This window comes from Chenopodium album, chromosome 26, assembly GCF_948465745.1.
Source record: "Chenopodium album chromosome 26, dcCheAlbu1.1, whole genome shotgun sequence".
Classification (NCBI taxonomy): Eukaryota; Viridiplantae; Streptophyta; class Magnoliopsida; order Caryophyllales; family Amaranthaceae; genus Chenopodium; species Chenopodium album.
Genome location: NC_137859.1, coordinates 35,712,097 through 35,784,185, shown reverse-complemented (window position 1 = coordinate 35,784,185; position 72,089 = coordinate 35,712,097). Strand labels below are relative to the sequence as shown.

Sequence of the window (72,089 nt, the reverse complement as noted above, 5' to 3'; positions counted from 1 at the left end):
AAAATCGAGACTTATGCTAAATTTTGAGTTCTTTTGTGGTATTTGATTTTTGTTTAAATTGTTGGATTACATAATTTACATCTATATATATAACTGTGTCTACTGCTAATGTTGCACTCCATATAAACGAGTGGTAAGATCTTAAAGCATAGCCAGTTAGTCTGACAGAAGATATTAGGAGCTGTTGAATTTTGGAAGGTATAAGCAACCCAGATTTTTGTACGGAATATATATGACTTTGTAACGTTTGTTAAAATGAGTTTGCTTTTGTCAACATTGGGTTACATTATATGCTTTGGTGTTTTATGCCGACATAGAATTTTTATTTATAAAGTTTTATGCCAAAAGTATGTATTATTAAAGATGAATAATGAATAACGTTTATAATCATTGATATATAAAAAAAACTCCATGTTACGTAAGTTTTGAATATGAATGGATTTACAAAGACTACAATGCTCGTAATTGAATGTCGTAAAAGGTATTTTTTTTTAACCGGAAATTTTCCATGTACATCCCTTTAGCTCAACCAATATTGAAATAAATCATCAAAATTTCGTTAGTAGCGTGCACCATCATGTACATGAAAAGATGAAACGTCAAAGCATCAAACGATTTAAGAATTAAGATTATTAGTAGTAACATCATTTTCTCCTATTATATGTACCTGTTTTCATATTATTCAATAAATCTCCTATTATCTTTTTAGTTTTTAACCATATCTTTTGAATTCAATACTACTTTAGTTTACTGACTAGTCACTACTCATTCCGCTTTATGGTGCAATTGGTTAATTTCTTTAATCTATATAATAACTAGAAGTTAAAGGTATCGCTTTAATTAGGCTGACTTTAATTTTTAATATTGAAAAAAAAAAAGGCTATTAACGATTATAAATATAATGATATCGATCACTAGTATTCTAATTATTGAACCAACAAGTTTGGTGCAATCGGTGAATAACCCGTTTTGTGATCGCGATTTAGAGGTTACAAGTACAATCTCGAGTCCATTATCTACTCCGACTACAATATAATAAAATAATTAGATTACTTATTGAATATATTTTAAAATTAATGTAATTGTATCTTTCAATCTATAGTTATAATAAATGATAAAATTGACAATTGTAAACATATAATAATGCTTAAGGCTAAATTTCGTTAACCACTCTACCCTTTACGGATATTAGTACATAAGAAAAAAGGAAAACAAAATCACATGACAACGTAAACTAACATTCCATTATTGACGCGTATGTAACAAAAGTACGTAGTAGTGTTCACAATGAAACTAAAAGCAAGATTTATGGCATTCACAAGCTAGAAGAGCCTACAACTCGCTCACAAATGTCTCACACAAGATCACAAATTTAGACTATAGAATTTACAAGAACTAAAGGTTTTATTAACTCTTAACTACCTATCTATATCAATTCGCTAGTGAAAAAGATTCAAATGCTTATTTGGCAAAATATTGATCACTCATCTTTTATTGTAAACATTATTAAAACATAATTCAATAAAATTACATCTAGAAAAAAAGGGAATATGAATAAGTTCTTTATCTTATGCATCTTGTGAATATGTGAAATTGTCCATTATTCGGACCATACAAATGAACTCTAATCAAACCTAAACACGTTTGGTTTGCAATTAAGTACGTGTACAATTAGTTTGGTGTTGATGATGTCAAAAAACATGTGCATTGTACTAGACTACTAGAGCAAAAGATAAAGTTTCCTTTTGATTTAGTAACTCCATTTTATGGTTATTGTCCGTAACAATATTTCATGTTGCTTGAGATGTTGCAAAATGTTAACGTACATATATAGTAATATAGTACGTATATACATCATCCATGTTTGAAACTAAATATGTGAGTTACTTCATATATCAAATCATTAACGTGAGGCATAAATTTAAAACCAAGAAAGTAAGACAAGTTATCTATATATGTATGAAGAAAAACACGTGTTTTAATATATATCAATGAACAAGTTAGGACTTCCTATACAATTTATACATAAAATCATTATTATTTCGTAATTTATGACTTACCAAACTAGTCCTAATTGCTTTATGAAAATATATAAATGTTGTATAAGGATAATGCATATTATAGTGTGAAATTTGTAAAATTAGGTTAAATAGTAGTTCATAAACATTTTTAAGATTTTAGGTACAAAACAAAGGTTTTTTTGTAGGAAATTCTAGCTAGGAGGAATTTAGTATACAAACTTGCAAATAGACCGGAAATTCTTAGCTTTATGGCACGTGATAAACACTTATTTGCTTTCCTATTACTAGTTATTCATCAACTATACTCTCTTTGTAACAAGCGAATTACTATACACGATATAATACTATCATATTGGGATACAATTAAAAAAATAAAATAATAAAAACTAAAATAAATAAATAAATAAATAAAAATAACTTGTTTTTACGAATGAATATACTCATGCAATAAATTAAAGTTTGTGAGGAGATATATTTGTTTAGTTTCACTCTAAGAAAAGCAAATTTTTCTCTCGAGGTAAGCAGGAAGATATAAATATATTATAGTTTTATCCGCCATATATATATATATATATATATATATATATATATATAGTATTATGTACGAAGAATTAGTTTGTATCCGAAAAGATATATAGTCCAAAACTTTGAAACCCTACTATGGCTCAATCGGCGGGGGCGCAACAAAACTTAGGAAAGTCGCTTGATCAATCGATCTATCGGGCGCATAACATGTCCAGTAAGTGAAAAATAATTGACGTAAATTAAATGTTGGATTTCGAGAAAACTCCTCAATCTGGAGTGTGTACCATTGATTAATATATAGAGAGTTTTACAAGAGTCGTAATCTTAGTATGATTATATTGAGCTTCACCCAATTGGGCAAATTAAAGCACAAACCAATTGATATTTTCTTATACTGTTCTCACTAAATGTAATTTACTTTGCATTAACACTAAGTATATATCCTTATATTTATTTTCCTCAACACCTCGTATAACTTAAACTTCATATGTATTGTCCGATCTATCCCTGAGATAGAGGGATCAGATCATTAGATTAGTGTATCTTTCCTTCTAAAAAAAATATGTGTATGATACATTGCGTACATAATTACAAGCCCCATTTATCCCATAAAAAGTTCCACGTTCTTACATTTCCTAGCATTATACTACATTAGTACATTTAATTTCCTATCCTAACATGGCAAATGCAACTTTTATGTATTTGCACTATTCAATTGTAACAATCTTTTTAGTTTCATTTCCTATCCTAACATGGTAAATGCAACTTTTATGTCGTTGCACCATTCAAATGTAACAATCTTTTTAGTTTTAATTATTTATCCATCAAGTTGGGCTCCCATTAACATCATAAATTTGGGACATTAATCAGTGAAAACTGAAAAGCTCACATTTACAATAAAAACAAGTCACAACTCACAATATATATCATTTTCACCCTCAATCATAGTCTTGTGACTCTTACTCTTGTCCTTATTAAAGTACTAAGCTACTAGTGCACATAAAATTCTCAAGGGAAGAAAAATCAATTCATATAAGAATAGGAAGAATAATAATGTGCTAACTTTACAAGAAAATTTTACAACCACCAAAATTTTTTGTAATCCTCCTAATAACTTTAAAGGAAAGCAATCAACTATACATTAAGGGTCCTACCCACCTTCTAATGTCCTTTTCAAATTTAATAATAGTGTTTCATTTGAATGATTATTGACCTTGGTTATCACCTTTGCTTTCCATTCTTTAATACTTATACCATGGTTAACTATTTTAATTTGATTATTAATTATTAATCACTTAATTATATTTGTCTTTTAGTGATCCCATGTCAATTAGCTAGACAATCATTAGTATAAAGTATTGTCCTTAACAACAAAACTTATGACATTAGCAAATTAGTGCCTTAAACTAGGTAATAAATATTCCAATAATTTGACCTTTTTAATTAAAAATCATTTAATAATAGTGTGGTCTTATATCACATGATATGTCCTCAATGCGTTATGCGTGTATAGTTAATAGAGTAGCTAGCACGTACATACACATACACCAAATACATATTGTATGTTACGCGGACAGTATCTTAAAGAAAAGGATGACTACTTTGACAAGAAATATAATGGTCTTTGCATTGGGAGCTTATGAATTTATGAAGTAGTCCAAAATATAAAGTATAATTACCATAAAATCTACATTTTAAGCATGCAAAAATATGGAAATAGAGATAGCTTCATCTTTGCTTGTAACTTTCGAAATAAGTAAGGTCACACTTGAACAAAAAATAAGACACTTTATTGCAAAAATAAGTAATCAACTAAGAAAACTAAGCAATAAGTTTGATGGAGTTAGTGCATTAGTGGGGAACTCATTTTGCAATTTTAATGTCACAAGTTCGAGCCCCATTAAAAGAATAAATACAGCTATATAAAGCTTTTCGTAGTACTCTTTTATTTTGAACATCCCTTTCAATCGTTAGCCATGGCAAAATGATAACTTGATAAGATAGTACCTAATTTTTGTATATGAAAGATACATATATAATTCGTACTGATCTTTATTGTACTTTGTTAAATTTTTACTCAAAATAGCAACATTGTTTTATGTTGGTCTTTCCACTCTTTTATCCTCCTCTCTCCCCACTTGAACACAACCTCCACTACTCCACCTTACCATCACTCATCCTACTTGACTAACTGTCACCTAGCTGGCTAACCATCATTCCATAAGGCATAAGCCATGGGCTTATGTCACCACCTAACCAAACAATCGAATTAAGGAAGCTTTAAAACACCAAAAGGCGGTGGTGTCCACAAATGCCATCACCACCTAGCTAGGTGAATGTGTCCATCTATAGATTGCACCTTCGCCTAGGAGTGAGTGTCTACGAAAGATCCACCACTACTTTGGTGTGAGCGTGAGATTACATGTATGTATGGTGAAACGTGAAATGACAAGTAACATATTACAGTGACACAGTGTAATAGACCTAACAGTTATGTGTGAGTGTCCGCGCACGCTAACTAGCTTAGTAAAGTGGTAATGCTTATGTTCTAGCTTGCAGATTGCTAATGCTTGTACATGAGCGGATCTTTCCTGTCTCCATATTTTTCAAAGTGTTACATTAATTAATTTACGTAAACTTAAACAATAGTATATCGACCCTTTCCTAGACCACACAAGCTTAAGCAAAGATAATTTAACAATGTTATGCATGATGTACGGATAACAATGTTAAATCTAAGACAAAGGTACATTTTCCTGACATGATCAGCATATCGTTATTCGTTACATAATATGATCAGCATGTGAACATATCATCATTGAGTTATCAAAAGCACCTAAGAGTTTGGTAGATATAGTTAAAAATAATTAAATAAATAAATAATAGTTTGTCATTTATAGAGAATTGTGAATGCATGTACATGTGAACACATGGGCTATGCAGCGGTCCACGTCGTCCAGCTTATGGATTTTGTACAAAAAGATTACAGAGCATTTATAGAGTTCGCCGATTGTAAATGAAACTACCAAGAAAGTATGGATAGATGCTTGTTCAAATCAGTCCACCTCTTAGGATCATTTGGTATATTCCAAAGAATCTAATATATTGTTAACTACTCATTCAAGATAAATATTGCATGCTGTTCTGACCAATGGCTAGAACTTGCATGTACAATTATCATTTATTACTAGTAAAGTGGAACGGAGAAAGATTTATGATTAGATATCAACCCTCACGATTATTTTGATAAAGTATTGATAGGTCAAACACTTGAAAATAAGGGGATAAGATAAGGGATCTTCACCCCTAATTTAAGTACTGTAGTTGAGAAAATTTAACCTTGTAATCTCAATCTTGAAATAAGTGTAACTAATCTGTATCTATATTTCACATAATTTTATCATAAAAGTTTAGTTTTAAAAATAAACAATTACTTGGGGCATCGTCGGGACCAAAAACTGATTATAAAGCAAGAGCCTGTTCACATTTACTGAATTGAGGTGAACTGAACCAAACTAATTAGAGCTGAACTGAATTGCATTGAACTAAACTGATTGGAGCTGAACTACCCTAAAATTAAGCTGAAGTGATCAGGTCCTTAAAAAATATGGAATGATTAATTATCATTTATAAAGTATTTAATTGAATCAACTTAATTATTGTATCGCCGCATATCAAATATCAAATGCACTGTAAACATTATATGCATTATAATTACTTAAATACTTTATTTTCAAAAGAAATACTTAAATACTTTTTACGTCTTTTTATCTTTAAAAAGTGTTATTTATGCATTACTAATTATAAACTTAAAAATAAAAACAATAATAAATTGAAAAACAAATGTAATAACATAGACCCTCACACGAAGGGAAGAGCTGAAATCCATTCAATGAAAAGATAAGGTAATGTTCCCATTTATATCCATTCAATAAATTATACTTGAAATACTTGGAGATTATCTAGTTGTTAATAATAATTCTTCCACCCTACGCGCATTTGATGCCGCATAATGCAATTACGGAGTAATTCAGCATGTTAGCTGTTATCGTTTTGCATTAGAATAGGTACGTTAGTTCCTATTTGTTAGGAAATAACGTAGTAGACTAGTGTATTGTGCATATTGTTCATGATACAATGTAAATTATTATGTAATATATTTGCGAGATATATACATAAATCTGTAAATAGATTCAAAATATTATGGCTTTTTCTCATAGATTAAAAAGATAGACATTCTTAACCAAAGCAGACGACAATTAATTAATATTTTTGAAAAGATGTTAATTATTGTTGAAAACAAAAATACTTCACCTTTAACTATAGGGTCTGTTTACATTTACTGAACTGAGCTGAACTGAACTAAACTGATTGAAGCTGAACTGAATTGAACTGAACTGATTGGAGCTGAACTGAACTGAATTGAGCTGAAATGAATATTTAATGAAAGAGAGAAATTGAGAGCTGAACTGAACTGAACTAAACTGATTGGAGCTGAACTGAACTGATTGGAAGCTTAACTGAACTGAAGTGAACTGAATAAGTAAATGTGAACAGGCCCTTAGTATCTCTTTTCTTACTTAAAAAAAAAAAAAAAAAAAAAAAAATTCTTCTTCCAGAAGAATTATCGCCTACCTCTTTGATTTATATCTAGTTCCTTTAGAAAAGGGTAAGATGTGTGACGTAAGAGATTGATTGTTTTGGAGTATGGACACGAAAAACAAAAACCAGCTAATTAATCAACTTCATATTTTTCACGATTGAATCTTGAATGTATAAGTGTCGTGTCATTATTGTTGTAACTTCATGTTTTTCACGATTGAATCTTGAATGTATAAGTGCCGTGTCATTATTGTTGTTATTATTATTGATGATTTGGGGAGACATACTTAGTCTAACGTAACAAATGATTCATGATTAGCTATTTAACTCATTATATAATCCAATTCAAAGCATCACTTCATAATGTTATGAACTTTTACACTACCATCCAAAACTAATACTATACAAGTAGATTCAAGTCATTATCTCTTGATATCGTGCTATCTATAAATGGATAGAAAAAACTCATTATTGCTTGACTTCATCATAGAACTTCAATTACTAAGTATACTACAGTAGTTTTCCATGGTAAAATCTGTACATTCACAACTACATATCCTACTTCTAATTAGGGTGTATAATTTACAGTCGGCAATACCATATATCCACACTCATTGTTTCATTATATTTTCTACTTATTTCTTCAAAGTTTTGCCTAATGAGCAAATATACAACAAATTACTCTTGATTTCGCGATAAATAAGAGTAATACAAGTGATCTATCAAAATTGTGGTTGTTAATTAATTAGAAAATCTATTATATATACTTAGGGTCTGTTCACATAAACTAAACTGAAATGAATTGAACTGAACTGAACTAATTAGAGCTGAACTGAACTGAACTGAACTGAACTGATTAGAGCTGAACTGAGCTGAAATGAATATTTTATGAGAGAAGAAAATTAGGAGCTGAACTGAACTGTACTAATTGGAGCTGAACTCAAATGAACTGAACTGAAATTAAGCTGAACTGAACGGACCCTTACGTTTTTCAAGATTACATTATATTTTTAGCAAAAAAGGAGAACATTTATTTAACTTAATACTACTCACTTTTTTTCATTATTAGTACCTATATTGGACATTTGAATATGAAATTGTTTTAAAGAATACGTAATGGATCTAGGCAACTCAAACGAAGAGGAGGAGAATTCTGTCCACAAATTAAGCACAAGAAGGTCCCATACTAAAATCAATTAGCTGGAGCTTGGAGATAATAGGAGTAACTCAGTAACTCCTCTACCTTATAAACTGAAACCATCTATTCTCTTTCTCCAATATGGAACACTCAGAAGTGAATTTACAAAGAGTTTTAACCAAAAGTAATTGAAGTTTTAGTCTTACAATTAGATCAAGAATGTATTAGTACTAATCATAGTTATGGAAAAATTTTGAGACACAAATTGAGTCTCAAGCTCAACAATGGAGTAAGGGTCTGTTCTCATTGACTGAACTCAGCTGAACTGAACTGAGCTGAGCTGAGCTGAACTAAACTGAACTGAAATGAATATTTTATAAGAGAAGGAAATTAGAAGCTGAACTGAACTGCACTGAACTGAACTGAATTGAGCTGATCTGAGCTGAACTGAACTGAACTGAACTAAATTTCAACGTAAGAGAACAAGCCCTAAGAATAGTTTTAAATCAAAAGAGGTGAAAGTAAATACTAGAAATCTAGAAGCATTATACCAAGCATTATACCAATAATGATATATAATAATTCTTTAATTCGCCAACTATAATAATGTCACTAATTTATCAAAATATTTTGGACCCTTCGTGACATATTCTAGCTAATAATAGCCTAAATAATAATTAATTAATTATTATTTTACTAATCAATGTTATAACTTCTCAACCATCGTCAATAGGAGCTTATCAACGATTCAACGAAACTATGTGATGAATATTCATTTATTGAGAAAAGAATATATTCTAGATATAACATGTCAATTGCACAGATTCTTACAATAAATAATTTTAATAAATATATTATAAACACTCCATATACTTTTCGTCACTTTCACTCCTTGAGGTATTGACATATCACCTTCAATAAATTTATTGATTTAAATGACTTGTCCCTGAATTATTTGAACCACTTTGTGATTGAAGATAATGACATGGTTCGGGTAACACGGGATATGATCATAAATTCATAAAAACAAGCATTAATTTACTGGGTTTATGGACTACTCCATTAATGAGTTGGTAGCATTTGATTGGCGGTCGTCTATAATTAAGAGACCGAGTCTATGTCTAATTCATCTGATCTTATTTGATATAATCTGAAAAAAATTTCATCTAATTTGATCTGGTATGATTTTTAGATTTAACAAAAATTGAATTTACTTGTTCACCAAGTTACAAGACAAGTCAAAATTTATTAAATGAGATATCATCCGATTTGTATTAATATGCTTGTTCATCATTTTGCATTCTTTGCAAAATTTGGTACGTTAGTATAAGTAATTAATTTTACTTCTTAATAAGTTTAGATAAATTTAATCAAATTAATATAACGTACTCTTAGAATACATCATTAGATGCATTTTGCCACTTTTTGGTTTCTTCCATCACCTACTTTGTGATGTAGTTGTGACTTGTGAGGCCACTTTCCTTATTAAAGCATACGTATAATATTATACAAATTTTCATAGAATAACACCAGAAATTCGGTATATGCATTGGCATCTTGCCAAGATTATAAAGATGTATTATAAAGCTTATCATAGTGGAGTTGGTTCCTGCCAATAATTTTCTATGTATCTAGGTCTAACTATGTTATGTTTATCCACCAATTTGTCAGGTTTTGGAATAAGTTATCTAAGAAATTGCACATCGATCAGTAATTTAGAATACAACCCTGTTTTTTTGAACTGCTATGGTCTGTTATGCTCTGTAAAACTCTACAGTCTACACTACTCTGTTGAGTATTAATAATCTGCTCTGCTAAAAAAAGGGCCTACTCCAATTTAAATCATCTAAAGAAACAATAATGACCCAAGACTAGACTTAAGACAATTCATAACTTCATATGCTCAAAATTAGTCCAAATGTATGATGTTGCCTTGACAAACAAGCGCCGTACCATTGGGTCTTGGGTGTTGGATTTGTTCTTAGGATTATTAGGGGTGGACTATGCCCTAAACCAACTTATTAAATCACAATAATTTGTTTTCTCTTGCAAAAAAAGCCCAGCTAGAGTTGGAACTTGGATAGATGGTGCTGTCTAGACGTCTAGTACTCCAACTGTAAGTTACGATATGCAAACCACTCTATATATATTCTTCCTTGGGGATGTTTCAAACACCAACATACAATTCTATACAGTCGGTTCAATCAACAATTCTCAATGACATCTATCAATATCACCAAGGAATACACCTCAAACTCAACTTTGATCAGTTTGCCATAGGCCTGTTTAGTATCTGTTCGTGACACGACATATAGCAGCAGACTGCAGCACCTTAAAACGCAAAAAATGTTACAGATACTATATGAGATCCAATCCGATCAATGTTAAAGTAGCAAGAAGCTATACTTCATCGGAATTTGTTTTATACTCTATCAACTAATTTCGTTATTTCATCTAGTTCAGCTTTTTTGTAGCCTATAACATCATGAAGAATAATGTCTTGGGCTCTTGGTGGATGGACTTTGAGCCACTTGAACTTTGGGCCTCATTGGACTTATTCATTGAAGTCAAGCTAATGGACTTCTGGACTTGTGCAGGATTACATAGAAAATGGGCCTGAACTTCATAAGCCCAAATGAGGGCACCCTTAGCCCAAACATCCATCACTAATTGAACGATCAGATTGTTAAGACATGTGTTTTAATTTAGTCCATACAAAACTCTATGTCTTTTTAAATAGTGCGCCATTAGTTTATACATAAAGAATTTTCTTTTAGGCAAACTCTATATATTTTTATATAAGTGCACCATTAATTTATACATAAAATTTAGGCTAATGGGTTAAAGCATTATGTACAAATTCAATGTTATTCACACAATTTACATTGATATTTTGTATATACTAAACACATTAAGGGCCTGTTCTCTTACATTGAAATTCAGTTCAGTTTAGTTTAGTTCAGTTCAGTTCAGTTTAGTTCAGTTCAGTTCAGTTTAGTTCAGCTCAATTCAGTTCAGTTCAGCTCCTAAGTTCCTTCTCTTATAAAATATTCATTTATGTTCAGTTCAGTTCAGTTCAGCTGAGTTCAGTTCAGTTCAGCTGAGTTCAGTCAATGAGAACAGACCCTAAATTATGATAATATTTGTGCATTGTTTACCACAGTATGAAAGTCGTAACATTGCAATACTTGGTATAAAATATTTGGTATAAAAATGTGCATATGAAAGTGTAAAAAAATGCCATTGTTTACCCCATTGTGAAAATCGTAGAGTTGCAATATTTTTTTTGACAAAAATTGAGTATATACTATGTAAATAAATAAGTACAAAAACCATTACTATATGTCTATATATATCAACCTAAAATAATGGCTAATATCACAAATTATAATTATTTACCCAAATACATTAACTATAAATCCAAAATCATATTTATTAATTTAATTAACCACGCACTATTAAACTAAAAATCATAAGCATTTACGCAAAATATTATAATAATAATCTAAATTCGTAAAAATGAACCCAAACATCATAACGAACCAAGAAAAACATATCTATTAACCTCAAAATCATGACTTTTTACCCAAACACCATACCTATATTTAATTCGCAAAATACATGTTCATATATTTGATAAACAAAATTTGCAAATCAAAAGGGTGTATTGGTCATTTTCATTATTAAAATGGGGGTATTGTGGTCAAAGTATAATAGTTGACAAGGCAAAAGTGCCAGGTAACCACATATACTGGAAACGGTGTGAAGTGATTGAGTAGGTCAACGACTCTGAATAGGAAACGGTGAAATAGACGTCGTTAGGGTATTCATAATTGGGGAAAAATAGAGATCTAAGGTTCTGGAATGTGAAGGAGGATTCAATTTGGGGAAATCATCTCAGTAGCGGGGTGTATTGGTCAATTTGGAATGTGCATAGAATTGGCGAGGTTTAGAGTTATTCCGAAAATTGGGTTACCAAATTAGCGGTGTTGCAAATTGTTGGGGGTAGCAGTCGCGGCATCAGGTGAAGTGTACTCGCTGTAGGTGAAGCAATACTCGTAGTGAAGTTCAAAACCCACCGCGGAGAGGCCGTGACGACCGACTAGCGAAAACCCCTGCTCTCGACGTTGGCAATGGGAGCCAACGTTATTTAACGCCGTCCTTCTCACCCGTCTACATAAATAATCGATCATCGTTATACTACGTGGAACTACTTAGCCACCATATCGCCCTAAAAGCTGCAACGTCAGACAACAATCACGGTCCATGTTGACAATATAAACATCCTAAGTTTATCAAATATATAAATGGGGGCGCCCTCTAATTCATTAGATTTAAAACCATAACAAAAATTTAGAAAACTAAACCATCATTTGTTTTCTCCATGTGTGTCTTATTGATACACTTTAATCAGCACAAAATTTTTAGAAAAAATTATTAGACTTCATATTTTATATGTGATTAACAATAGTGTTTCTTGTTTTTTTTTTTATTATTATTTTTTTATTTTTTTTATTTTTTAAAAAAATTTTTACTTAGCGTATAGTATAATGAGATACAAAATATAATTTGATAAATTTGGTGAGTAGTGGCATGAGACTTTTTCTACATAATAGTTAGAGCATTTCTAATTATTAAAAGAATTTAACTACTAGCTCGACCAATATAGCTAAAATACTGATTTGCTTGAAAAAAAATTGCCAAAGGATGATGGGAAATTGGTATTTAATAAAACATCTTCTTACTAAATCATTTTTATAGTTAGGTAGGAGCTAACCATATTGGGGCATAAATGTAATCCCCCGTATTTTTAAATATATTATTAATGAAATTACATTTTATTCATAATATTTGTTTGTATTTTTTTCGGATTTAATTTCAAAAGTTTCAAATTATTTTTTGGGGTTGATAAACGATTTTATTACAAAGAACTTTTTATGAACCTTTCATCAATAATTTATGTCCAACAAACAAACCAAACCCACTTTCCTTTCTTAATTGGCCCATTAATTTTATGAGGCCCAATCTTAAAACTAACCCTACACCACTCTCTTTCCTATAAATACCCCATACATCCCCAAAATTTTCCCACACAAAAGGTTAGTCTTATTTTCTTTCTCTTTTGTTTTATTAATTTGTGTAATTATAATTATTGATTATAGGTTTTGATTTGATTGTTTGAAATTAATTTAATTAGTATCAAATTGTATTTTGATGATTAAAATTTATAATTTCAGATTTTTAAATGTTATAATTTTCAGATTTTGTAAATTTAATAACCTAGGGTTTTTAATTATTGAAAATCATGATTTTAGAGTTTTTATGAACAATTGATTTAGGGCTTTTATAGTAATGATGTTTTGAAATTTTGGTGATTATACTACTAATTACTTTCTAGATTATTTTGAACTCGTAAATTCGTGTTTTAATGTTTAGATTTCGGTTCGTTAATATTAATCCCGTTTTAATCCCGATCAGGTTCTGAACTCATCCAATTTTGACAAAAAAGTAGTGTTTTCCATGTGGAAACGATGTTTTAAGAAAGACTCACTACCTTTGGTAGTGAGCACCACCCTCTCGTGGCCAAATTCTGTCTCTAAATATGATTTTCGGGCAATTTTTCATTTTTAACGAAGTTTTTTTTATGCTTAAAATTTTATCCTTGAGTTTGATTAAAAAAATTAATTATGTTTAAAGTTAATTAAGCATATAAATATGTTTTTTTTTTATTTTAATAAGTTTTTCATCATATTATATTGTTGGAAATTACTTGGGTTAGTAATATTAATTGTTGGTTGTTTTCTAGGAAGTGATTATTTCCTAGGAGAATTTTAAGTGATTAAAAGTGGCACAAAGGATTGTTTATACGAGGTACGTACATGTCTACTTCGTTGCAAGTAGTATCATGTTAGGTACCAAAAGGAAAGAACTTAGTTTCATAATTAGGGAACACTTGGATGGAAATTGTTTGGTTACACATTGATTAAATTCATGTGCTTATGTTTATGAAACATGTTTTGGTGAATTGATTATGTTTGTATGGAATTATGGATGCAAACATGTTGAATTATATTGGATAAAATGTTTGTATGGAATGTCGATACAAACATATTTTATTAGATTGGTTTGTTAACCACATTTGAATTATTAAAGGATTGGAATTGAATGGTTTAAGTGAAATGAATTTATTAATTATTCCACAATGTTATTATTTATTTATTTATTACTCAATCATAACTTGTTAGTATGTTGAGTAAAGGTGGATTAAGCCGAAATGGCTAGGTGAGTTGACTATGTTCAACAATTTTGGATAATTTGAAAGTTTAATGGAATTAAAGGTCAACTTGTGATGTGATCACCATTGTCCTAAATAAGATTAAAAGTGAATTGATGTATGAATGTTATGTATGGTCTTCTTGAATGAGTCGGCTATTAATTAAAATTGTAATCATGTAAAGTGAAACATGGATGAGCAATAAAACTCTGGAAAGCATGCACTTCTAGAGTATTGACAATTATGGGTTGGGGTACACGGTGGTAGCCCGTGGCTTTTCGAGGCTTGTTTGATCAACATGTCCTCTTCTCTTTTGGTATTTACATTTTATTTCGTAATGAAAGTTAGATGGGATCCTAGACTAACTTTGTGAGAATGGAGTCGCGCCCATTCTTGCATCGCGCTAAACTTTTATTTCAAATGGTCATTTGGGGCCAAAATGATTTGGTGGATTGGACAACCTGGTCTATTGCTTACTCCAAATTAAATTAATAAAATTAAATATAGAGAGTCAAGTGTTTGGAATTGGTTAGTAAGTATGTTGAGTCAATTGAATTGTTTAAGTGTAGAGTCTTGATTAATGAAATCGAGTTGTGTGTTTATTTACTTCAATTGGTTGAGCGTGCCAGGTTTTGTGCGTTGTAGCTTGTATGTACTCAGCTTTGCTGATTGCGTGCTTTTGTGTGTGTTTTCTTTTGGTCAGGGCCTTCGCATTTCAATGACCCTGTGATGATCCAATTATTACACTTGTATTATTGGGGAGCAGTATGCACAGGTTAGCTTGATGATGTGAAGTTCAGGGATTTGACAAACGCATTGTCAAGGGATTGGTTTGATTGAGAGTATTCGATTCTTGTGTTGAACTTATTTATGCTTTGCTATTTCATTTATGTTTTGGACTTTGATTATTGGTATGATTTTAAATAAGGGCCTTATATGGTTCCAATTTGTAAGCTTTGACTTATTGATTTTCTAAATTATGTTATTTTAAAGACTTAAGTTTGTCTTTCCGCAGCGATACTTTGATAAAGCCTTAACGTTTTAACACGTGGCGGTAGTACGTCAATGGTTCTCCACTATTTTATTTAAATTAAGTGGTTTGGAAAAGGGAGAATTATTAGGGTGTTACAATAAAGTAGCTATAAAATGGTCGGATTAGCTTGAAATCATATGTGGCATGACATGTTAATTTTTTTTTTTTGAAATTAAAAGATGAAATTCTATAGCTTTTTTTTAGGAGTTATATATGCGTGACAAAATTATAGCATATATTTGAAAAAAAAAGTTTGAAATGGTTGCACGCATTACGAGCATACATATTCATTTATTTATAAATAAACAAATCTTATTATAAACTTGTGTTTGTTTACTTTTGTGTCAATAGATACTTCAATATACCATTATGTCAATAGAGAATTCATGTGGAATTCAGTTCAATCAAGTTGAATTAGTTTCCAGTAACAATAAAATTTAAACACCAATGGAGAAATTTATATAGATTGAAGAAAAAAATGAATTAGCTACTGACAACTCGAATATGGGACTGAAAGATTAGAATAGATAAAGGAGATTATGGAAGAGTCGAATCGATGAATTAAGGAGATGATTTTGTAGCAAAGTGAGGGGGAAAAGAGAGAGATGTTAATAGGTTCCTTGGTCTAGTGTGGTTTGACGAGGTTGGTGGGTTTCGATGGTGGAGATGCGGCATGATCAAATGGGTTGGTGGAGAACTAGATATGCTAATAGGTGCCTTGAGGTCTATATAGTGGGGGTTTGACGAGGAAGTTGGTGGGTTCAGGTGGTGGTGGTGTAGGAAGATCAAATGGGTTGGTGGAGTCAGCATGAGGTTGTGTTGTCAGTCGGGTGCTTGTGGAAAACTTTGATTAGGTGGATAGATTAATAATTTAAGTATTTTATGATTCGTAAATCAACCATTATTACTTTTTTTTTTTTTTTTTTTTTTTTTTTTTTTTGTAGAATAAAGATATTTGTGCTTAATTAAAATCATAAGCTTAATTAAAATCATAAGATATTTGTGCTTAATTAAAATCATAAACTGATCATAAAAGTGATAATTTTTGCACCTTAATTATTTAATGTAGAAATAGTTTTAGGGTCTAGACAATGTCTTAGATTTATATACTACTATAAAATTGTGATTTTTTACATTTGATTCACAACTCAAACAATTGCAATTAAAGATATTAATTATCAATTTTGTATATCGACAATCGTGTCCAATCAAATTATTGCATTCAATAAAACAATGAATATATTGCGTATGAATGTATCATGAGATAACATAATAGGATGACATATAGTATGCAAAGTTATTAAAGACTTGTTTGCCATTGTTTTTTGTTTTCAGGTTTGTGTTTTCTAAAAAACAAAAAACCAAAAATAGGAAACAAGAAAAAGCTATTTCCACTTTTCTTTTGTTGGTTTTCAAAATTATCATAATTTTCATAAATTCGACAAATTTTTTAATTATTATATGACATGTATCATATGATTTGAAAAACAAAAATTAAAAACCAGAAAACTACAACAATGCCAAACGAATCTTAAACTTTCATGTTTATATACGCTCCACGTGACACATAAATTTACTTCGAAACACTTTCTAATTTTTAGCTATAGTTATAAATTTCCTTATTAAATTCAATTTTTTTAAATTTTTTTTTATTATTTTTAAATAAAATAAATAAAAAACTGCTCGTCATATCATATGAACATATCGACTTATCTGTTTAAGTTACACTACCAAAAACCAATTTTTTTTTTAAAAAAACCAAAAACAAAACCAAAAGACGAGCAAAGCAAACGCCGTAGCTGCCCCTTCTCATCCGAGTCGACTCAGCCTCAACTCGCTTGCTCACCTCCTCCTTCTTCTTCTTCTCTTTCATTCTTTCTGCAACATTTCTCACATTCCAAACAATCGAAACGTTTCGCCAATTTCACCAACTTTTATTCTTAGGCGCCATCAATTCGTAAGTTTCTCTCTCTTTTACCTCTTTTTTCAACCATTTTTATTTATAAATTTTAACTCTTTTTTTGTTCTGGGTTTTTAATTTTAATGGGTATCAGAGAAATTCACAGCTCGATTGAAAACCCTAGGTATTGCGATTAATCAATCAATTGAAAAATTTTGGGAATTTTTTTATGATTGCCGTGTGATTGGGGGTTTCTTTGATCTTGCGTGTTAAATGCGGAAAAGGGTATTGATGAATTAGGGTTAGTAGCTGTTAATTTTGTAAAAGGAAGGATTTTGAATTTTTGAGGGATTTGGATAAAAAGCTGGGATTATTGAATTTCTTGCTGTTAGGGTTTATATCGCTGGATACAATTGTGGGGAAGATAGGTGTAGGTTAAGGGGGATAATGTGTATGTTCTGTGTGATTCAGAAGTGGTCGCGCAGGGTTGCTACTATGCTGCCTTGGTTAGTTATTCCGCTTATCGGACTATGGGCTTTGTCTCAGCTACTACCGCCCGCTTTTAGGTTTGAGATTACGTCCCCGAGATTGGCCTGTGTGTTTGTGTTGTTGGTTACTTTGTTCTGGTATGAGGTTTTGATGCCACAGTTGTCGGCTTGGCGGGTTAGGAGGAATGCCCGGTTGAGGGAGAGGAAGAGGAATGAGGCATTAGAGCTGCAAAAGCTGAAGAAAACTGCTACTAGGAAGTGTAGGAACTGCTTGACACCTTATCGGGATCAGAATCCTGGTGGGGGGAAATTTATGTGCTCGTATTGTGGGCATATATCAAAAAGACCGGTTCTTGACTTGCCTGTTCCACCTGGTATTTCGAATTCTGGAATTCTTAAGGAATTGCTTGGTAAAGGTGGGAAGATATTGAATGGGAAGCCTTGGTCGGATAATGTTTCGCTTTGTAGTCAGGAATGGGTAGAGAATGGGAGTTGGGTGGTGAATGGCTCTTATCCAGTTAAGGCTTCTTTTCCTCCCCGGAAAAATGGTGTTGGATTGTATGGAAGAAGTGAATCGTGCCTCGCTGAGAAGTCTTATTCTGGTGTTTACCTTTTCAGTTGCAAACTCTTGACTTCATTTTTGCTGAGTATAAGGTGGCTTTGGAGGAAGCTTTTTAGGATTAGTTCTTCAGAGGATTCTTCATCAGATGGTGATCATGGAGGGGGGATGTCCAAAAAGGGTGAGAATGGCAGCACAGGACAGGAGAGCAGAGGTGAGAAAGCTCGTAGGAAAGCTGAAGAGAAGAGGCAAGCTAGAATAGAAAGAGAACTCTTGGAGGAGGAAGAAAGAAAGCAAAGGGAGGAGGTGGCAAGATTGGTTGAGGAGCGCAGGAAGTTGCGAGATGAAAAGCTAGAAGCTGAAAATCGTGCTAAAGGAACCTCTTCATTGAGGGAGAAAGATAGTAAGAGGGAAGCTGAGAAAAGGCGGCAGGAGCGAAGAAAGGAAAAAGACAAAGGATCTAGTAAAAGCAACTCTGATGTGGATGACTTGGAAAAGAAATCGGGGAAGGAAAATGACCGGAAATGGGATACTGAAAGAAAACATGAGACTGATCGAAGGGAGTCGCCGAAGTCTGGTGTAGATGGTGTGAAGGGTCAGAACACTGAAGCAGGTTATGGAGCAAAAGGTAATTCTACAAACAATTTTAGCCGAGTGAATGTTGGTGCTAGATATTTTGACCGTGTGAGAGGTACTTTCCTGTCTTCTTCAAAGGCACTTACTGGCAGTAGTTTTTTTGGCAAAGCTGCCCCATCTCATGTTCCTGCTTCCAAAGAAATGAAGCCCAATAGTTCTGTTGAAAATTCCTTAGTTTCAAACAGCAAGTGTGATTTTCTTCCGCCAGAGCGTCTACCTGGGAGAACTATTATGAATGCAGATGATAAGAGCCATACTCGCCCTGTAAGTCATATGGTTATATGTTTGCTGATATGTTGATTATTCCCTTTTCTCTTTTATTAGGGTTGAGGGTGGGGAGGGAATGCTGTTCTTCTTTAGTTGACTTCATAGCCTATACATTCTTTTTATCAAGGTATAGGAACTTTATAGTCGTTCTGTTGATAAGCTTAATCTGTTTGTGCTTCAGGTCTCTTCAGATATACAACATAAGACACAACCAAAGTCATGGCAGCAATTATTTACTCAAGCTCCTCCCTCCCATCCTAATGTAATTAGCAGACCAAGTGCAAACTCTGCAAAGTCTCAAGTTAGTCAAAGTTCTCAGCTACCTTGCTCAGTATCCTCTACACCGCTTTATGATAACCCAATTAATTTGCCATCTCCATTTATGCTGCCTGCCTTTTCAAGTGGACCCCTGACTAATAATTCTAGCCCACCTGTTGCAAAGGATCCATTTTTTCCTAGTGTTTCGGACATGTCTCATGATTTTTTCATGGAAGAGCCAGAGCATTTTGAGGACCCGTGTTATGAACCCGATCCTGTATCACTTCTTGGCCCTGTTTCAGAATCACTTGATAATTTTCAGCTAGACCGTGGCAATAGTTTTGTAAAAGATGGAATTGGAAATTCATGTCCTATGATAAATGTTTCCACTCCTTTGGATGTCGCTAGGCCTTCTCCAATTGAATCTCCATTGTCGCGACTGAGAGTTGCTGATGAAAAGCCAAATAACCATAGCCACTTCTCTAGTAGTCCAAGGGGCCTTGATATGCACTTTTTTCCAGCTGCTGACATGAATGATAATATCAATGATAAGGGAACATGGCATATGTGGAATTCTTCTCCACTTGGTCCTGATGGGTTACGCTTGGTTGGTGGTTCTGCTAATTGGATTTCACCTCTAGAGCGAAGCAGACTGAACAGTGAAGACATGATGCATCAATCACCGCAGAAGACCATGGCTTCTTTGTTTACAAATGAGAGCCATATTGCTTCAGGAACACATTCACATCAGAAGGCCACCATGGGAAATGCTCAAAGTTATAGTGCCTTTGGTGTCTCTGCTTCCAGCTCTAATGATCAAGATGAATGGATCCAGAAGGCTTTTTATCCACTGCTGTGTCGCAGTGAACTCAATCTTCCTGTTAGTCCTACTGAGGAAGCTTCCGAGAGCAAACTTTTGTTTGGGAGTCCTAGCAGGGCTGCTGCCAATGGTCTTGATCCATCAACAGTGAGCTGGTCCAAGTAAGTTACCACCTTTATGCATCTATAATATGCTATTTTTTCTTTTATTATTTGATATTCAGTTGCTGGAAAATGGATGACATACAGGTCATGATTTTGTTATGTGAATCAGCTTATGTATTTATTGATACTTTATGTTCTGTTGCTACCTGGATCACTTAACTTATAATCTAGACACATGATAGGACCTGCTGTATTGTCTTGAATGTATAAAAACTATTGAGAGAGAGAGAGATATCACATCTGTTGGTTTTATATACACTGTGAGCCTGTCATGTTGCAGGTTGTTTTTACATTACCTTAGTTATTGCAGCTTTTGTGCATCTGGGTAAGGACTTTGTGAAGTCTTTGTACAAACAGCTATATTTAATAATCTTGTTGGGGACTAGTATGTTTTTGGAAAAGTCCTTTATTTATACTTAGCGTCATTGTCTTTATGTACTCTCCTTCCTGCTTCTCTAACACTTAGAGATTTGAGACAAACACAATGTATTGAAATCTCTCTCTCTCACTCTCACTTAAACTCTACCAATTTTAAATCTGGCATCGTTGTTACTGTTGTACCAATTTATATATTCCACTTTTTAAATTATGTCTTGTTTAATTCCACACTTAGTAAAGGTTGTTTGATTAGGATTCAGAACCCCATGCAAATCTGGAATTATTTGGTTCAGTTTTGGAATGGATTCTATGTTCTAATCCAGTTGTCTGGCTCACTTGTTTGGAATGAATTCTATGTGAAGTTTACTTTTTTTTATTTAGTTATAAGTACCATTATTTCTTCTTAAATGCAAATATGTGCAAATTAAACTTTTGGCTTTCAATTATTGTCTTATAATATATATATATTTTTTAAAATATACTACTTAGAACTAAATATACAATTGTTATACCATAATAGCTATATTAGGTGGGAAGATTCCTTGAAATTAGGCTCTGTTTTATTTGAATTAACTTGCAATTTGAAAGTATCTTAACTTATGTGAACTATAGTTTGTTCTCTTCTACATTAATCTTGTCAAAACCAAACCAAAATCCCACGGTTTAAGGAGTTTTCACATTAGATCTTAGGCATTTTCACATCAGATCGAACTAAAATTTTATTTTTCGTTTACTCATCACTTTTTATCTTTAATTTCATTTGATAATGTAATTTCTTATACATTAGTGTAAAAATATGGTCAAAATTAGCCAAACTAGTATAATAGACCATACCAGAGTCGTACCAATCAAGCCTTATTATAATCAGATCAGAATATACCTTCTTTGTAACAAGGAAAACATATTCTTATTTTACTTGAAGTCATTTTGTCTGATAAAAGCTTATTTGTGTATAAAATTGTAAAAATTATATTGCACAAACTTATTTTAACTTATTTACCTGAAATTATCTTAACTTATTTTGATAGAACTTATCTGACTTTATTTTGTCTGAAATACCAAGTCAAAATAAGTCTTAACAAATAACAAAAAAGGGCCTTAGCAAAGATACCAAAATTACACATCCCAAGTTTATATTATTACTAAATTATTGGTTAGTAAAATATTTCATTGGTTTCTTAATATTGTCCATGTCACTTTTTGCACAGTTTTCGTTGCTTTAAGCGTAAATACTTTTATAAACATATTATAAGAAAATTAAAAAAGAAGATATTTTGAAACCAAACATCGAAACGAATCAAACAAAATCACACTAAGGTATGTTTATCGTTGTTAGATTCCATTTGGAATGAAATCTAAAAGATTCCAGGGAAGAACAATAGAAAGAAATGGAGTGAGTGGCTTAAATATTTCTAAGTTACACATCAAATATCAATTAAAGATCTTAACTTTAAATTCAGATGAAACATCCAAAACTAGCAACTCTTTTTCTCCAGAAAAAGTAAACCGGCCCCAAATTTGTGTAAAGTGAATCTAACTGGCAACAAACAACAAATTGGGCAAGATTAAACCACAGATCCAATATTAGCACAAAGAAACAGGCAATATATCACCCAACGCTAGAATAGAAGAGGGATGATTGTTCGGCCACACCTTGTCAAAGTTGAAAAATTGTGTCTGCACCTCAAAGCTTCTCCCCCCTCTCTCTCTTGTGAGTTAGGGTTTGTATCTGGGGTTGAATGGAATTATAATCTTTGGGGCTGAGGTGGTTGTGAGGTTTTAAGGGTAATTGGGTGAAGCTAGAAAGTAGAGTCCCTCTAGTATTAGGTTATACCGTTATATGATTTTTTTTTTTAAAAAAAAGACCCAATCACTTGAACCAAACATTTCCTAAATGACTAATTCACTCTTAACATTTCAAATGCAACATTTCAGACAGTACAACTATGACCATGTGTTTTGCAATAACTCCTTTTGTGGATTTTTGTAAATCATTTCATTGCTGTTGGAATTCACCTCCATTGTTAAGGATAATGTATTGGAGCAGCAAAAAAATCAATCATAATAATAATGTGGAATTCTGTCAGCCTTGGTGGAGTAACTGGAGTTTGTCATGAATCATTAATTTTGCCGATGGTTAAAAAAGGATGGGGTTTTTTCGGTAATTTCTCTGATGCTAGTTTGTCTGATATCTCTAGACAATGCCTGATGTGGAATTCAATGTGGAGAGGCAGTAAATGTTAATTTAAACTAGTCATCTTATACTTTCTCCATTTTCTTTTATTTGCAACATTTCTCTTTCATGGAAATGTCGTATCATTTGCAAACTTGCGACTAAGCCTTTCTAGGTAACTTTGAACCTATAAAATGACCGCAAAAGGTGTACTTTATCCACATAATCTCATGAATTCTCCTACCCCTCCCCCTCTCTCTCTCTTCAGTCTTAATTTCCTTAAATGTGCCACTTCACTTGGTTGCTACTTAAAAGGAACAAAGTAGTAGGAAATCAATGAGTCAAGTGACAAGGAAAAGTTACTTGGAACTTTTATTTACTTGTTAGATTTTTTCTTTAAAAGCAGGGATAAATTTTCCAATCTACTGATTGTATCCTTCCAATATCTGCTTTTGCATTAGCAAGTTGCATTTTAAACCAACTAGCTTCCCAACAGATTTTTAATACTGCATTCCTTCAAAATTTAGATTTTTTATTTTTTTATCTTAATTTTATAATGCATCTGAAATTATAATACCACATCAAACATTTCAAAAACCATTTGGATAGCTTTTCTTGGGTAGTTACATTAAGGCCCAGGATGGGAGTTATGGGACCATATCTCTCGGATAAAGAGGCTTGCCCCTTTCGTTCCTACACCTCTTTAAACCCCTCACCTTGTCCCCCTACTACGATCCAAGTATCCAACCCTTGCGTTAAGGATGTTAGGATATGTTACCACTCCTCACTGTCCTTGACACTTGTCTAATAATGGTTTATAAAATAAGACCAGCTTCTTGTTTTATATCAACTTTAAAAATTGGGCTTTGAACACTAGCTAAATAGCCTAAACTTCATTTAAATCTGCCTTTCTACTAAAAGGGAAACTATTTTATGGTGCTCCCGATTTTTACAAATTTATTTATTTTAAAACTTTCATGTTATTTTGGTTATTATCTGCATCCTTTATATTTTATTATATAATTTATGTTATTTAGAAGGAAGATGATATATATATTGAAAAAAAATCTATATGATAAATTTCTTGATATATATTGAAATTTGGAATCCTTATTAGCTGAATCGTTTTCCCCTTGTTTCTTGTTGCCTCGTCTTTTGAATCTTTATTAAGCTAACCACCTACTGTTAGAAAGAAGTCAAGGATTTAAATATAAACTTTTTTTTGAAGCCTGTGACTTTGCTGTTCACAATGAGTCTTGCCATTGCTCGATGTCCCTTACAGTTGCAGACTTGTACCATGTACCTGTCAGAGTGATAGTCATGCTTGAGAGGGGGGGGGGGGATTAAGAACTTTTGTTGTTAATCTACCGTAAGAATATTACATTAAAGGCGGTTCCTCAAAATTGTATAGTGTGTTGCCTTTGTAACAGTCCTCTTTTTCCATCTATGTGATCTATGTTTTGGGTTGGAGGGGATTTGTAGGAGAATTGTACAGCAGACAGTGAGAAGATCCCAGGCTATAGTGCTTTGAACGAATGCTGTGAGTTATATTGGTATCCATAATTGACCCATGCTTCTTGATCCCTTTGACCCTTCTACGTCTTAGCACATGATGAGCAGTTGTGCAGCCAGCTGACTGCCTTGTAGATGGTATGCTTGCTTTTTGTTGCTCTGATGGTATGATGAGGTGTAGTTGATATCCTGGTTCTTAGTTATTGCATAATATCTACTAGTAATAATAAGTACTCCTTTTTTCCCCAATTAAAAGTCCCATTTGCCTTTTGCACAAGTTTTTACAAAGGTGAACACAATAATATGATTGTGGAGATCGATTGATTAAAGGTGAATATAAAAATCAAGACAGTGGGGGTTAGTTGTTTATAAGATATGCTACCCCGACGCAGATTTGGGTGTTGTGTCGATCCAGTGTCGACAACACTCTACTTCAAAATTTTGGACAGTCAAAAGAGTATGGTGACCAATTTCTTAGATACGGCTACCATATAAGGTGTTCGAAAATTTTCAGCCCACGTTTTTCATAAAACAAAGAAATTGTACTTTAGAAGAAATTCAAAAATAAAAATGAGAAATTCAAATTATAATATATATGAGTAAAATCTTCTTAACTACTCAAAATGAATGCAAGCTCCAAAACCTAACCCAAATACATATAAAATCATTTGTAAAAGGACAAAAGGTTTGAGCGGAGATTGAGACATATGATCATGCTTTGATCAGTTACTTGATTTTGTTCTAAATTAGGCTGATCTTCTTTCTCTCTTGAATTTGAACATCAGAGGTTGGTGAAGGCCTAGGTTACCATGACATATGCTCTATTTTGAAGGTCAAAGCTTTCAACCAACTCAGCCCGGACCTCCCATTCGCTTATTCTATTTTAGGGAAAAGGTGGATGGAATTATCGATAACAATTCTATTTTAGTTTGGAATTGCCTTTTGTAATAAGTTCAGGATATGAGAATGGGGAGACTAGGAGGGGTATGGGAGGCTATGAAGGAAAAGTGGCTGTTGTGAAGTAAAGGTTATGAGAAATTAGGGGACTAGGAAGGGTATGGGAGGCTAGGAGGGAAAAGAGGTTGTGGTTAGACTGGTTACAGTTTGGATTGGTTATTGGTAAGGAGGTGAGACTGTGAGAGTGGAGTAATTACAAGGCGATGGTGGTTGAGGGCAGAAATAATTTTGCAATTTAGGTGTTGTAAAGATTTTCTTCATTTTTGGTATTGTCATGTACAGTGTAAGTTGAAAGCTGATGAAGCAGAAGGAAAAGCAATATAGGTGTCATCTTCCTTTAAAATTGGACTAAATAACTAATGGGTAGGATGAATTTGCTCTTCCTTTTGTTTCCTTTGATTTCTGTTTTCACCTCCTTTTTGTAAAACAATCATCCTTTACTCTCCCTCCCTCCTTGATCTCTTCCTGATTGGACTGGTTAACAAGAAAATTGTGTTTACTCAAAACATAGCAAATGAAAATTTCTTTGCTCTGATTGTTTAGTTTTTAAATCGTGGTATAGCAAAGGATACCAATGAAAGTTACTCTTTTATCTGTGTTTGGAAATCCCGAGCTATTTTAACTGTTATATGGGTTTCCCGATATTTGATGTTGGGGATGCTAGCTCTTGGTAGCATGTAGATATTACTTTAAGCCGCATAAATGGGTAGCTATGCTATGGATCTAGGTTCAATGCTTAATTATCCCATATGATTGATGACTATTGTTTGTCCTATTGTCTTAAATTAAATTAATGTTAAAACTACCAGCCTCACCATGAGTCACAACTCTTTTCTAGATCCCCTATTTTGCACCTCCTTCCTTTTAGAATGCTAAGATTGCTAACTTCAATACTATTCAATCTTGAGAAAAGTTTGAGACGAACCAAGAACAGAAGATTGATACTGAGGGATCACATATTATCCAATTTAAGAATTATAACTTCCTCCCTGCGGCTCTTGCTGGGTTTCACAATAGGTTATTACATAACAAGGCTAAAATATAGGATTTGGTAGTTAAAGTATTTAAAATTAAAAGTGGGAGTTATAATTTTATGTAGGGAAAGTACAATTGAGATTGTGCCCATCAGGTTATTGTGGGAAAATGACCAGCTATTTTTTACCCCCAAAATGTAAATAAGTTTTGGGACTTTAAAATTAAGAAAAATGCAAGAACTTATTTTTGGACTTACATTATTAGTAAGTATTAGTAGAGTTACCGAAAGGAAAATAAATTTTTTGATTTTAACTTATATTGGCAGGGTCTTGAAGAGAAAGAGAGGGGTTAAAATAAGTCAACATTATTGTTTTCATACGATTGCATATTGGCTCTGTTTTCCTTGCTTTAATATTTTAATGAATTAGAGCCTGTTCGACCCAGAATATTGATTTGAAGGCAAGTAAATAGTATATGTATGACTTTTTGCTGCTAGACATTTGATTAAGATTTTTGTAAACCAAAGTCAGACATTTGTCTATTGAAGACTTTTTTGGTTTATCAGTTTTTTCTGCTCGTGAAATTAGCTCTTGAAGAAGTGATCATTATTCCATCATTATTCCATAATCCACAATGTTTTCCCTATAATTAGTTCAACTCGTCAAACCAAAGTACTTCCTCCGTTTTTTATTTGATGCATCACTTTCTATAAATGGAAGTTTCAATTTAGATGCATTACTTTCCTTTTTAGTTGATAAATTCTCTCTATCTCTCTCCTATCATTTGGGCCTTCATCATTTTTTCACTCTATCTCTCTCTACTCCAAAAATTGTCTAGGAGTCCGCAGTTACACAAAGTGATCATAAAAAAAAACGGCGTATCATTTTTGGTCAAGAATCTCAAGATGATGTTTGAGTTGCTGAAATTGTAAAATAATGGTGAAACTTGGGTATTCTGATAATTGTTTTTAAAGTTGTGTTTACTTTTCTGATAATGTTGAGTGCCTCAAAAACTCGGAACTGTCAATTTTTTGTTTTGGGGGGGGGGGGGGGGGGGGGGGGGGGGGGGCTTGTTGGTCACTTGGTCAGGGTGGGAACTTGCGGGGTTACTGACCTGTTACATAGTGTTGCTTTCTTTTTCAGTCTGCTTTGTTTGTGCTTAGTTTTTTAGGTTACATAGTGTTGCTTTCTTTTTCAGTCTGCTTTGTTTGTGCTTAGTTTTTTAGGCCTTTACGCAGGGCAAAAGTGTCTTCCTTATACTACTGAGATGTTTCATTAAGTGGACAAGCACAAGTCATATGCAGTATTGGTTATCATACTTAAATTATTTAGTAGGGATGTGCTTGACATTCAATGCATGGGCAGAGCAATGTTTGCATGCGGTTCAACCATTCTATTGCTAAGTAATCCAAAGTTTTAGGAGTCCTGGTTATGTCTGGCATAATTTAACTCACTGCTGAAGTACTGAGGTTGTACTTCAGCTTTCCCTCTAGGAGTTTTCAAACAAGGTGTTTGAGCTTATTTAGACATCAACCTCATGACAGGGGGCTGCAACCCTGGTCTCAAGCAAAAGAAAGGTTAAGAAAATGGAAACGTTGCCAAAAAAAATCTCTTGGGCTTGCAGAAACTGGTTGCATGCCTTTGTATAGACTGCAAGCAGTTACGATTGACATAAGACATGATATTCTATTGTTGTTTGCTATGCTCATTCTTTCTTGTTTTACATTCCTTGCTTTTGGGTGGTTGTCTAATGACAATGTTAATTTTTTTTCCTTGTAGCAGGAATGAATGGTCTGTTCAGGGCATCGGAGAAGGTGTTACAAACCCATCTATTGTCAGATCTCCTTTTGGTGGTTTATATTCACCTCCAAATGTACATTCACTTTGGTCATTTGAATGAAAGGTAGAAAAAGCAAAAAGAACATAAAGGCAAAGAAAGAAAAAAAAAAAGAGAGGAAAACTTATGAGGGTACTTTTTAGTATACATGTTCTTGACGAGGCTGCCAGCCTCTTTTTGAGGGCACTTCAGATACACTGTAAGCATTGTATCATCCTTCTCCTTGTAAGGATGGCGATGTTTACTTACATTAGCAATGGGTTAGGAATACAAAAAGGGCATGCATGCTTTTAGTGCATCCGCGGAAAAAAAATATGTTGGTAAGATCACTACTTTTGGCCCCTTCCCATGTTCAATGGTTTATACTCCATGTCTATGAGCAGGAAAGTTCCTATCTGTTCCATTATCTTGTTGTCAATTTTGGCTCTTGCTTCATTTTATTTTGAGATAGATAGGTTCTTATGCACAAAGGTCCCTAATTTTGTAACTGATATGATATCGGGCTGATGAGTATACATAGGTCTTGCAATTTGTTCTCATATAGCCTCCTCAATTGATGCCTATGAGTTGCTAAATGATGCAATTTCCATTCTCATCTTATCGATAGCGGTGTTGGACAATGATTTCCCACCCTGATTGTTAGCTTTTGTTTGTGTTATGTGGGTGTGTTTTAGGCTGACATTTGAATGACCCAAAGCCCCAAAGGTAACATAAGCTCTTGGAATTCAAATATTCCAATAAAAAAGCGCTCTAAGTCCCCCTGTTCTACATTTCTTCCTAAGGTCAGATGCTCACTTGTTTCGTTTGGTGTTTGGACTATAGTCAGATTACCTTAGAGTCGCAGCTTGTTTATTAGTTGTGCACCAAGGCCACAAACCGAGAATTAACCATGGTCCTTACTGTCTACTACTATACTATGCTCAGATATGCTCTTCAACTTAGGATCTCATCAGAGTGATGTCGTATGCTAACCAGGTGGTTGGCAAAGCAGAGCTTAGCCCTCGTTAAGGCAGCTATGGGGTGGGGGCTGCTTATTGTGCAATCATTTAACGAGTACTCGTATGATCTTGTGCTAATTGTAATTATATTCTGTGAGATGATTCATCTAATCATCTGTCTCGTTTTGGTTTCTCAATGATTGGGGTTTTAAGATAACAGAAGTTAACATAATACGCTACTCGAGTATTATGCAAGCACGTTCATTATTATCGACGATTAATCAAGATCACTATACTTGTAATCGTTACAAACATATATGCGAGTATAAGCCACAACAGAAGAATGAAAAAAAATAAAAATTAAGGGTGGCTCCGGCACATTGGTTGGTAGTCCAGGCTCAGCAGCGTCATTTTCTATTTTGGTCCTTTTAGTTTTTAAACTTTTTTACGTGTTGTTTTTTCTTAGTTCGTCTTGTCAAAAAAAATAAAATAAATAAATAAAATAAAATACTCCGTAAAAATTAAGGGACAGATCGAATTAGTGCAGTCTTCTGCGGTTGTGCATTACAACATCCAGCCCTAATCAAGAAATGCATGGACGCACAAATCTAGCATGGCTTGTCTAGATTCAGGCATTTATTGAGCACTTAAGCGTGGATGCACCAGTCCACTACAGTCCAACACTGACGTGCATCCATCTTATTGCTACCATTTTATTTACTTTTATTATCGTTATCTTTGAATCTTTTATCATCTTAACTTATAATCTGAGATATTCATAAACACATTTAATAGACAATTGTTCCAACTACCCCTCTCTAACCATTAGCGTTGACATTAGATGTGTAAAAAATTGATCTAATCTGACCTGATTTGAAAGTAATTTGATACTGATAGATTTACGAGAAAGCTTAATTATATTGACGTTATTTTATGAGTATAAATATTAGAGTAAGGGGTTGTTCACTTCAGCTTAATTTCAGTTCAGTTTAGTTCAGCTCCAATCAGTTCAGTTAAGCCCTTATCAGTTAGTTCAGGTCAGTTCAATTCAGTAGATGTGAACAGGGCCTAAGCAACAGAATACAACTAGATACATTTGAGTACTTGATGAGGTACATAAGTAAAGAATTAGGGATATCCTTGACAATCAACCTAAATGAGTAAATCAAGAGAAAACTCAAACTATAAACCGTACTAATAATGATAATGTTGATATCATTATCCTTTATATAAATACAAAATTTTGAATTGCATGAGCACAATCGAGTTAAACCTGATTCGATTAGATCAGATCGAACCGACCCTAGTCACTGATAAGTGCATAATATACCATATTTTTAGTCTCTAATATTAGTCTATTAGTCATTTTATTCTAGTTAATGTATGAAATTATCTATTTTTATTATTTTAGATATTATTTTAATTAGTATTTTATTTTATTGCTATTTTCATAATAAAAGGGTACTTAAAATTATGATGTGTGGTTTTGGGTAGGAGAATAAGAAAGAGTAAGTGGGCTAGGAAAATTCAAGAAGCCCACTTGGAGCAAAAGGCACGTGCAACCAAATGAAAAGAAAGCAAGAAGAAAAGAAAAAAAAAAAAGATAAGAAGAAGAGGAAAAGGGGCGTGAATATCAACCAGAATAAGACTCCAAACTACCATCATCTTCCTTAATCAAAGAAGATCAATACTACCTCCGAAATTCAAGCAAAGATGAATCTCTATCTTTGTTCTCAATTCTATCTCTTTGATCCGGGAAAACCTAGGTTGTTTTTACTTATAAAAACCCCCCAATTATTCCTTCTCAAAACACACAACTTAACCAGAAAATATTATCCGAGTGAGATAGTTCGATTGACTCTCAATTGGGCAATTGGAGCATAGAAGATAGCCATTGGAGGAGGGCTTAGTCTCGAGTCCAAGGTAGAACGAGAACGACGACAATTCGCGGGGTCGAATTCGGGTCTTGTACGATTGTTCTTGGGAGTATAGTTCATAAGTCTTCTTACTCAATTGTTCCATTTACTGTTATTTTGGATTGTTTTTGCTAAGATTGATTAATTACTTTTATTGGATTATTGGTGTGATGATTTGATTATTAATTTTATAATCTATTTGCATGGTTTATTTCAATTTACGGCTATTTGAATTTGCTAGGTATTAATTATTAATTTTGCAGTTCAGCTATGTTTGTTATCTTTCTATTGTTGGATTGTAAAGTATTGCTATCTATATGGTTTAGCTTAGTTTAAATTATATAGAAGAGTAGTCCCTAATTTTAAATCGAGTCTGCGATTATGGTTTGGTTTAAGTTAAAGAGCAATTTCAATCTAAATAATCTGACATTTATGTGATCGGATTAGTTAGGACTAATGAGGTCTCCTAGTTATTAAGGCTGCCAAGACTAATTCATGCAAGTTGCGATCATATTTGTGTTAATTAGATTGGTTTAGAGTCGATTTTGGCTTAGTTCGCAATTGGTTTCAAATAAGGGAGATAGGGAGTCTTTGTTACTAAAGTCTCTACAGTTAGTCTAGTAATTAAGTTGATTAATCGTGCGAGGCCGGTTAGTTATAATTTCCAATAAGTTAATTCAAGTAAAGTTATGAATGGAGTTGGTTAAGTATGTCGTCAATTGTATATAGTAGTTTAGATTCTATTTTTCATAGTAGTATTAGTTGACTATTATCATTTAAACCCCCCCAAATTTCATGTACATAGTGTGAATAGTACTCTTTTATGTATATAGTTTACGTTTCGAGTTTAATTTTGAGTTTATAGAGTTAACCAATCTCCTCGTGGGTTCGACCCTTACTTACCCTTTTTACTAGTTGTTAATATTTTTGAGGTTTAAGTTAAGGTAAATTATTAATTAATTTTATACGGGAAACGACACGTACCAAATTTTGGCGCCGTTGCCGGGGAGATATATTTAATTTTCTTTGTACTTTATAGTTAACTCGGTTTTTGTTGTTTCTTTATTAATGCATATAATATCTTTATCTAGTATTATGTTCACGTAGTCATTGCTTTTGTGTACATAATTTTGTGGTTAGTGAGTTTGCATTATTTGCTTGTATACTATAGTTTTACAGATCTTCATTTAGATAAATTGGGTAGCATGTTATGTTCAGCTTCTGCTTTAAGTACTCACATAACTTATTTTTGCAAGAATTAAACTTGTTATAATTTGCTAGAACCATTAGAACTTAATTATGAATGCTAAAACATGTTTAGTTGTACCTGGCAGAATAAGTTTAAAAGACTTCCTATTCATCTATATTTTTCGTTTGAGCTGCATTATTAATGATAATCTGAAAATCAGAAGTAAGCAAGTAGTTTATAAATAATCTGACATAATAAGATTGGCAATTAGTCAGTTTTCTATGTTGAGTGCTACCTTATTTAAGACTACTTTTGCATATAAAAGCTCTAACATTTTGCTGGGTGTGTAAGTTATTTGTAATTGAATAAATGTCCAATTTCAAATTTGGATCTTAGTACACAGAAGCATATAAACAAGATTTTAGCATATATGGTATTTATGGTTCTCTTTAATATGATATGAATGAATCAGCTTATTGTTTGCAAAATTATAAAGGGGCTGGTTAATATAACTTATGCTAACTTTTGGAAGTTAATATGACATGATAATGAGTTATACCGAATAATGCTTGTTTATTGACAGAGTTTTTGCAAGCTTAATCTGAATTAACTCACATAATGGTAGACAAGTATATGTCATGTTTTCTTAACAACTTTTTCCATGATTTGTGCGGTGCTTACCCCCTGAAAATTGAAATGATTAATCTTATTACATCAAATGATAAACTGGTAACACACTTGAATTTTGGTTATTGGTACTTAAATGGTGTTAAGAATTATAGTATTAGGCTATCTTCCACTGAGATTTTGCTAACTATACTTTGACCTGACAAATTATGAGTGGCATATACTAAACCTTTTATTTTCTAATGCATGTGTGTTGAAGGGTCTAAAAGCAGAATAAATTAAAAGACTTTGTGTTCATTTATATGCTGTATTGGGCTACTGTATAAATGATAATCTAAGGTCCTGATGTGCATCAGTCTGGCAGCATAATCTTGACAATTAGCTAGCTTAACATGTTGAATTTTGGAGCATGAGCATTCTGCCAATCTGTTGGATTACTAATCTGGTCATATTATTACTTTTCAGATGTTGAATTGTTGATTTGCTACTGAAATTTAGTATATTTACTGTCATATACATGACATTTAAAATTTCTTGTCTGAAGATCTGATCTCATTACTTCAGAACTGCGTAAGCTATAACTCTTGCTTAGTTAATAAATCTGACCAGAATATTATTGATAATTAGCAAGCATTAAGGTGCATGTATGACTAATCCTAAACTCAGGAAGACCACTTTGCTAAAAGTTTGTTGAAATGCTAAACTGATATATATTTACTTGAATAAAATTTGAGCAAAATCAGTTGTGAGAATTTGTGCATGACAATCGTTGATTTCATGAGATAGTTTGGTCAGGTTCATATAATTTCTTAGCTTGTTTGATGCTTCTAAATTTCAGCATACTTAATGTCATAATTATTTGTAATCAAACATGTCTTGTTTGATCTGAATAATTGATATCAGCTTTTTATTTTGCCTATATTTTAGTTCTGACCAGAAACCTACGTTTATGCACTAATAACACAGACTCATCTCTCATTAATTTCTGTTTTCTATATAGGTGCATGTACGCGTACGATAAAGAAGCAAGACTTCAGCGCATAAGAGCGTACATAGACTTGATAAACGGAGCAAAACCAGAGGAGCTTCTGCATATTTTCAGTGCTGAACCAGCACTTGAATTAGAAGATCCATTGCCGATCAAATATAGCAACATGGCAGAACAGACGTTGAAGGAACTGGGAGCCCCTAAAACAGGAGAAGATCCTCTCTGCATTGTCTTTCCGGAGCTAGAGAATCCCCTCAAACTGAACTCAGGTTTCCTTAATCTTCTCCCTAAATTCTATGGGAACGCAGGTGAGAACCCTTATAGACATTTAAAAGAGTTTAAAGTTGTATGTTCTTCTATGAATCCCGAAGGAATAGAACAGGAACATATTAGATTGCATGCTTTTCCTTTTTCTTTGCAAGATCCTGCTAAAGAGTGGTTATATGAGCAACTTCCATCTAGTTCCATTAACTCTTGGGCAGAATTAGAAAAAGTTTTTCTTGAAAGATTCTTTCCTGCAAGTCGTATAGGTTCTATTAGGAAGGAAATTTGTGGAATTAGACAAAATAATAATGAGTCTTTATATGAGTATTGGCAACGTTTTAATAGGCTTTGTTCATCTTGTCCACAACATCAAATTAGTGATCAATTGCTAATTCAATACTTTTATGAGGGGTTGTCACCCAATGATAGGGGTATGATAGATGCATCTAGTGGAGGTGCATTAGTGGATAAAACACCAAGTCAAGCTAGGAAATTAATCTCTAATATGGCTCAAAACACACAGCAGTTTAGTACAAGAAATGATGTTAAAAGAGTAAATGAAATTGATATAAGTGGTATTCAGAATCAATTGCAAGAAAGTTCTCAACAAATTGCTACTTTAACTACTCTTGTTTCTAAAATTGCTAGTAATGAGTCTAAATCTAGAGTTTGTGGTGTTTGTTCTGATTTTTCTCATGCTACTGATGAATGTCCTACTATACAAAGTGAAGATGTTAATGCTTTAGGGGGTTTTCCTGGTCAACAAAGTAGGAAGTATGATCCGTTCTCACAAACTTATAATGAAGGCTGGAAAGACCACCCTAATCTTAAGTATGGACACAAACCGCAATTATTACCAAATAACCAACCAAGGCAGTATGGTCAGCAAAATCCCTCTTCTCAATCTCAAGGTCTTTCACTAGAAAGTATGGTAAAGCAGTTGGCGACTCAAATAGGACAAGTGCATAATCAAAACACTGAATATCAAAGTAAAACAGATTCCCATCTTCAACAACTTGACATTCAATTAAGTCACATTTGTACTTCCTTAAGTAATTTAGAGACTCAATTTGGAGGAAGACTCCCAGCCCAAACTTTTCCAAACCCAAAAGCAAATGCTGTGTTTAAACAGAGTAAAGTCACCATTGATGAGTCTTTAGATCTTGAGAATAGAAGTAATTTAAGCCCGAAAATGATGAAAGGTAACAAAATCCCATTATTAGATGCTGTGAAAATGGTTCCTAAGTATAAATCATTGTTGGATGCTTTTCTTAATAAGTCTAGTAAGGAATCTGAATTTTGTGCACCGCCTCCAAAGTGTGATGACCCTGGTTTGTTTTCTATTCTTTGCAAAATCGGAAAATCTGGTTTTCATGAGTGTGTGTTAGATTTAGGATCTTCTGTCAATATCTTGCCTTCTTCTATGTGTGATAAGTTTGAATTAGGACCTTTGAGGAACACGAATGAAATTCTTTACATGGCTAATGGTAATAGTGTTTCTCCAAATGGTTGTTTGGAAAATGTTTTAATTCAAATCAAACAATTATTTTTCCTTGCTGATTTCTATGTCATTGATGTTGAAAATATTTCTGAAATTTTATTGGGACGACCATTCTTAAAGACTGCAAGAGCGTTGATTGATGTAGCTAATGGTAGTGTTACTTTAGGAAACAATGGTCACAGTGTTAACATCAATGTTTTTAATGAACAAGGTTCACTTGAAGAAACAGGTGCTACTAACCAGATCTCTTATCATCTTGCACAGATTGGAGTTGATAATGTAGAGATATTACTAGATGAGATGGTAAATAATGTAGGGCTTGAGCAATTGCTTTTCGATGCCCTTAATGAGCTGAGCTTCTAAGGATTAATAGATATGTCGAGCCAAAGACTCTAAACGAAGGCGCTTCTTGGGAGGCAACCCAAGATTATTTTTCTGCACTTTCTTTCTTTCTTTAATAGTTCATGTTTTTGTGTGTTCTTTTTGTTCTGAAATTAGCACCAGCCTTACCCCATGTTGTTCTGGCAGATTAAACAAACAAATACAAAGGGCTAGACAGGACATTTCACTCCTTGATAAGACAAATGAACTGCTTGATGCTTCACCGTACTTCAAAGTTTAAAGTTTGCAAGTCTTCCAGAACATAACACAAACTTGGAGCTGATCCATAGCATTGACACAACTCACATGACCAGCTAAGTTCTCTTTCCCTTTCTTTCCTTTTGTTTTCATCGAGGACAATGAAAAGTTTAAGTGCGGGGGGGATTGAATATTTGAAATCGATTTGGTTTTTTGTGGAGAGAATGCTGTTTGATTGGATATTTGGCTGTAAATGCATTGTAAAAAATAGCTGGGATTGAATATTTGAAATCGATTTGGTTTTTTGTGGAGAGAATGCTGTTTGATTGGATATTTGGCTGTAAATGCATTGTAAAAAATAGCTCATTTTTTTTTTTTTTTTTTTTTTTTTGAAGTGGATTGCTCCTAATTTAGAGGAGGTGCTGTCGAATTTTAGACTAATAAGTTTGTTATTGCTAGTTTCATAAATGAAGGAACTTTGGGTTAATCAGCAAAAAAAAAAAAAAAAAAAAAAAAAAAAAAATGTCTCTTGTTTATTGTATGCTGTGGATTACAGACATGAAAGATAGATTAAACCCCTCTTTGATATGATTAGTAAAAGTTTTTGTTTCTCACTAATTATTTTATCATGTCTCAAAGCCTACCACTAACATCATCCAATATTGAACCAATTTGAGCTTAAGTTTCTTATCATATAAACTCACAAATTAAATGTGCCTCTGTCCACAAAACCATTGAAACACCTTTTTGGGATTAGTAGAGCATATTGTTAAATTGTGATGTAAAGTGGAATGGTGGGTGTCATTATTTGGTGGTTTTCTAATGAAAAGTTTCAGATTTGAAGGCTCTGCGTACCAATGTCTGGGTTAAAAAATAAAAAATAAAAAAAAAAAAAAAAAAAAAAGGTTCAAAACCCAGTTATGTACGTGTGATGTTTTTATCTCATGCTTAAGCAGTTCGAGTAAGTAGATCCGTAGGGGCATCTTAAAACCTAGTGCCTTGGGCCAATTGGACCGGGAGTCACTGGTCGAACACTCGCTACAAGAACTATTTGACAGAGACAAAACATTAAGAGTCCTGAGACTAATATGAAAAAAAAAAAAAAAAAAAAAAAAAAGAAAAAGTATGTTGGAGATGTGTGATATAAGTGTACTACGTATTAATGTGCTCTACTAGTCTCCACCTATACTATTACAAGCCCAAACATAGTTCCCACCTTCATTTTACCTTGTTCTTTTAATAAAAGTTCTAATGATCCGAGACATTTAATCAAATATCTAAAATAAAGGTGAGAAACAGAAATGATACGATGTCGGACATTGAGGGTGTTGAAATTTATATAAATGTCAAATATATGGTCCATGCATGCTGGTGAGTGTTTAAATGCTTATGTTAGTTATATTTGCTGATTGATTTAAAGATTCCAAATGAAGAGACTTTGTGGGTATGTTCTCACGTTAGAGGACTTGTTGCATATGCTAAGTGTAACCATGATTCCTATAACAGTGAGTTAGGTCTATTGCTTTTTTAGGTTAGTTTTATTTAGTTTGTTCGAGGGCGATCAAAGACTAAGTGTGGGGGAATTTGATAAGTGCATAATATACCATATTTTTAGTCTCTAATATTAGTCTATTAGTCATTTTATTCTAGTTAATGTATGAAATTATCTATTTTTATTATTTTAGATATTATTTTAATTAGTATTTTATTTTATTGCTATTTTCATAATAAAAGGGTACTTAAAATTATGATGTGTGGTTTTGGGTAGGAGAATAAGAAAGAGTAAGTGGGCTAGGAAAATTCAAGAAGCCCACTTGGAGCAAAAGGCACGTGCAACCAAATGAAAAGAAAGCAAGAAGAAAAGAAAAAAAAAAAAAGATAAGAAGAAGAGGAAAAGGGGCGTGAATATCAACCAGAATAAGACTCCAAACTACCATCATCTTCCTTAATCAAAGAAGATCAATACTACCTCCGAAATTCAAGCAAAGATGAATCTCTATCTTTGTTCTCAATTCTATCTCTTTGATCCGGGAAAACCTAGGTTGTTTTTACTTATAAAAACCCCCCAATTATTCCTTCTCAAAACACACAACTTAACCAGAAAATATTATCCGAGTGAGATAGTTCGATTGACTCTCAATTGGGCAATTGGAGCATAGAAGATAGCCATTGGAGGAGGGCTTAGTCTCGAGTCCAAGGTAGAACGAGAACGACGACAATTCGCGGGGTCGAATTCGGGTCTTGTACGATTGTTCTTGGGAGTATAGTTCATAAGTCTTCTTACTCAATTGTTCCATTTACTGTTATTTTGGATTGTTTTTGCTAAGATTGATTAATTACTTTTATTGGATTATTGGTGTGATGATTTGATTATTAATTTTATAATCTATTTGCATGGTTTATTTCAATTTACGGCTATTTGAATTTGCTAGGTATTAATTATTAATTTTGCAGTTCAGCTATGTTTGTTATCTTTCTATTGTTGGATTGTAAAGTATTGCTATCTATATGGTTTAGCTTAGTTTAAATTATATAGAAGAGTAGTCCCTAATTTTAAATCGAGTCTGCGATTATGGTTTGGTTTAAGTTAAAGAGCAATTTCAATCTAAATAATCTGACATTTATGTGATCGGATTAGTTAGGACTAATGAGGTCTCCTAGTTATTAAGGCTGCCAAGACTAATTCATGCAAGTTGCGATCATATTTGTGTTAATTAGATTGGTTTAGAGTCGATTTTGGCTTAGTTCGCAATTGGTTTCAAATAAGGGAGATAGGGAGTCTTTGTTACTAAAGTCTCTACAGTTAGTCTAGTAATTAAGTTGATTAATCGTGCGAGGCCGGTTAGTTATAATTTCCAATAAGTTAATTCAAGTAAAGTTATGAATGGAGTTGGTTAAGTATGTCGTCAATTGTATATAGTAGTTTAGATTCTATTTTTCATAGTAGTATTAGTTGACTATTATCATTTAAACCCCCCCAAATTTCATGTACATAGTGTGAATAGTACTCTTTTATGTATATAGTTTACGTTTCGAGTTTAATTTTGAGTTTATAGAGTTAACCAATCTCCTCGTGGGTTCGACCCTTACTTACCCTTTTTACTAGTTGTTAATATTTTTGAGGTTTAAGTTAAGGTAAATTATTAATTAATTTTATACGGGAAACGACACGTACCAGTCACCTTAACACCTCTAGTTAACATTAAAATCCAATCTATTTGTTATTATTACCCTTGATTATCGGCTACTAAATGAGAACATAAAAAATTTGTCAATGTCCAAACTATTCTCGAAGAAAGTTCTACCGACAAGTTTTTGTCTACCTCTTTTATGACTCCTTTTCCCAAAAATCAAAGTACGTATTACATTTATTTTATTTTCTTCCAAAAAAAAGAGTCTTAAATTAATTGTCAGGAAATTAAAGTAGATCCAATCGAACAGTCAAATAACCTTCTTACCATTGTTACGGAGTACTATTAATAATTAATTAATTACCATTACTAAAGTTGATGTTAATTAATCAATGATGTACTAAATTAGAATAATTAACAATGGCTCTTATTTAATCGTACAACTCTATCAATAGTCTTTCAAAAGAGCAATATAATGAGAAAACCCGAGTAATGCTAGGAAAACTATAATGAGCTCATTTTACACCAAACATTTACATATCATTATCTCAATATTAGCTATTTTAGCATTAGTTGCTATCATTTTTCAATCAAAAGGTTCAAATTCTTTTCCAAATTTCTTCTATTTTACATCATCTTCTTGGTTTTGGCCTACAAGAAATACAAATTCAACTCAAAATAATATTGTTATCGATCATGGAGTTACTTCGTCATTGTCGTTTGATTCTTTGGTGCATTCTCTTGCCGTTATTCACAATTCTTCCACTCTATCAAAATCCGTAAGTTCATTTTCATGTCATATGTTGTAAATACTTATTATCTCGTATATATTTATGTTTCTTCAAGTTGAACCTTAATACAGAGTATAAATTATATTCTTCGTAATTATATCATATTTTGATGATATTTTGTAAATACTTAATTATCTAGAATTTATTTATGTTTCTTAGTGTTGAATTCGTAAAAGATTTTCCTTGGAAAACAAAAAGTTGTATCCTTAAAAGTTGCAAAAATAAGATTCTTTGTTCTCCACAATCTTGTATACATGTAGTGCTCCTTGTCTTTTTGTAAAACAAATCACTTTAATTAGTATAATATTTATTATGATAGTATATGACTATATGTGAATAATCTTTTTAATTTTGTGTATCATATGATTGTTCTCTAGGATATAATTTATGTATCGAATAACCAAGATGATATGTTACATTTTAAATTTCCCTTTCCCCCCTTAATTTATTTTCTTGCATTACTTTGATTGTTAATTTATATTTTACTATGTTGTTTTAGGAGGAGAAAAAGCAAAGAACGATGAAGAAATTGCGTGATGAGATTGATAAAGTGTTAATTGGAAGAAAGAAAGATGAAAAGGTAGAAAAAATGGAAGAAGAACTTACAAGAGCAAGAATTTTGATAAAACAAGCTTTTGAAAGTAACACTTCCAATATCATTTCTCTTGAAGATGATGATTTACAACCTCATGTCAACATATACAAGAACGCTTTCGCCTTTAAACGGTACGAGTACTAGTTCAATTTCTTAACATAAGCTCGTTAAACATAAAATTAAATTAAATTAAATTGAGTTTATAAAAACATATACGGAATACTAATTTTACATTTAGCATAAATTTTTACTAATATGGAGTAATATAAATTTTTCATTCATTCAAATAAAATTGAATAAAGATGTATGTGTAGTTTTTCATTTAATTTACTCCTTAGTAATATAAACTTTTCATTCATCCAAAACAAATTACGAGTAAACAATTGCTTGAAGATTATTTCAAAAACAAATCGTACGAGTAAAAAATAATGCTTGAAGACAGAAAATCTTAACTCATTTGCATTGAAACTTGGGGTTTGGAATTCAAGAAATCAAGAATAATTAATGTTTGTCAATATTGGCGATTAGAAATTTATTTAGGCTGACAACACCTGATTTATGCAGCAATTAATGCCATGTGCTACGTGCATTTGGCCCCTTACCCTACTCATAAATCACTTGAACTTGTTCACTTTCAATTCCCCACGTAGTAGTGTAGTACTTCATTTCTTAAATGTAAAAATGTGTTGGTGACATAAGATATTGGAAAATATATGCATGATATATTTTCGGTATTGATCTTATTAGGAGAATAATACATATATTTTCCTATATCTCATATCTCTTACAAATGTTAACTAGATGTTGGAAATTCATCAGCTTTCCACTTATTTTTTTAAATAAATATTCCCTCAAAAAAAAAAAAAAAAAAAAAAAAAAAAAAAAAAAAAAACTATTTGTCATAATTTTTTTTTGAAATTTGAAAATCACATATTCTTATATATATGTGGCCGGCCACTCGCCACACGGTATGGTCAACCATAATGAGAGTTACTTCGCAAGTGTTATAAGGGTTATTCGGTCAGTGTTACAGGGATAAATTCATTATTATAGGGTTACTTGTCGTGTTTAGAGATTACTCAATTATTATTACTCAGTTAGTATTATAGGATTACTCAGCCGCACATAAGAAAAGCTATTTAGAATTACACAAAGTAAATTCATTCAAAAGATTTATTTGTAAAGAAAAATTAAAGTAAAATACAACGGAGCCACTTTTACCATTTCGTATATGGAATTTATGCTGCCACATCATCATCGTTATGATGATCAATTTTTAGACGACAAAAATTGATTACCTTGAATTTTTAGTTGATCACTATGAAAAGACCCGCTAATGAAATTAAAGGCCCGAATCTTTTAATGGTGATCAATATAAAGTTCATCACCATAAAGTTGATGATATGAAGAAATAACATTAATAAGAGCTACATAATTTCGCTTATTTTACCTTTGTATTTTATTATATAACTAGCAATTATCCTAATATTTTTCGGGATTTAAATAATTAAATAAGATTCAGTAAAAAGATTTCGTTGAAAAAATAAAGGTAAAATAAAACATTTTCAAAGTGTGACTTGTATGCTACCACGTCATCACCCTTATGGTGATCACCTTTTGGTTAATTATTGTATTATAGAAAAAATTTCACGAGTGGAACTTTTTATGGTAATCAAGGAAAGGTTGATCCCCATAAGATTGATGACTATGCATATAATGAAAGCCACTAAATTATCTCATTTTTATCTTTATTTTGTACAAAGAATAAAGGTAAATTAAAGGATCACTTTTAACGTGACTTGTATGCTATCACGTCATCTATCTTATGGTGATCAAATTTTCTTTGATCACTATAAAAAGATCTTGGCGTGACAATTTCAAGGTGATTACCTTACTATTTTCACGAGTTGTTTGGTTTGTAAAGGTTTGGGACAGGAAATGAAGCTTGAGGCAAAACATAGGAATTTGGGTCCAAAAAGCTTGTCTTGAAAAAGCTAAAACAAGCTAATTGTATGAGCTTTGATTATAGGAGTTTTTGGTAGTTGAGAGAAAATGACTTTTATATCCTAAATAACTAATCATCTTGTTTGTCAAAAAAAAAAAAATTAAAAAAAAAAAAAAAAAAAAAAACTAATCATCTTTACTACCCTTACCATATTTGCTTAAGCTAATACTCGTAGTAACTATGCTTATGAAGTTCCTATTAGATACAAAGTAACAGTTATTTACCAATATTTTAACATAAACAGTTAATATAAACAACTAGTCGAAGCACTCATATAATCAGCTAGTCAAATCAACTCACACAAACAACCAACAATCGAACTGACTACTCATTGCCAAAACAAGTCATATATGTTAACAACTGTAAAATAAAATAGTGTGCGACCAATTTACAACTTCGAATTGGAATAGGTGTGTTCTTGATCGAGAAAGGTGATCTACCCTCGAGTATCCTTAATTCTATATAATTATTGTACTACTCCCTTTGTTCCATTAATGTTTTCTCTGATTCATTGCTCATGTTGAATATAAAATTCATGAAAAAGTGATTTTTGCTTTTTAAAATATTGATCTATAAGATGAATATTTGATCTTCATCGGTCTTATTCATAGGAGCTACTTAATAATGGAAAAGATGTTCAAGATTTATATTTATGAAGAAGGGGAGCCACCTTTATTTCATCATGGTCCATGCAAAGGTATATACTCAATGGAAGGCATCTTCATGAATTTGATAGAGAAAAACAATCAATTTAGGACAAATGATCAAGATCAAGCTCATGTTTATTTTCTTCCCTTTAGTGTGGTTATGATACTTGAACATCTTTTTGATCCAATTGTACGTGACAAGGCTGTTTTAGAGCGCACAGTCCTTGATTATGTGGATATCATATCACATAAGTACCCTTTTTGGAATAGGAGTCTTGGAGCCGATCACTTCATGCTTTCTTGCCATGATTGGGTATGATTTCAAACTTCGACTCTCTCTATCCCTGTTTACTCTTTTTTTTTTTTTGAAGACATCCCTGTTTACTTGATATACTTTGACTTTTCACATGTGTTGACTATTTTTATGGTAATATATAGATGCAAAGGTGAATATCAATTAAGAAAATGAAGCAAATTAAGTCGTAGTCACTATCATTATATTTAAATTGGTTGGATTATGTTGCAATGGAATCATGTAACGATAGATGTTGTCTAGGGTTGGATAGATTGGCTCTAGATGATTGAAGACGAGATAGTGTTACCAATCTTACCATATCTAATCTACATACTACCTCCATTTCTTATTTTGTGCGACAAAAGAGTATTATTTGCGAGATGTATAAAATATTCCTTTGTTGTATATAATAAGAAACGGAGGTAGTAACATCATAGTATAAGTTGTCGGTTGTTAATGTTATGATAGACTACCATACATGACATTATTGTACACATTCATTACTTTTACATTGACATTTAGGACAGTGCACATATAAATTAATGTATTAGTCATAAATCAATTAAGTAGATGGTCACTTTCCAAGTTAAAGTCAATTAAATTCAACTCTGTATTGACATTGATGTAAAAGAACTGAAGTATGTATGTTTTGCAATCACCATAACTTAGATAATTAAGTAGTGACACAAAATAATCAAGCATGTTTTACTTGCAGGGGCCGCGGGCAACATGGTACCATCCAATATTGTACTTCCATTCGATACGAGCATTATGCAACGCGAACACATCAGAGAATTTCAATCCAAGAAAAGATGCATCAATCCCAGAAATCAATATAGCAAGTGGTGAATTTGTTGGCCTAAACCGCGGATCATCACCCCCTTCAAATCGTACCATCCTTGCATTCTTTGCAGGACGGATGCATGGCCATATTAGGCCCGCGCTCCTTACTAACTGGAAGGGCAAAGACGAGGATTTGCAAGTTTATGAAGAGCTTCCAAAGGAAATTTCTTACAAGGAAATGATGAAGAGAAGCAAGTTCTGTCTTTGCCCTAGTGGATTCGAAGTTGCTAGCCCTCGAATTGTGGAGGCTATCTATGCTGAATGTGTGCCGGTTTTAATCTCTCAAAGTTATATCCTTCCTTTTAGTGATGTTCTTGATTGGAACACATTTTCGGTCCATGTTTCAGTTAATGAAATTCCAAATCTGAAGAAAATTTTGATGGATATACCTTACGAAAAGTATTTGCAAATGCAGGAGGGTGTGAGGCTAGTACAACGCCATTTTGTAATGAACGATCCTCCTAAGAGATTCGATGTTTTTCATATGATTATTCACTCAATTTGGCTTCGAAGGTTGAATGTACGTATTCATAGTTGATAGACTTCAAGTTATACAGATGATTTTTTGCTCTGATTTCGCTCCTGCCATATTATCTTGGCTCGCTTAGTTTTCAAGGTTTGATGTGTTGACAATGCGAAAGAAAAATGACATAATACTATTATCCTGATCAGCTTTTTGGTAAATCAGACTCTCAAGGTATGGCATAACATAAGGGGTGATTATGAAATAATTTCACGATTTAGGCGAAAATGAAGTTTCAGGTGTTCATACCCATGTAAACCATGCTAGAGTATGGAGCATCTGAGCATCACACCCCCAAAGCTACATAATACAAGCACACCTGTATTTGCCGAAGCACCATTTGATTTATCATGTATCAATATAGTAACAAGACAAAGAATCAACTGCACCTCAAGTTCATATTCTTTGTGCAGATCGATTTCAGAATCAGTTCAGAATAAGTAATCTTTCAGATCATAAACACGCATCACATATGGAATCACATATTTACTCGAGTATTAAAAACATATTCCCACAAGTATTACTATTAAAGTTAACAGATACAAAGGGATTAAACCTCAAAGACTTCAGCTATTAAGGATGCGAACACCAACAGTACGGAAAAAGCCAAGATACATTAATCTAGGGCTCTGCTGAAGAAGGTGACGGCAATGGGAGCACAGGTGAAGATTGTGCTTCTGGCTCACCTTGCCAAGTCCAAATAATATCCTTGAGAGCTGGTCTCATCTCCTGCTTCACAACCTTCTGATACTCGTACGAATCCCCACCACGTTTCTTCAGCTCCACCATATGAAAGGTAGGAGTAACCTCATATATTTCAGCATCGAAAGATAAAACCCCTTTCCTCCCTTTACATCCTTCAAATCTCATGAGCCCTCCATCTTTCTTCTTCACCGTTAGCTTTGACTTCAGAGCTACTTCCTCCAGCTTTGATATTATTGTAGAAGCAGATTGACAGGAAGAAAATCTAACCTCCTTTTTCTGGCTCCTCTCTTCGAATAAACCGGATAAATCAAACCCCTCTGAGAAGGAGATAATATCGAATGCATTCAGGTTATAACAAGACTGAGTTTCTTCTTGCTTTGCTTCAAGGTTCTCAGAAGGCCCAAAGATAGCATCAACATCTAGCACATCAGGCTTCATATCATTAACTACAGGCCTAACTTCTAAGAGTTTAGAATCAAACCCTTTTCGGAACCAAGAATTCTCCATAATCTTTGCTGTTGAAATCCGTGTCTTGGGGTTTGGATCCAAGATCTTGACAAGCAATCGTCGTGCATCTGAGGGAATCCAATTAGGGGATTTAAATTCTGCCTTTCCAATCTTTCGATACATTTCCATCAAGTTAGAATCTTGGAACGGGAGATATCCTGCCAACAGAACAAACAAGATTACCCCACATGACCAAATATCAGCTTTTGCTCCGTCATAGCCTCTCCTGAGAATAACATCCGGAGCAACATAGGCAGGGGTCCCACAGGTGGTGTGAAGCAATCCGTCTTGCTTTCTGGTATCAGCGATAGCACTCAGCCCAAAATCTGTGATCTTAAGATTTTCATTTTCATCTAACAGAAGGTTTTCTGGCTTCAAATCTCGATGGTAAACACCCCTACTATGACAGTATTCAACAGCTGATATTAATTGTTGGAAATACTTCCTTGCAATATCCACCTTCAGCTTGCCTTTAGCAACCTTGTTGAACAGCTCACCTCCTCTGACGTATTCCATGATAAAGTAGATCTTGGTTTTGGTGGCCATAACTTCGTACAGCTGCACCACATTTGGGTGCTTCACAAGTCCCATAACAGAAATTTCCCGTTTAATTTGCTCAATCATTCCGCCCTTCAAAACCTTCTCCTTGTCAACTACTTTTATTGCAACGCTTGCACCAGTTTTGATGTTTCTCGCATAGTACACCTTTGCAAATGTTCCTTGTCCAAGAAGCTTTCCTAGCTCATACTTCTGCAACAAGACGGTGACTTTGTTTTGCTCCATCTTTAAAGTGATGATTTATTGTTTATTCACAGCAGTGTCTAATATTCTTACTCTATAGTAATGCAATATCAAGAATCAGTCAGCCATCTTCGCAGAGCTCATATGTAGAAACAAGATAGTCTTCGACATTCTTGGCAACAGTGGGGAAGTAAAGCTCAAAACTTAAAGAACAGCAATCGATGTGCTTATTCTTATTGACAGCTGATGATGGTAGCTCAAACAGAGCTCTAAACAAGGAGGGTTTAGATCGAGAATACTTAGAAGTCAAGCACATCTTGCAGCATTCCCTATGTATTTTGGAAAACTGGAATTCCAACAGTCGACAAAAGATAAGCTAAAAAGATGGATGTTTGGACAAAGACCAGGATTTCAGTGCTGCAATATGATACAGTTGCAGCAATTTAAATACGGACTATTTCACCTGCAAAGCATATTTAGAAGGTTTTGTCAGCTCAGTGTTAATTGACTTACTTCAGAATATCCAGCACATTCAACAATAGATATCTACTTGGATACTCAAATCATTTCCAACAACTCAAGAAGTGTAGTACACAAACAAGCAATTGCATACAAACAAGTATCATCATTTCCAGATATAAATCTATAGTACAAAGTTATGTAATGATATCAAATATATCCTAAACGAGTAAAGGTTACTTACAAGTATGAGAAATTGTGAGCAGAATTACGACAAAAATAGACAGAATTCATGCATCACAGTATAAGAGCTGATGTGGTGTTACCCTACATACCTAAACAACAAAATATTCCAATTTTCTTTACTCTGTAAATAAGTAACACAGTTGACATGGTACCAAGGTTACCCTAGAAAATTTTAATCATCCAACTCGATTAAACGAGAAAGGGATAATATATTCACAAGCATAAGGTTAGTTAGCCATACAACCATACTGTCACTCAAGAATAGTGTTATCTACGACCTGAACAACAGATGTGTAAATGAAATAAAAACCTACAAAAGAAACGGTCACTATATAGCAGGTTGTGTTGTTACAAAAAAAACATATACTTCGTATATTAGTTTGTCTTAGATGGAAAAAACAAGGGAGGGCTCACTTTAATTTACACCTCATAGATTATTCCTCCTCCTCTCAGCTTTACTTTGTGACCATACTTAAAATCCAGGAAATTCTATACGGGCATCGAGACAGGTAGTATTGGTTAAAACATCTATGGGGCTAACATCTATAAAAGTAATAACTCTTTGTTACTAAAATAAAACAATCCAACAGCACTTACAGAAAATTTATTATATACGAAGTACACATATTTCTAACGACGTCATTTCTCAAACACAATACAGTTTACTCTTTATAATCGATTGTTAAGTCATATTAAAAAGTATAGAGGTTGAAGATAAGAGCATAAAGCATGATTATCTCACTAAATTGCTACAAAAGATGCTACAACCATTTATGATGGGAATAGTATTGTTTTTATAATTTCAGTTTACAAATATTTTAATCAAATGTCCTGTCTCATAAAATGAGTTCAGAGTATTGTATATCACACAAAATTTATCTGTTTAAAAAAATCCCTAAAATGGGAGAACCTCAAAAATTATCAATGCATCTACCCATGCTCCTATGTGGTCCAAATTGTGTGGTGGCCTACTAAAGATTCAAACTCAAATCAAATATAATAAAAAAATGCTCTAAATATTATCTCAAACACCTATTTAATTAACTAAAACTTAATAAAAATTTGATTTATATGTTCTTCCAATCAAACAAGTTGCCAACATCCAAAAAACACCTTGTCAAAAAGCTCATCAAATGGAAAAGAAGATGACTAGACTTGGCTTCGCTTTAAGACGTTAAAAATCAAAATCAATCATTATCCAAGACCAAATTTGAAAGTAGGAAGACATATCTACTAACATGATTTGTCAATTGGACAGGTAATTAGTTATTTCTTGTTTGTTTTGGTAGGTTTAAGTCATCTTCATGTGATATACAACAAATCAAAGTCTTAAACATCTTTTTCGAGCTAATGATCGTGGTTGGCCCATCATTGAGACACAAGGAAGCAATCCGGGCACATGGGGCAATGCCACATTCACTTTGGATCCAATTGAGGCCAAAAATTAACATGAATGAATATTTCTATCTTAACCCTTATCATATATATACTCGTATAAAAGTTCACATGCTCACGTGCGGAGCATGTGAGCTAAAAAATGTGAGAGGATATAATTTTACATCCGGGTGTATGATGGACACCCCCGACAAATTTGGGGTAAGTTTTAGTAAAATCCAAATAAGGGTTTCGGGTTTTGTTAGCATTCATTAATTGGGTCGGATCTCAATTACAATAATGCATACCTAAACAACAACAAACTTATAGCAGAAATTCGACGGTGGAAATTTGAGCAGTCATAGGGCTCATATCACAGCATAATCACTCTTATAATCAAGCAAAATCAACAACTTTAATGACATACATTAACAAAATTTAACTTATTTGTATAATTTCAATAGATTTTCTTCTATGTGTATAATTTTTACAGAATTCGAAATTATTCAAGGGAATTATTTTGTGAATACTCACATAAATTACACTCAATTATTGGGTCTCAAACTATCAGAAATACAATGAACAATGAAAAAAAGATTCAGAAATTCAAGGAAACAATGAACAACAAGGCAAAGTTATAGTCTTTTTGATCGATATAACATAGAAATACAAATTAAATTGAAACCCATAAATTATATGATGATGATAAATTGATATATACAAGAAAATGAACCAAATTTTATCAGGAATTCAGAGGAATGCATTACCTCATCGAAATCAGTTGAAGGAGTAGGAAAGGTGGGATCTTTAATTGTGGAGGAAAAACCCAAAGCAAAAAAATTGAAAAAAAAGGGTTTTTGAATTGGAAAAATGTGTTCCTCCAATGCCTTTGGAATTTATAGGACTACCACATACACTTTTCTCTCTCTTGTTTCTCTCACTTGTTGTGTAGTTTGGTGACGCATACAACTAATCAATCAGTTACTACTTACCCTTCTTACTTTGTGGTGTGGTAGGCCATTTAAGTTGAGTCAATTTGTGCATCATTATTGAGGGGGTTCTTTCCAAAATTATAGTGTATGGTGTTGGAATGTATAATAGGTAAGGTGAATGAACTTAGATCATTTGTATCGCGACACGGATTTTTTTTCATTCGTCTGTTGCGGGCCAGACTCTGTAGGAGTGATTGAGTGACGGTAACGATAAGGATATCTGTTCTTTTACAAATTTAAATAATAAGAAGCCTATAATTAGGTTATTTTTACGGGGTTGACATGTGGAACAAATCTTATCGGGAGATCATTGTCCATTTTCTAAATGAATGACATTGAACTTCTTTCTAGATTGAGAAATATAAGAGAGATGTTTTTATTAAGGAAAAATATTATGATATAATAATATATAGTAGAAATAGTAAATTCCTTCAAATCCTACATACCCATAATTTATTTATTTTAAATATTGTATATGTAGTTTTAAAGCATGCTTGAAAGTTGGAATATACAAGTTGGAACATACTTCGTATATATTCAAAGGTGACATAATATTGTTTCAAGAGATGGAAGTAGGGTATGCTACATTGGCCTCGTACCATACATTTGTGACTAGACCTTGGCCAAGCACGACTCACTGCTTTAATGTAGTTTCATGTAGTGTCATTGGCTAAGCCTTGGCCTACATTCCATGCCTTGATTGGCTTCGGATTCGGATTCTTGCTATACTGATTGCTAATCGAGTAATTGATCAACCTTTAAGTTCAAATCCTAACATTACCATTTGTCACACCTCACACCCCTTCAATAATTATCATCTATGAAGTATGTTATTTGAGAATTGAACTAAGCACATTTACGATATATTGATAACCGTTACCATATATATATGTATATGTATATGTATATATACACACATATATATATACACACATATATATATAAAGTCATAATGAATTTCAGGTTATTTCATAAAAAAAGCCTCGTCACAACCGTCATTAAAAAATTAAAATACTCATATAGTTCTTTATTCTCTAAGTACCAGTATGTTTTTCTGTTGTAATTGTCTACCTTATATCACCTTAGTTTTGAATAAAAAACAAACACAACATGCAAAATAAAGTTACATACATTTTCTAAACACATTAACAAGCTAAGTGAGAATCCCAAAAATTTACTTTCATTGTCTTCATTCAATGTTGCTTACTACCTCCTACTAAGTATATAAGTAATGAAATCTTTGCCATTTCACTATATATGTTTCTTTGAGTAAACTATATTATGTTGGAGGTGTATATAAAAACTCATTGTTTATTTGGTGCAAACTAAATTACACTATATACATATTGCTCATTGATGATAATTTGTCCTCCAAAACAAAATGATTTTTCATTTGTTATATACATAAATTCTCAACTCTTAGAATTTTTAGTACGAGTATATGATTTAAAGGGCTCATTCATCTATCATGGCAATTCATTACAAAATTATTATACTTCATGGGCAGTTAATAATCAAATCTAAAATTTGTCGTTATGTTGAAGAGGCATAAATAATTTCATTTAGTGTATGCTATAATAATGCAATTATTATGTTTTAATAATGAAATTATTACATGGATTATTATATAAGCACATGCCCAAAGAACATAATCTACCCCACTACGTATTGGTACATTACTGCATATACAATTTTTCATTTGACAAATCAAAGGTAGAGATTTGGGGATATTTAATTAGAAGAATAAGAAGAATTTTTTATTATTCTTTTGAAATTAAGTATATATATTTAAATAAGTGAGTTCCAATCAAGTATAGGAATAGATACAAAATTCATGACGTAAAGTAGACTTGTCTAATAAAAATAAAATTCATACTCATTTTGTTTACTAGTAATTGTTTCAGCACATAGTTTTTCAAAGGGTCAATAAAAGTTTCGGTTGAAGACAATCATTTGATTAATTGCTAAGGTTAGACGATTGATAACCTTATTGTTGGCATCATATAAATAGTGTAAGGATATCATACATATTTTTTTTTATGGTAAGGAGAAGGCCCATCCTAGAAAGAAGGATGTAAGAGAAATTCCTCATAAGATGTGCTTGGTGAGATTCGACCCTTGGCCTCATGTTTGGAAGTCGGAGAACTAACCAACTACTATAGCCTCCTATTTCATATTTTACTTCTTTATTTACTTCTCTGTAATAAGGAAATGTACACACACAATAGTAATTTTTTTTATTATTTTTTTTTGTGTAAGTTTCACATCGAAACATCCCGCATTATCTTCAATAGGGTAAATTTTTGGCCCAAACATTAATTTAATCAATAGAAGAAGTTATTTTGAGAAAATTATAAAAATAAGAGTCTGTTCTCTTCAACTTAATTTCAGTTCAGTTTAGTTCAGTTAAACTCTTACTTTCTCATAAACAATTCATTTCAACTCTATTTAATTCAGGTTAGTTCAGTTCAGCTCCAAATCTCCAATTAGTTCAGTTCAGTTCAACTCAGTTCAGTAAATCTAACATGCTCTAACACAATATATTAAAATTTACACTATATGCTACTTAAATTATATCAGTTGGTTAAATAGTTTTGAAAAGTTTTTCGTTTGCTTCTCATTCATGAAGAGACAATGCATTTAGAGATATGATAATTGATTGTTTGATGGTAAGCATAGTAATGTTAATTTGGTGATCTAAATGAAAAATTGGCTTTCCCCTCTATTTTTTAGGTAAGATGGTAATAATATTAATTAGCATTTGGTGATCTATATATATATTTTTTATTTTTTTTTATTTTTTTTTTTTTGAAGGCAGTGATCTATATGTTATTAATTAGCTAGCATTTGATTATGTTTTTTTTTTTAAATTTAATTTTATTTAATTTAATTTTTTTTTTTTATATCCATTTTCATATTTGATTAATTATAAAGGATGTAAATAAGGTGTATTAACTTATTTTCCTTACGAGTCGTGCTTTGATTGAGCTCGTAACAGACCAATTGATGTCGTTAAATTGTAACTTACCCAAAAACTCAACTTTCCTTGGTACTTTCACAGGCCAATTATTGAACTTTCTTTCTTTATTCTTGTTGGGAGAATATTCATTGTCCACATTTTTCCCATCAAATGACAAAATTGTTGCTACTGTAAGATTCATTGATAGTCTTTATAACAATAAGCGGCAATTAGTGCCCAATTGTACAATCAAACAATCACATAATTCAAATTGACATAAAATAGCACATTATTGATAGAATTACGTGCTACAATAATCTTATTTAGTAGTAGTTGATTAAGCCAATCACCAGGTAACACCTACATATATTAAAACCATTGGAATTTAATTTAGAAGTGAGAGAGAGTGATATGTCTTGCCTGCCATATGCCAAAACTCATTGTTATTCTTTTTTGGAGAAAGTGACTAACGGTTGTTTGCTAAACAAAGAATCTCTTGGCTCTCATAATTTGCCCATTTTTCATTATAATAATTATTTCTATTTTGGAAAACTTGGCAATTATTGTTATTATTATTTTCTTTTTTGAGGTGAACGTGGTGCAAAGGATTAGAATATGAGAAAATGTTTGATTGACTCATCATAAGAGGAATTTTAAATACAATACTTGACCTAGAAAAGTTAAAACTTAAAAACCAATTAATTGATAAGGTTTTCTTTTCTTTTCTCAAATTAAATTACATGCAATAAATTTACATCTTTCGAGTTATAAAAATAATGAATTAGTTTTGGATATATAGAGCCAATAAAAACAACCCTAGAGAACAAAAAGAATGCGACTATAATTTTAAATTAGTAATATTTCATATTTTTTTTTTTTTGACTTTTGAAGGAACACTATTTTTTCGATGAATTCTAAATCTCTAATTGCTCGAGTCATTGTCTTCAAAAAAAAAAAAAAAAAAAAAAAAGAGAGAGAGAGAAAGTCATGAATGACGCTAATAAGAATCGTTGATATTAAATTATACTTTAAATGGTATTATCATGATATCAAAATTAGGGGTGTCAATCGGGTTTGCGGTTCGGTTTTTGGTTCGATTTATCGGTTTTCGGTTTACAACGGATCGGTTTTTAACGGGTTGGAATTATTATCGGGTCAGTTCGGATCGGTTTTAAATAATTTCGGGTCGGTTCGGTTAGGTTTGTTTTTATTACAGTTTCTTTTCGGGTCGGATTATAATCGGGTCGGGTTATAATTGGTTCGGTCATAATCGGTTCCGGTTAAAGTCGGTCGGTTTAAAAACGGTGTTTGTCAGTTTAAAGCGGATTTTGGGTCAAAACATATCGGGTCCTAGTCGGGTCGGGTTGTAATCGGTTCAGGTCATAATTGGCTCGAGTTGAACTTAGTCGGTTTGACAACTGGTTTTGCCAGTTTTAAACGGGTTACGTTAACGTATATATCCTAGTATATATATCCTCAACATTCTATAATTAGTTATTCAATAGATCATACGGAGTATTAATTAGTTGTTTAGCTTTAATTAAGTCCCTTTTCTGTATAAAGATTTTCAGGATCAAATAATAATAACAAATCTAGATTTAGCTTTTGGTTCAGAATTTTTTAATACAATATAGTGTTCGGCTTTAAGTTACAGGTTGTAAACGATTTGGGTTTATCGGGTTTTTGTCAGGTTTAATCGGTTTCGGTTTACAATGGGTCCGGTTGCTATCGGGTTCGGAAGTACTCGGTTCGGGTTGTTCTCGGTTTCGGGTTGTATCAGTTCGGCTTGATAACGGGTACGGTTCATTAACGGTTCTCAAACATTCGAATCGGTTCAGTTTCAGGTTTTAAAAAATCGGGTCGGGTCGATTTACGGTTTTAAAATAACAGGTTCATAGCGGTTCGGTTCCTTTTCGAAACAGTTCGAAACGGTGCGGATTCACCAGTTCGGGTCGGTTTTTGGCAGCTCTAATCAAAATACTTCTTCGTTCACTAATACCAAATTGCAAAACACTTTATTAGTATCAATAGAATTGAGCTTTTTGTTGGTGTTTAGATGAACCATTTAAAGAACAATTAAATACCAAACTAATGCGTATAATTATAGGCATTCATAACTCAAGCTATTAAAAATATAGAAGATTGCAAAAGAAACAAAATAGTTGGATGGATAAATTAACGACATAGACTTATTGCAACTTTGCAAGAACATGCATGTGGTCCGACACCAATTGCCTATATGAATTGACCGTTTGCTATCTTCTTGCTTTTTAGTCTTGTATTCATTCTACATGTTGTGGATGAATAATGATGTTCACAATCAATATATTTGCCTTTACACTTATGATACAAGATATTTTCTCCATACTAAAAATTATATAAAAAGAAAATAAGAGATGACTCACTAGGTATGATTTTATGATTTATATGTTGGGGTATTATATTGTGAGGACTAAAGTTTTGATCAGGAATCCTTCTCCTTTCATTTTAAAATAATAATGGTTTACATAAAATACTTTGTTGTTGGAGGAAACTTGGAATAATGATCGGTTATACTTAGACATTGAATTAATTCACACGTCATCTAGATTTTCAAATATTAAACATTTGCAAGCTAAGGTACCACACATTATTACGATATTTTTTCTCCGTTTTACAACTTAATTTATCTCTATCCTCTTTAGAGCCAAAGTACCTACATGCATGGTCTACATTTTTCATTATCCTTGATTTGTGTAGCTATAGATCTATTGTAACTAAGTAACTTGAGAAAATGGAGCTGAGGGAGTATTATTTTTTATCTTAGATATTCTACGAAATTAATTTCTAATTTAAATTTATTATTTTGCTATTTCAAATTAGCTGATTTTATTGGCTATGTCAATTATTTTGATTGTATATATTTCACTATCTTAATGAAGTTGATTTCATTTTTAAAATCATTTCAATTATTTTTAATCACAAAAGGTTAATTTCCCAAACCAACAACCCACAATTATAGACAGATGGAGCATAGGGTCTCAAATCTCAATGGTAGTTAGCATTGAAGGGTTATGTGGATTTAAGAGTTATATCTTTAGAATAATTGGAGGACAGATACCATATGAATTACGCTAAATAATTATACCGGCACCAAATAAAAAAAAAATATATATTTTATTTTTATGTTTTTTTTTTCTTTTTTTTGGTGCTCAAGAGGGGAAAAATTATTTTATTTATATGTTTGTGATTGCAAGACAAATGTTTCTTGCCACTTACTTAGTATTTGTAAACTTTTCACTTGAAATATATGATGCTCTCTGTTTGATTTTGAGCTGATCTAACTTGAAATATAAGTGTTGAGTCAGATAGGGAGCAAAACGGAACACGAACATAGACTAGTACAACCAAATGCGATATGTAAAGCTTATTTTTAAGAGAACAACACGACTTATAATTTGTGCCATATGTATGTGGGCCATCCTTTCAAGCGATAATAGTCAATTCATTCATTCATGTCAATGAAACATTTAGATAAGTATGGATTAACAAAAATGGTAACAGTTAGAATACATGTTAAGTGAATTTTCCTAGAAACTTAAATGGACTCGCCCAATCTAATCTACTTTTTAGCTAACAATAATAACAATATTTTAATATGGCATCTTATTGAATGCATTATAACAACAATATCTCAATATGGCAACTCATTTAACCAAAAACTTATAATTGACTACAATATCAATGTGTCAATCAGTGAGTGAGTAGTTTCAAGAGTCCAAGATGGGATATTCTCCAATCCTATTCAATCCTAAAGGCTGAGATCCGGGACTAATTTTCAGTCGACATGTAGATTCTAGGTAGCCAATCTGAATTTTTGATTTGGTGGGGTGTGATATGATTTTCTCATTTGACTAAATTTTAATTTTTTTAATACATTAAATTAAATTTTTAAATACGAGTAAAAAAAATTATCAATCGTATTAATGTGTATTTTTCAAGTATGTTTTTTTTTTTTTTTTTTTTTTTTAAATTTTTAATTTTTTTTTTTTTTTTTTTTTTTTTTTTTTTTTTTTTTAGTTACTGATAAGGGATTTTGGCAAATAAAAATCAAACATAAATATGATCATATCGTTTGTGTAAAAAGCTGATATTTGTTTAAGGGTCTGTTCACATTTATTGAACTGAATTGAGCTGAGCTGAACTGAACTGAACTGATTGGAGCTAAACTGAATTGAACTTTAATAGAGCTGAAATGAATATTTTATGAGAGAAGGAAATTAGGAACTGAACTGAACTGAACTGATTAGAGCTAAACTGAATTGAACTGAAATTAAGCTGAACTGAACATGCCCTAAATAAGCTATAAAAAACATAGCCCAGCGCTAATATGTGAAGCTTTCAAAGTTTTACTCTTTTTTTTTTTTCTTTCTTTTTTTTTTTTTTAAGGAAATTCAAAGCTTTACTCTATGTATTAGATTTTACAACTGATGTATATTTACTTTACACCCGATTTATTTAAAAGAGTCTTTATGAGAATCTTGTAAAACGAGTTTTTATGTAGGGGTTTGTGGTTTTACCAACTCATGGCTGTTAGCAATGGTTTGTGGTGGTACCATTACCACCTCACTTGTTAAAAAAAAAAAAAAAAAATAATCTCAGCTCTACGGCTCTACCCAACTGTGCAACAAACTCATCCAAATTAATTGGAAATTGTGATCAAACTTGGACACAAAAAGGCCTGAAACTTTTGGATTGCCTTTCATAGTTGCTTGTGTATGTGAATGTGGTCATTGGAACAATAAGAACAGAGATGATCAATGATAGACTAAGGAGATGACATCCTAATCACACTAACACCGCCTAAGATACCCGGAAAAAATGGCCTCCTTAGATCTCGAGGGTGTCAGCAATGTCCATGTCAATCACTAAGCAGCAACAGAATATTCTCTTAGAATGATCATATGCTACTTGTACTTGTATTAAGCCGAAGAATAAACCTACTTGAGGAAAGGAAGAAGAACTGAATATTCCAAACATAGTTTCAATATTACGAATTAATATTAGCACATCGGTGAGTGCTTCTGTACAATAGAATATGACGGTGTTTCTGACCATAAAAAATACATACCATAAGCATGTTCGCGTAGAATGAAACGCGTAGAATGAAACACACTTTGTTTAGAGGGATTTTTATACAATATGACAGTACGATATTTAAGATGAAGTCACCATTTCGATTTTCCCCTCAACTGTCTCTTGCTCTGTGTCAGCGTTGTTGTGCTTACTGCAAGCATGGAATGTGGAGCAGAGGTCGACCTTTGCAATAAACTTCTGTGCGTCAACAAGGATAAGAGGTCCAAACTCGAACACCATGGATTTACACTGTTGAAACACAAAAAGAAAAGGAAAGCTCAGAATCATTCGAGCTTTTTCAATCCCGTAAATGAAAGTTAATACGAAAGGCAAACGGAATAATGACAAACTAAATAATGAAGGAAAAATTAGAAATAATAATCCCAACTTTCATCAATTTTGGTAGAATAATCCCAACTTTGGATTATTCAAGAATAATCCGAACTTTGGGGGGTCTTCTTTTTCTTCAATCCCTAACCGGTCAACAAAAGTCAATGACCTACTATATCAGGTCATTTGACATGTGTCAAGCCCTGATTGGCCTAAACAAGTAAAAATAAAAAAAAAAACAAAAATTAAATTTAAAAAAAAATCAGAAAACCCACCCACCCAACCTCCCCCCACCACCATAGCCCAGTTCGCCACCGACCGCCACCGCCGTTTTTTCCACGTCGACTGCCAATTTCCCACGCCTTTTTCCCCATCCCCGAAATACCCTCCAACCCCCCTGCCCAACCACCAGTCCGCCACAAATAACCCCTTTCCCACTCCCGAAAAACCCCAAAATCTCCTCCTCCACCTCGAAACCCTAGCGGCTAGGGTTTTCGATGGTGGTGGAGGAATTTTTGGGGGTTTTCGGGGGTGAGGGAGATGGTTTTAAGGGTTTTCGAGAGTTGGAGAGGTGGTTTTTTGGAGGTTTCGAATGGTGGTGGTGGGTTGACGGTAAAGGAGATTACGAGATTTGAGGGGAAATTTGAAGGTGGTGGTTCAAGGGGGAAGGACGGCTGGTTTCCCGGGAGTAGAGGCGGCTGGACGGCGGGAGGAGGGTTGTGGGATTGTGGTGGCTGGGGTTTCAGGTGGTATTGGAGCTGGGCTTCTGATTTTTTTTGTTTTTTTTTTTTTGTTTTTGGCTAATTAGCTCTTGACACGTGGCATTTAAAAAAAGAAAAAAGAAATTAACCTTTTTAACAGGTAACCGGTAATTGGGATTGAAGAAAAAGAAGACCCCCTAAAGTTCGGATTATTTTAGTATAATCCAAAGTTGGAATTATTCTACCAAAATCGATGAAAGTTGGGATTAGTTTTTCTAATTTTTCCAATAATGAAAATGTTTTAGAAAAATGAGTTACTGGATTCAATGCAATGAAATATTCATACCTTCTTAGTGTAGCGTCCTACAGAATTACAAGCCTTCAGGAGGATCTGAATTACCTCTAGCTGTCATACAAATAATCAGAAAATGAGTTTTTACTGAATGACTTGATAGTTAAAACAACTGAAGCTACTTAAAATATATTAAGGAAGGAAAAAAAAAAGCTCTCAGTATTTCAATCACCCATCATCGGTAATCTGCTTAATCATTTACTCCGTAACAAACTAACAACTAACAAGTGACTTTATAAATATAGAAAAACAAATTATAGAAAACCAAACATTTATATATTTAAGTTGGCAATTACTTGAATATAAATGTCAAGGTGGCATACTGTTAGTAAGGGTCAGAGTAACACTAAGAGGGAACAAAAAATAAATAAAATAAAATCCTACGAAACCAGAAATGTAAAGGTTATAATTCATATGGTAGAGCACAATGCAACCAATGTGCATCTACATAAGAATATATCGTTGGAACCAATCTCTGAGCAAGTGAGCAATGTCCCCAATCCCTTCACCAAAATGGTTCATGCAGTATATCAGAGCTTTTTTGAATTCCTAATAATTCCCTACTTAGAGTTAACAGCTCAACATAGATCCTCGGCTCGACATTAGCATTCTACTAATGGCCATTTCTTATTATTTAATTTTTTAAAAAAATTAAAATACAATTGATTTTTTTTTTTCACTCTACTTTCTCCACCTTAATTTATTTGCCCCATACCAATGTTAACCTTGAGCTGGGACGGAGGGAGGATGACACTGAAAAAGCCAAGGAATCTTCTAATATTAGTCACTCTACAATAAGAAAACCAAGGTATTTTCTTATAAAAGTCACTTTACAACAAGAACTTCAAGTTCCTAATTGACAACAATCAAAAACATATTTCTTTGTCAAACCCGGGAAGGGAAGAGGAAGGGAAAGGTTTGGGAGATTCAGAACATTATTTTAGGAGCAAGTAATACTCAATTCATTAATTAAAATTTAAAAAATAAAAAAAATAAAAAAAAAAGTCAAGTACTGACCTCAGTGTCAGGGTCTTTCAGCTTGTCAAGAGCTTCATCAACAGCTCTGTGGCAAAGATCGCATTTGTTTCTCTTTTCAGGAGTGGAGGACACCACAACATTTCTACAGAGATCAACTTTCTTACAAAATCCTTCAGGTTCGACTGATGAAACCTCTAAGAAGAAAAGAGGAGCATAGTAGTTCACCAACAATGTACACTGTCAAAAGAGAAGAAAAAAGATAGTTTAAAACTTTATCCTATCAATTGTAAAGTAACAACTAATACTACAATAATGACACAGTTAAATATATATGATGAGCGATCAAATAAATGGGGTGATACTGTGCTACGGCTTCATTAACTGAAAGAACAGACAAAAGTGTGAAGAAAGACATCCAAGCTTCAAACCATTCACCTCTCTTCACAACCTCTTCATTTTGGGCTTTAAATTCACAAATGATTTTCCACTATGACATAAAACAACTAGCACAATTCACTTGTGTATGACACATCTTAAACATCTTGTAATGAGCCAATTATCAATCAGGAAAATACCGTAGTAAAAACTATTTTAGACATGTTAAGAAACTATGTAACAATCATCAGATCAGTTTTCGAATTCGACTGATCACATGAGGCAACTACTTTCACCTAAAATCATTATGAGGAAACTTTTAGAAAGGGAATCAACATACAAGGAATATAAATAAGTTGATGCACAAATATTAATGAAAGATAGCAAAGAAACAGCAGTGGAGAAAAGAAGAACTGCACAGATTTTGGCAGAGCTAACAAACTCATTCTGCCTTAGAGAACTCAATACCTGCTTTGCCAAACCATGCATCTGTAAGCAGGCCTTGTGAAGGGACTCCATAATCTCATTATGGGTCTTGTTTTGGTTAAGGTAGTCAAGAGCCAATGTGGTATACTCTTCACACATAGTGCAGACATCAATAGGTCCGGCAATTTCCAAACCTGAAAGTAGGACATCAGATGTCAACTGACTACTCCAGCAACTGATAACTAGTATAAGAATCAAGACAACATCATCTTGTAGGGAGTTGAGATGCTTTAACAATTAACATTAATAATCAAACAGGAGTCCAAATTTTGCAGTAAATAATAGAAACCTATCATAACGTTTCATGGAACTTTCCTAAGCATAGAAAAAATAAGCAATTAAAATATATTGGTACTGGTTGTACTTGTTTTTTTGGTCACTACAAGAAGCTTTATGAGGTCCATATGGCCCTCAAATCTTTACCAACCTCTATATTTCCAAAGTCAAATGCCTCTCATGCAATTATTAACTCAACATACGATTCAAGAGGGCTCTCACAAAGACAGCAGCACATCATAACACAAATTCATAAAGATCTTTCTCCATATTTTTAATAACAGAACCTAGATGAGAGTGTATCAGTATGCCAACAAAACTGAAAAGAAAAAAATTATAGTGCATTGTCCAAGTATTTTAAATTTGTGACCTTCCATCACATAATAATAGCCTCAATAAAAGTCCAATCCAGTCAAGGCACATATAATCCAAACCAACATGAAAAAAAAGAAAAAGAAAATCGACACCTAAAATACATGCCATTTATTTCCAATACTCCAAAAGGATATCTCGACCTTTCAGAAAACCCAACAGTCAATGACATTGGAAAAGAGTCACAAAAAATCATGGGACATACACATATAGCTGATATTTGAAGGTAGTTCTGAAATTCATCAATCGAATGAAATTTGGTGACACATCCAAGGGGCCTATATGAGGAATATGGAACAGGAAGGCTTAATGCTATCTGGTATTCTGGGTATGAGTATGTAGGCAACATTCATTTGCTCTCGATTATATGACAACTAAATCAGTATCAATATTGAGTTGATAATTTGATATGGCTGGTATGCCATATGCATGGACATAGTCATTAATTCACTAATACATTGGATATATAAATAAGCTACGAAATTTAACAATCCCTATTGTTTCAGAGATTCTGTAAATTAATGTTAACAAACAGAAGAGTTTATAAACAGTTCTGTAAACAATTAAGGTATGCAGCACCAAAAACATTCGTAACAATAGCAGTATCAATCAGATACTTATATCTAATCATAGAGAATTCGCAAAATCACAACTTCACAAGCTATAACCACAAAATTTGAGCTAAAAAGATATCAAATGCAGTGAAGTGAAGTGATCACATAGTCTACAACAAAGATAAGCTGAAACCTGAATCATCTGAAGCCGCCAAACTTCTAGCATCACACACCAAATTACCAGCCAAAACTAAAAGAACTACAAGCCCGACTCGGATATCCATGATTCCTGAATTACAGCACAAGAAGCTTGGTTCAAAAAAGTCTTTCTATCTCTATGACAATAACTATTGGCAATTGATGAAACAATAAGAAGATTACAGGTCATAAATCAGAATTCCAAAGCCTAAGAATAGAAAAATTCGATTATGACAACAAAAAGTACAACGCAGGTACATCATCATCCTATTAGGTTTTATCAAGAATTAAAAAACCCAGTTTAAAATATCAACTAATTAACTTCCTAATCCAATTTTCATGCCTGATTAGAAATTTTCAAGTCAACCATGATTTTAAATTAAAAAAAAAATAACAAATTTACAAAATTACGGTAATAATTTCATCAAATTCATGATAATTTCCCCAAACAAGAAAGTTCTTTATCAATTGAATTGATTATTCATACAATTAATAATCAAGATGTTTACCACGAATTAATGGTGGGTTTAATTAAATCAAAGTATAATCACGAAAAAAGCTAGAAAAACAGAAACTTTCATCAAAAAATTCTTACGAACAATCAAATTATACAATCAAGATTACAACTTTATTAGAAAAAAAAAAAGTTATACAATCAACAAAATCGACTACATAACAATCAAAATTAAATAATTAAACAAAATCAAAGTAGAAAATGATAGAAAAGAATTAGGTACCTGATTTTTGTGAGGATTGAAGATGAGTAGGAAAGAGATTAAAAAGGTTGGAAAGAAGAAGAAAACTACAAAAATTGAAGAAGATTCCTTGGAGTGGGTTTATGATGGGGTGAAGTTGAAGTTTTAAAGAATTGGTGAAGAACATGGAATTTAAAGGGCCCACTTGCCAAATATTTAATCATAATCCAAATAGGAGTATGATACTTGTATACTCCATTGAAATATACTGATATTGACTTTGGGTAATATACACGACAAGTGGACAATAATCCTAACTATGATTGGTTTGGTGATAGTTATTGCATACGGAGTAACTAGAGATGTTAATGAATCGAGCTTATTTAAGTATGAACTTAAGACTAATTTGATTCAATTTTATGTATTTGTTAATTTAACTTTCATTTGTAGATGTCAGATGACTTTTTATTAATGAATTGATCTGTTAAAAAAAAAAAAGAGTATGAACTTGAGCTTCAAGTCTTGAGTTTTTGCGATCTTAAATTCTCAAATTTAATTTATCTTCACACGGGGTTTAATTTGCAAAACTTACGTTGGACATTAAATTTTTTTGAGTTGAGCTATTAGATGTTGGGCATTTAAAACTTTTGAGTCAATCTTGAATAGTTTGCTAGCTGACTCAGTTTGTTAGCACTCTAAGACACCAAGAGTACAATAATCTAAGCTATTAGTCTATTAGAGTTGTATGAATGATTATAGAAAAGGTCGACAACTAATGATTAGAGTAGTAAATAAGTTGATATATACTTCACTTTGAGAACAAATCGAGCTCGTATTTAACTAATATGGTCAAGAATAACTATCTATCTATATTTAAGAATTATATCATGAACGAAGACCTTCCACTACATAGGAAATTTTCCCAAATCAAATGACAAATGAGTGATAAGAGTATTTGAATTTAATGGGTTAACTTTAATATTCTAGGAGAAGATTTTGTTTCTAACTTAGGAGGCAACTTACGTAAAAAGGGTCTTTTGCCTTTAGTGATGGGCTGGCTGATTATCTAGAATACGAGTACAAACTTATTGGTATCCACACAATCATTCTCTCTCCAGAAACTTCTTTGAATCCGAAAACCCAGAAATAAAAAATCCACCTTCTTCAATGGCTAATCCACCCTCTTTAATGGCTAATCTTCCATCGCAACCATCGGCTGGGGAGTTGTAGATAATCTAACAGCATTTTGAGAAGTTTGGATATAAAAAAACAGGTTTGAAACATTAGTGATGCGGTAAACTGTTATGTTTTAGAAGTATTTTGGATATAAAATGGAGATTTGAGGCAAATAGAGGTTTCACCAACTTGAATTTCTTAGGTAAGTATTAGTATAGGACAATATTATCGTTGCTAACAAATTATTGACTAGTAATTAAATTGTTGGTTAATCAAATTGGCCAATGTAATTTCTATGTATAGTAATTATACAATTATACTCGATTATCTTGCCATTACTGCTAAATTTTTAGTACGACATTGTATCCTCTTTTTTTCACTTTAATCTTCTTTTCACTCTCGAACAAATACATAACTTATTAGAGTTGGTGAGTGCACATCGAAAGCAAGATTGAAGACTTGAAGTGTATTAACGAGGGAGATAAATAAAGGCAAAAACAAATAATAAAGGAGCCCATAATATTTAACGTTGGAAAAATTCGGTAAAAACCCAAGCACGAATGAGCACTTGAATAATAAGGATGGATAGTACAAACAAACTCTCACTCTAGGAACTCACAAAGGAATAGAGTAGTAAAAATGAAAAGAACATTGGATTAGGGAGATTGTGTATATATAGAAACTTTGATCATCATAATGTATAAAGGAGTATATAGGATCGAAGCATTGGAGGTTGTTGCAAGTAAGCAAATGCTCCCAAATGATGTCCAACATCAATATTTATAATAGATGATATGTAAGTGGAAAAAGTGTGTGGAAAAAACTTCTACACACATGCATACTCCAAAAAATTTCAAATTAAACTGGGAAGCATCTTGAGAATTCTCCAATCCTTTTAATTAGGTTCTTCCATAGTTTTCCATCAATTTCTCAACGTTTAGAATTTTTCAAAAATCTTTGGAGATCTTGAAATAGAATTAGTTGGGCTTATGGAATTTGGGCCACAATAACCCAACATAACTTAATAAGCTCATTACCTTTACACTCATACAATGAGTTGATGAGTCATTTAATTTTTTTTTGACAAAAAGTCGTATAATATTTTTTTTTTTTGACAAATAGTCATTTAATTCTAAGGGGCTTTGTTAAGGAAAAGGCTAGGCTCCCACATACATTGTGACATGGTAGCATTTTATTGGTTCTTTTTAAGGGGCCCAAATCCCATTAGTTTTCAATTTTCATTCAAATTTGAATAAAAATTTAAAGGTTTGAATTTCAAATTAACTGTCATTTCCAATACAATTAATTTAATATTTTTTTTTTTAAAAAAAAGGGTTTTTCTACATGGTACCCTCGACTTTTTGGGTTTTCTACCTTGTACCCTCCTAAATTCAAATTTCTACAAGGTGACCTTGAGTTATTAATTTATTTTACATTATACCCTTGAGTTTTTAGATTTTTCTATATGGTACCCTTGAGTAGTAAAATAAATGACTCTAAATTAATTTGACTCAAACCAACACCATCAAAATGACTTATTTATCACCCTCAAAGACACAACTAGCATGTTTGCAAACAAAAAAATGTAGGAGATTATAGGTACTAAATGCGGAATTAACATGAATCATATTCACATAGCACCAAACCAAGGATCTCATGCATAACACATAAAGAAGTAAGAATTATACCTTTGAAGCGTGTTTCCACGGTGATCGAGCAAGAACAAAAGGGGAGATAAAGAACCTCAAACGTGATTCCTCTACTTGGTCCACGGGTACAGATTAAGACCTCCACTAATGCTAGTTAGTCGCGAAAGAACCCTTCTATCGACCTTCTACGGAGATGAACGAACGGTCAACTAGCCAAGAACCACCGCGCAACACCACGTGGGCCACTAGGGGTGGCCGGCCGTGGGTGAGAGGGGAGAGTGAGGGGCGTGCGTGTGAGAGAGAGAGGGTGAGGGCTTTTGGATGTCAGTTGCTTAGATTCACAATTCACTGTATGTTAATTGTGACTTAATTTTTCAACCCTAGGCAAGACTATTATTTATAGATCGTATCTCTAAATAATAGCCCAAGTCCAAATCCAAGCCCAATTCCTAATCCCACTCAAACTACACTTAGCCCAATCATACTTATGACTAATTAATTGCTCATGAGGCCCATTAATGGGCCTCTAACTTGCTTAACCCATTACCCTTATGTGTGTGACCAATATAGGATCCATTCTGAAGGGCTTTGGGCTATTTGACTAGCCCAAAGATCATCTCTCATAGTCTAGCAACAGAGGATGACGCCCCAATAGAATGAACTTATTATCTCCATAATAGTGATCCTTGATATATCTAGTAATTGCACTTATCGAAGACACAATTCCTTCAAAAAAAAGGACTAACAACTAAAGTTCCCTCTAAACCAAGCTCTTTTAAATAAAGTAGGAGCAAAAAAATTTCTTATCTTCCATCTCAAACAATCATACAAAAGTTCCATTAAATAGCGAATAATGAAGATTGGTGATTCCTCCATCTAATATAAATATAGAAGTGGTAAATAGATTATTTAGATGGTGTCGATTTGAGTCAAATTAAGTTAGAGGAATTTATTTTACAACTCAAGTGTACCATGTAGAAAAATACAGAAACTCAAGGGCACCTGGTAGGACTTTGGATTCAGAAGGGTATAATGTAGAAAACCCAATAACTCAAGGGTACCATGTAGAAAAATCCTTTTTTTTTAATGGAATAGGCAGGGATGATTTCATTAAATAATATTAGCCATTCGACACTTATAATCATCCCTTAAGAGAGCTAAATTTTTTATACAAGAATTAAACACCCCCTAAACTAATGACATTGCTTCTAAACTACTCTTTGATAATTTTAAATGTTTTTATATCGTTCTTGACGGAGCTCAAAGTCACCCCTAAACTAATTGGCCGCAACACCCTGAAGTATAGCTTAAGTGCCCTGAGCACCTGAACTTTGCGTAGCAGCCAAAACACCACCAACTATATATGTTGTTAGGTGTGATGTGTGCCTTAAATGAAAAATTCCAGCCACTTATTTCAATTCACCAGAGGAGGTGAATTCGCGAGTGCCAAGTGGATGGGAACTATTCACCATTTCTGTAAAATGTTTTGGAGAGTGAAGATTTACCTCCTCCGACGAAAATAAGTGGTTGGAAATTTTCATTTAAGCCATTCGTCACACCTAACACTATAGTTGGTGGTGTTTTATCTACTATGCAAAGTTCAAGGTGCTCAGTTCACCTAAGTCATAGTTTAGGGTGTTGCGGACAATTTTGCCTACAAATTATGCAATTTTACACTTACTAGTTTTTAGCTAGTCATTGATTGCTTGCTTTACTATCTTGTTGGGGTGGCTCAAATTTTATAAGCTCATTATTTGGTGGAATATTTGTGCAAAATTTTTAAAGTTTCCAAAAACAAAAATCAGCAAAGTTAATTTATCCGCGTAATTTCTCTAGAATTATTTACTTAAACGTTCAAAAAAATTCTTCACATTGGAAGCAACAAGAAATATGGTTTGTGAACATTCTAGAATATTATGGATAAGAATGATGAAGGGAGTTCTGAAATATTTTAACCATTTCTTTCTACCTCCATCTATAACTATAAATATTAATGATGGACATTCAATCAAGGGACACACTCATACACATATGAAAAGCCATACCAATTCACACATAAGCCTTTAACAAATTTTAACCTCCTTATAAATCTTTATCTATTATCCTTATCTATTAATCAACTATTTCTTTTTGCCCTCCTACTCCTTTGCATGGGAGTTGTATATTGAGAGTTTGTGTCACGAAATAATTTATGTAGTTTTCATTAGAGTATAGCAAGGGTATATATACAAAATATAATAGGGCTCATGAGATAGGCCCGATAACTATACACTATACTCTATACACATAAATAGGTCCTAACACCCCCCCTCAAGTTGGAGCATGTAAATCACAAATGCCCAACTTGCCAAGTAAATACAAGAATTGACTTTTACTCAAAACCTTAGTGAATATATCCGCTAATTGATCCGTTGTCTTCACATACGACGGACTAATTATACCATCCTGAATCGCATCACGAAGATAATAGCAATCCACCTCAATATGCTTTGTACGCTCATGGAAAACCGGATTCTTCGCAATATACAACGCAGATTGATTATCACAAAACAAACTCATTGGATGCGAGACACCCAAACTCAGAAGAAGGGCCTTCAACCATTTCAACTCATCAGTAGTCTTAGACATTGAGCGGAATTCGGCCTCTGAAGAAGACTTGGCCACAGTGTTCTGTTTCTTAGTCTTCCAAGATATAGGAGAAGCACCAAGAAACACCAACCAGCCAGAGATAGAACGACGCGACAAGGGACAACCTGCCCAATCTGAATCACACCAACCGGTAATATGTAAATCACAATCTGAACGCAAAAGAATACCCTGACCCGGACATCCCTTCAAGTATCGCACTGTACGAAGGGCCGCTTCCCAATGGTCCTGCCGCGGGTGTTGCATAAATTGAGATAAAATATGCACCGCGTATGCCAAATCTGGTCTAGTAAAGGACAAATAAATCAGACGACCCACAAGCCGTCGATACTGCTCTGGATCAGAAAAGAAAGAGGACTCTGATTTCGCCAGAGTATGATTTTGCTCAATAGGAGTACCTGCCGGACGAGCACCTAGCAAACCAGACTCTGCAATGATGTCAAGCGTATATTTCCGTTGGCGTAAGAATATGCCTTCCGGACTACGAGCAACCTCAACACCAAGAAAATACTTCAAAACACCCAAATCTTTCATATGAAAACAATCACTCAAGTATGATTTGAATGTTGAAATCGCAGAAGAATCATTACCAGAAATTATCAAATCATCAACATATACCAGAACACTAAGTTGAATAGACCCAAATTGCAGAGTAAAAAGAGAATAGTCAGAGTACGATTGCACAAATCCTTACCTTTTTAGAGAGGCGGCCAATTTAGAGTACCAACAATGAGGTGCTTGTCGAAGACCATACAACGACTTCAGAAGACGACACACCAAACCAGATTGAGAACCATAAAACCTAGGGGGAAGCTTCATATAAACTTCCTCATCAAGATCACCATGTAGAAATGCATTGTGGACATCCATCTGATGCAATTCCCAATTCTTTGCAGCAGCGACATCAAGAAAAGCCCGAACAGTGACCATTTTAGCAACGGGAGCAAAAGTCTCTTTGTAATCAATACCCTCAACCTGATGATTACCAAATATAACAAGACGTGCCTTCAATCTCTCGATTGTGCCATCAGAATTAAGCTTGACTTTGTAAACCCATCTGCACCCAAGAGCTTTCTTGCCCGGAGGTAATTTTTCCATTACCCATGTTCCATTATTTTCCAATGCATCAATTTCTTTTTGCATTGCCTCTTTCCACCCCTCATGTTGCATTGCCTCCTTGAAATTACGAGGCTCAACTACCGTATCAACAGCTGCAATAAACACACGGTGTTGCACAGAAAATTTATCACAATTCACAAAATGTGCTAAAGGATAGGGAGTACCTGAGGAGCATGGAGTAGGCGATGAACAATGAGAGATAGATGGACTAGATATAGAGATAGTGTGTGCCACATAATCCCGGTGCCACCCCGGGGCTTGCCTTGGACGTTGAGCACGGTCCAATACAAGTGTAGAGGAAGTAGAAGGGTCCGGAGCAGCCATGTCAAGGCTGTCCGAACCTGCAGAAGTGGCCGAGGAGACAGTAGTGGGGGCAGGGGACACCAAGGGACTGCCGTGGTCATGGGGGGTAGAAGCAGTAGCATGGGGTTGGGAAGAGTTTTCAGGCACAAGAGAACTCTCACCAACCTCTAATACATATTCCAAATCATCAAGAAAATCGTGATCAACACCAACATAGTCATTAGGCACACTTTCGGCACCCATAGTAGAAGAAACCGAATCACCATCTTTCACAAACGGGAATTCATTTTCATGGAATTTAACATCACGGGAAACAAAGATATCACCGGTTTCCAAATCATACAACTTCCAACCCTTCTTGCCATGAGGATAACCCACAAACACACACTTCCTACTCCTAGGTGCAAATTTGTCACCCTTAGCTTTTTGGTTATGAGAAAAACAAAGACAACCAAACACCCTCAAAACATCAAAATCGGGTTCTTTGTCAAAGAGAATTTCATATGGGGTTTTATTGGCTAGCAAAGTAGAAGGAGTACGATTAATCAAATAAACCGCCCCAAGGACACACTCACCCCAAAAAGTAATCGGCAAATTACCTTGAAACATCAAAGCACGACTCACATTCAATATATGTTGGTGTTTACGCTCTACCCGACCATTTTGTTGAGGTGTGCCAACACAAGAGGTTTGGAAAAGAATGCCATTTTCAGTAAAATATGGGATCATGGGTTTAAACTCTGTGCCATTGTCACTCCGCACACACTTAACATTGACATCAAATTGACACTTAACCATAGCAAAGAAAGAGCAAAAAGAAGAATAAACTTCGGTTTTGTCATTCAATAAATAAACCCAAACACCACGTGAAAAATCATCAACAATCGTCAAGAAATAATGAGCACCACAAGTAGAAGCCGTGTTATATGGTCCCCACAAATCACAATGTATCATTTCAAGAATACGACTAGCACGACTATCACTATCAGGAAAACTGGCTCGGGTTTGTTTAGCAAGAGGACAAATTTCACAAGCTTTATGTAAACACTTAGTACCAGTAGTACCTTGAATAGCAGGAAGCAATTTGACAATTTTTTCCGACGGGTGCCCCAAACGACGATGCCACAACTCAAATGTAGAAATATCCGGACCCGGGAGTGCACATACTTTTGGGAGACGCCGGAAATAATATAGTCCATCTATCCGTTCACCGCCTCCAATTAAGCTCCCCGAGGATTGATCCTGTATAGCACAAAGAGAATTAGTGAATCGGACAAAGCAATTAGAATCATCAATCAACTTCGACACCGAAATCAAATTGCAATTTAATTGCGGAACAAATAGAACATGTTCAAGAGTAATGCCATCCGCCAAGACAACACGACCCTCCTTAGTAGCCATGGCCTTAGCACCATCGGGAAGACCAACGGGAC

General features: G+C 33.2%; 5 protein-coding genes and 1 pseudogene across 6 annotated transcripts; 4 read left to right on the top strand and 2 right to left on the bottom strand.

Annotated features, from left to right (window-relative positions):
• The window catches only part of LOC145617455 (CBL-interacting serine/threonine-protein kinase 14 pseudogene), a 1,880-nt pseudogene extending 1,877 nt beyond the window's left edge, over positions 1-3 (top strand).
• A 17,316-nt stretch (positions 4-17,319) lies between these two features.
• Positions 17,320-28,582, top strand: LOC145617971 (uncharacterized). 2 transcript variants are annotated; one of them, XM_081672747.1, is made up of 4 exons: positions 17,320-17,550; positions 17,648-19,440; positions 19,625-20,682; positions 28,462-28,582. In XM_081672747.1, the coding sequence occupies exons 2-4, from the start codon at positions 17,941-17,943 to the stop codon at positions 28,577-28,579; spliced, it is 2,676 nt and encodes an 891-aa protein (XP_081528873.1). In that variant the 5' UTR covers positions 17,320-17,550; positions 17,648-17,940; the 3' UTR covers positions 28,580-28,582. The 2 variants fall into 2 exon arrangements, with proteins under 2 accessions (XP_081528873.1, XP_081528872.1); XM_081672746.1 differs by having other exon boundaries at positions 17,322-17,550; positions 28,459-28,582.
• Positions 28,583-30,771: 2,189 nt separating this feature from the next.
• LOC145618623 (uncharacterized) lies at positions 30,772-38,926 on the top strand. Its single transcript, XM_081673396.1, has 2 exons — positions 30,772-31,440; positions 34,187-38,926. Exon 2 carries the CDS (start codon positions 34,191-34,193, stop codon positions 36,300-36,302), a length of 2,112 nt encoding a protein of 703 aa, XP_081529522.1. The 5' UTR covers positions 30,772-31,440; positions 34,187-34,190; the 3' UTR covers positions 36,303-38,926.
• Positions 38,927-39,064: 138 nt separating this feature from the next.
• Positions 39,065-45,364, top strand: LOC145618624 (putative glycosyltransferase At3g07620). Its single transcript, XM_081673397.1, has 4 exons — positions 39,065-40,428; positions 40,940-41,166; positions 43,652-44,000; positions 44,698-45,364. The coding sequence occupies exons 1-4, from the start codon at positions 40,159-40,161 to the stop codon at positions 45,361-45,363; spliced, it is 1,512 nt and encodes a 503-aa protein (XP_081529523.1). The 5' UTR covers positions 39,065-40,158; the 3' UTR covers position 45,364.
• Positions 45,365-45,763: 399 nt separating this feature from the next.
• Positions 45,764-50,319, bottom strand: LOC145618625 (CBL-interacting protein kinase 2-like). Its single transcript, XM_081673398.1, has 2 exons — positions 50,148-50,319; positions 45,764-47,764 (listed from the first exon to the last, which is right to left on the bottom strand). The coding sequence occupies exon 2, from the start codon at positions 47,341-47,343 to the stop codon at positions 45,970-45,972; it is 1,374 nt and encodes a 457-aa protein (XP_081529524.1). The 5' UTR covers positions 47,344-47,764; positions 50,148-50,319; the 3' UTR covers positions 45,764-45,969.
• An 8,019-nt stretch (positions 50,320-58,338) lies between these two features.
• LOC145618337 (uncharacterized) lies at positions 58,339-63,975 on the bottom strand. Its single transcript, XM_081673113.1, has 6 exons — positions 63,806-63,975; positions 63,064-63,159; positions 61,651-61,802; positions 60,847-61,044; positions 59,824-59,883; positions 58,339-58,695 (listed from the first exon to the last, which is right to left on the bottom strand). Exons 1-6 carry the CDS (start codon positions 63,948-63,950, stop codon positions 58,528-58,530), a joined length of 819 nt encoding a protein of 272 aa, XP_081529239.1. The 5' UTR covers positions 63,951-63,975; the 3' UTR covers positions 58,339-58,527.
• Positions 63,976-72,089: the final 8,114 nt, after the last annotated feature.

What these genes read in the sequence shown, in the direction of transcription:
- LOC145618623 (XM_081673396.1), top strand. Translation starts at nt 34,191, where the DNA reads ATGTACGCGTACGATAAAGAAGCAAGACTTCAGCGCATAAGAGCGTAC.
- LOC145617971 (XM_081672746.1), top strand. Translation starts at nt 17,941, where the DNA reads ATGTGTATGTTCTGTGTGATTCAGAAGTGGTCGCGCAGGGTTGCTACT. An exon ending in ATAAGAGCCATACTCGCCCT is followed by an intron (nt 19,441 to 19,624) that starts GTAAGTCATATG and finishes TTTGTGCTTCAG; the next exon opens with GTCTCTTCAGATATACAACA. An exon ending in TCAACAGTGAGCTGGTCCAA is followed by an intron (nt 20,683 to 28,458) that starts GTAAGTTACCAC and finishes TTTTCCTTGTAG; the next exon opens with CAGGAATGAATGGTCTGTTC.
- LOC145618337 (XM_081673113.1), bottom strand. Translation starts at nt 63,950, where the DNA reads ATGTTCTTCACCAATTCTTTAAAACTTCAACTTCACCCCATCATAAAC. An exon ending in GGCGGCTTCAGATGATTCAG is followed by an intron (nt 61,803 to 63,063) that starts GTTTCAGCTTAT and finishes TCCTACTTTCAG; the next exon opens with GTTTGGAAATTGCCGGACCT. An exon ending in TAGGACGCTACACTAAGAAG is followed by an intron (nt 58,696 to 59,823) that starts GTATGAATATTT and finishes GTGTTTCAACAG; the next exon opens with TGTAAATCCATGGTGTTCGA.
- LOC145618625 (XM_081673398.1), bottom strand. Translation starts at nt 47,343, where the DNA reads ATGGAGCAAAACAAAGTCACCGTCTTGTTGCAGAAGTATGAGCTAGGA.
- LOC145618624 (XM_081673397.1), top strand. Translation starts at nt 40,159, where the DNA reads ATGAGCTCATTTTACACCAAACATTTACATATCATTATCTCAATATTA. An exon ending in AACGCTTTCGCCTTTAAACG is followed by an intron (nt 41,167 to 43,651) that starts GTACGAGTACTA and finishes TCTTATTCATAG; the next exon opens with GAGCTACTTAATAATGGAAA. An exon ending in TGCTTTCTTGCCATGATTGG is followed by an intron (nt 44,001 to 44,697) that starts GTATGATTTCAA and finishes TTTTACTTGCAG; the next exon opens with GGGCCGCGGGCAACATGGTA.